Source organism: Mya arenaria, chromosome 7, assembly GCF_026914265.1.
Source record: "Mya arenaria isolate MELC-2E11 chromosome 7, ASM2691426v1".
NCBI classification, from domain to species: Eukaryota; Metazoa; Mollusca; class Bivalvia; order Myida; family Myidae; genus Mya; species Mya arenaria.
The window spans coordinates 52,639,136-52,711,224 of record NC_069128.1 but is presented as its reverse complement, the minus strand read 5'-3'; the positions used below and the strand labels follow the sequence as shown (position 1 = coordinate 52,711,224).

The 72,089-nt window shown below is 35.1% G+C and overlaps 6 protein-coding genes across 15 annotated transcripts in view; 4 read left to right on the top strand and 2 right to left on the bottom strand.

Moving 5' to 3' along the window:
- The window catches only part of LOC128241439 (heat shock 70 kDa protein 12A-like), a 9,221-nt gene extending 430 nt beyond the window's left edge, over positions 1–8,791 (top strand). Inside the window, exons 1-10 of one of the 7 annotated variants that reach the window (XM_052958367.1) lie at positions 52–228; positions 485–582; positions 1,096–1,197; positions 2,034–2,135; positions 2,687–2,905; positions 3,603–3,750; positions 4,696–4,811; positions 6,112–6,556; positions 6,987–7,049; positions 8,052–8,791. In XM_052958367.1, coding sequence (XP_052814327.1) covers positions 493–582; positions 1,096–1,197; positions 2,034–2,135; positions 2,687–2,905; positions 3,603–3,750; positions 4,696–4,811; positions 6,112–6,556; positions 6,987–7,049; positions 8,052–8,476 — 1,710 coding nt within the window. In that variant the 5' untranslated portion in view covers positions 52–228; positions 485–492 and the 3' untranslated portion in view covers positions 8,477–8,791. Of the gene's footprint in view, positions 1–51; positions 229–462; positions 583–1,095; positions 1,198–2,033; positions 2,136–2,686; positions 2,906–3,602; positions 3,751–4,695; positions 4,812–6,111; positions 6,557–6,986; positions 7,050–8,051 lie in introns of those variants that run through there. The other 6 variants (XM_052958361.1, XM_052958365.1, XM_052958364.1 and 3 more) reach the window with 6 other exon arrangements.
- A 1,922-nt stretch (positions 8,792–10,713) lies between these two features.
- On the top strand, positions 10,714–25,896 carry LOC128241596 (heat shock 70 kDa protein 12A-like). Its single transcript, XM_052958604.1, has 8 exons — positions 10,714–10,938; positions 12,253–12,357; positions 12,738–12,827; positions 13,465–13,683; positions 13,807–13,960; positions 14,212–14,802; positions 15,068–15,130; positions 24,390–25,896. The coding sequence occupies exons 1-8, from the start codon at positions 10,834–10,836 to the stop codon at positions 24,803–24,805; spliced, it is 1,743 nt and encodes a 580-aa protein (XP_052814564.1). The 5' UTR covers positions 10,714–10,833; the 3' UTR covers positions 24,806–25,896.
- A 2,033-nt stretch (positions 25,897–27,929) lies between these two features.
- LOC128241240 (S-antigen protein-like) lies at positions 27,930–28,454 on the top strand. Its single transcript, XM_052958187.1, has one exon. The coding sequence runs from the start codon at positions 27,930–27,932 to the stop codon at positions 28,452–28,454; it is 525 nt and encodes a 174-aa protein (XP_052814147.1).
- A 6,812-nt stretch (positions 28,455–35,266) lies between these two features.
- On the bottom strand, positions 35,267–46,632 carry LOC128241701 (uncharacterized). Of its 3 annotated transcripts, none has more exons than XR_008262448.1 (6): positions 42,187–42,219; positions 41,928–41,951; positions 41,690–41,817; positions 39,190–39,386; positions 36,204–36,328; positions 35,267–35,777 (listed from the first exon to the last, which is right to left on the bottom strand). XR_008262448.1 is itself a non-coding variant. In XM_052958740.1 (6 exons), the coding sequence occupies exons 3-6, from the start codon at positions 41,708–41,710 to the stop codon at positions 35,761–35,763; spliced, it is 360 nt and encodes a 119-aa protein (XP_052814700.1). In that variant the 5' UTR covers positions 41,711–41,817; positions 46,406–46,468; positions 46,556–46,632; the 3' UTR covers positions 35,267–35,760. The 3 variants fall into 3 exon arrangements, 2 of the variants coding, with proteins under 2 accessions (XP_052814700.1, XP_052814701.1); XM_052958740.1 differs by lacking the exons at positions 41,928–41,951; positions 42,187–42,219 and adding exons at positions 46,406–46,468; positions 46,556–46,632; XM_052958741.1 differs by lacking the exon at positions 41,928–41,951 and having other exon boundaries at positions 42,187–42,234.
- Positions 46,089–50,996, bottom strand: LOC128241239 (uncharacterized protein PF3D7_1120000-like). The gene is made up of 10 exons (XM_052958186.1): positions 50,329–50,996; positions 49,983–50,045; positions 49,503–49,565; positions 49,346–49,408; positions 48,299–48,361; positions 46,888–46,941; positions 46,712–46,774; positions 46,556–46,618; positions 46,406–46,468; positions 46,089–46,106 (listed from the first exon to the last, which is right to left on the bottom strand). The coding sequence occupies exons 1-10, from the start codon at positions 50,569–50,571 to the stop codon at positions 46,089–46,091; spliced, it is 756 nt and encodes a 251-aa protein (XP_052814146.1). The 5' UTR covers positions 50,572–50,996.
- Positions 50,997–57,707: 6,711 nt separating this feature from the next.
- LOC128240165 (heat shock 70 kDa protein 12B-like) lies at positions 57,708–67,509 on the top strand. Of its 2 annotated transcripts, XM_052956680.1 has the most exons (8): positions 57,708–58,089; positions 60,102–60,206; positions 61,820–61,909; positions 62,459–62,677; positions 63,245–63,398; positions 63,662–64,252; positions 64,566–64,628; positions 65,754–67,509. In XM_052956680.1, the coding sequence occupies exons 1-8, from the start codon at positions 57,985–57,987 to the stop codon at positions 66,167–66,169; spliced, it is 1,743 nt and encodes a 580-aa protein (XP_052812640.1). In that variant the 5' UTR covers positions 57,708–57,984; the 3' UTR covers positions 66,170–67,509. The 2 variants fall into 2 exon arrangements, with proteins under 2 accessions (XP_052812640.1, XP_052812641.1); XM_052956681.1 differs by lacking the exon at positions 62,459–62,677.
- Positions 67,510–72,089: the final 4,580 nt, after the last annotated feature.

Genomic DNA, 72,089 nt, shown 5'->3' with positions numbered 1-72,089 from the left:
TAATGTCAACTGTCTCTATCAGGTACATTTAAAATACACTTCTTCTTTCGTTTTCGTAACAAGTCTTTTTTAACATGTTTATGCGTCTAATTGTATTCTTAAGAAGTTTAAAGTGTACGAGTAAGACATTTAGTTCAGAAAGATGAAACCATATATGGGTTAAGTTGCCTCGCATTTGTGCAAAAGGAGAATATTTTACAAAATAAATCTAGCAATAAAGTGCGTTAGGTAAGTATTTGGGTCGGCCATCTTTCGATCAATATTTATCGTCATCTTATAACATTTTAGTAAATTCAAGGACGAACATTTGTGTTCTTTGCGTATATATTTGTTGGGACTACTGACAGTGTATATTAGCCTTGATTAAGTTATTGATATCATTGAAAAACATTTGTTTACCTATGTAGAATTTGAATACAATATGCGTATGAATAATGTAAGGGCAAACCTTGTTAGGTTTAGTCTGTTTTTGTTCGAGAAGCAGGAAGTGAGATGTCGCGTGATGAACACATGGTTGTTGCAGCCATAGACTTTGGTACAACGTATTCTGGTTACGCTTTTAAATTCCGAGGATCCGACAAGGTAAGTACGCACCGATATAAGATATCAAGTAAAAGTTTATGTAAACGTTTTAAGAGTAAGATGTAAAATTTAATGGAAGCAGAAATGGGATGTACTTTTTTCGTTAATTTTAAGTATCATTTAAAACGTGGTTTTAAACCTTTATTTAGTTAAAACGGAATATTCTTATTGTTATCTTTGAATCAATCAAGGTTTCTATAGGGAAAGCATAGGAGAAACATTAAAGCACATTAAAATATAAATGCAACTTTTCTTCGAATACATTGTTTAAGTATAATTTATGAATTTGAACTACCGATCACTTTTTACGAGCCTTTGGCAAGCTTATTTACGTCAGGCTAGTTGGTTTTGCCCGCGTGTTACATTTCCCCGACAATACCAGACAACGTCCTTGCACAACATTGTGCCCGAGGACGTTACTTAGCATAAGAAAACATAACGTTCTTCACACTATTGGAAAAAATAAAGTTAAAACTTAAGGATTTTTCAACGCCGCATTTATAATGATTTCAGATCTGTTCCCTTTCAACCTTCAGTGGGTCTACGATCACGAACAAAGCTCCGACCGTCATCCTATTTGACAAGGATGAGAATTTCAACTCATTTGGATACCAGGCATTTACAATTTTAATGTTATAACTTAAACCTATCTGCTATGGTTCGTCAACGATTGAGTTCATAGTTATATCTGATAGAAATGCTATTCCCTAATAAGGGATACTTTAAATCATCTTCCTACATTTCTGCCTTTTGTTCCTTAACAGTTTTAAGGATAAAGTTTGAACCCATTATTGAATATCAAACAGTTATTGTCAACACATTACTTTATTGTGTTATACTTTAAATTTTATGATCATTTACAGTTTGAAGGTTTGAATTCAAACCCATTTAGAATCCATGTGGATCAATATCTACTATGTTTATACACTTAAATTTATCAACAATTCAGGTATTGTAATATAAGATAGATTTATTGTTTACTTAAATCATTCTAGGAAGAGCATTTAAAGATAATGCAAAGGAATTTCCACAGTAAAATATTGGGTTTGAAGGACCAAGACAAATTTTCAAATGAAATGTGTTGATATAGGTTCTTTATTTAGTAACCATAAAACACGAGTCTTTTATACATGTACGTAGGCTTTGGGAGTTACGCATGCTTCCGAACGAAATATGTGCAAGATTATCAGCACATAGACAATTGCATCTTGATACACAAGGATAACACGATTATGCTTGGATTTAGGTACCAACACGCTTGTAACTATCCTATTAACAATGTTCTGTTAATTACTAAAGGAGTTACATTTACAATGTTCTGTGTCAAGAGAACCCATACTACAGGAGCTACATTTATTTTGAATTTTACGTGGCCAGGAATAGCGTTCACGCATTAATTACCTGACATTATAAGACGAAACGGAATTCGTTCAAATATATATGCATTACAGGCTGAAAACATGTATGCAAAACTTGCGGAAGAAACCAACCACAAGGGGTGGAGGTATTTCCGTTGGTTTAAAATGGATTTGCAGAGAGGACCAACACAAAAGGTCGGTTGAAGAAACCAGAACTTGTTCATGGGCTTGTTAATGGGCAAGATAAAAACGGTTCTAATGAGGTTGTATTCTTTAACTCAAAAAAGGAAACAAAAACATTTTGGTTTTTCAGATGTTGAGAAAAAGTGTTGAAGGTGTCTAAAATACTTCCCTATCATTTGTAAATATCGTACCAAAACGAACATCTGTTATATGTCCTTTTATTTGTATAATGCTATGCAAATAAGGGAAACGTATAACATTTATAATGGGTAAAATGACTCCATCAAACGAATCTTCACGTTATGTACATACTGTCCTACGTCTTTTTTCAATATGATTGTGATATATTGAAATTTCAAGTTGTGAATGTATGTGTGTGTGTGTGTGTGTGTGTGTGTGTGTGTGTGTGTGTGTGTGTGTGTGCGTGCGTGCGTGTGTGTGTGAGTGCGTGACATATAAATTATGTTAATTACTATGTTATTGGCTTTAATATTCTTTAAACGCTGTACCCACATGGACATTTTGCCTCAATGAATTTTGTAAATAAACTCTTAAACATACAGAAGCTGCGTGTTACTACAACATTAAGGGACGACCAGGGACAGCCAATGAACATAATAGACGTGTTTGGAGGAGCACTCAAATACCTCAAAGACGAGCTGATGGAAACTCTCTTAGCATCTGCCCCACGCACTGAGGAAAAGGACGTCAAATGGACGATTACTGTTCCCGCCATCTGGGATGATGCTGCGAAACAAATAATGGTGCTTGCAGCTGAAAAGGTTAGTGAATACCCACACCGCTGGTAGCCACAAACAAACAATTAATTATGAGACAAGAAATTCATGGTATGAATAATGCAATAAATATTTTTGAAGCTAATGTTTCACAATAACGTAAAACTGTAAGTAACTATGTGTAGTGCGAATTATGACTTTATATGGTTACAGGACAGTCGTTCATCACATTATATAAACTTCACATATTCATAAGCAGCTCAAAGGATTATAAGCAGCTCAAAGGATTTACAGAAGAAAGCCATCGGTTTCTTATTGATTCTCTCAAAATCATAATCAATGTGCATATATCAGATATATTACTTGATTGTTATGTTCCTATATTGTATTTCCTATGAAAATGTTTAATATTTGTGTGTTTTCTTTTGTATTATGTATTTAAATGTTTGCGATCAAAGTAAACCAGACTTTCAGTCAGATAATAATACTTCCTTATTATAGCACCATTGTTTCAGATAATGCGTTCTGTAAACGTGTGAATGTTTTCAATATAAAAACAGTTGTTTTACTGGTTCAAATATGGTTCAAATATGCATGTTTATGCACTTCTACGTTATACTGTGATCATAGGAAGTCCCAAAACATGAAAAACAACTTGTACATATATATAAAGCCTGTTATTATGTCATGCATGATTAATATTATATTCTTACGTTTAAAGATAGTATGTAACACATTGCAGGCTGGGATAGCATTTGAACACCTTCAACTTGTTTACGAACCAGAGGCGGCCGCTATATATTCCATCAATGAGTATTCAACCGCTTATGATCCTCGACAGAGGGACATCTTTAAAACTGACAGCAACTTTATTCTCATAGACCTTGGCGGTACGATATCCTTACAATGTTAAAATACAGTATTTTAGGGTTAATTATATGACATGCTTTATTACAAGTTAAGCAACCATTTGTTACTACATTGCATCTTTTTAATTTGCTACCAAATGAAAATTTGTGTGAAAACCGACCTGTTGTCAAACTCCAGAAAGCGGTTAATTCCCTTTGATGATGAACAAACCCTCGTGGCAGATTCATAAATGCTTTTAAAAGCTTTAAATTTAGCTTAAACCTCGCTATTTTCATACGTGGTTGCAAAGATTTACAGCGTAATATACCAATGATATGTTTTTCTGTTTTATCTGGTAACATGTTTGTTTCATATCTTATACCGCATGTGAACTTAATATTGCGATATAATAGCATAACGCAATATTCGATTGGGAAAGGTCACACATAAGTGAACGAAAGATTCAAAAGTATACGTGTTTTACTTTGTTTTGAAGATATATATCTTTAAATGCGTTCCGTTTAGGTTTAATTAACTACAGCTTTGACTGATCAAGTAATAACAAAAGGACAACTTGCTGCAGAAGGCTTATAGGACGTTTCCTAAGTAATTTACTACCTAATAGCAAAATATGTTTTCAATGATAATTGCTAAGTTATGCTCTTAAGTATATTTATAACATAGTGACACGAAACCAAAACTTTGAAATGTTGCTGTGATCTTGGCATATTTGCTGATACGGCAGTGTACTTATTTGTTCTTACTACGTTACATCTCTCTATAAATATGATAATCCATCTGTGACTCAGAGGTAGTGGGCAATTATAGCGACCGCAAATTAAAAAATTAAGCTCCCTTTAGATAAAAAGTCAATTTTGAAAAGGTCGTATCTAACACGAAGAACAAAAAACGTTCTTTCCTAAATAGAACTCCTTGGTGATTTGACGCGTGCTTTGTCATTTCATTCACCATTTGTGTTGTTTAAGGAGGCACTGTTGACATTACTGCACACAAGGTTAATGTTGATGGCACTTTGGATGCACTTATGCCGCCATCAGGAGGACCCTGGGGAGGATACAACGTGAATAAAAAGTTTTTTCAGGTAGTAGATAACAAATCATTCGGGAGCTCTTTCATAAATAATGGTCGAACCTGTTTTTAGTAACTTATATCAAAGCCGAAAGTTTAAACATATCACCCGTTTAATGACACAGGGTAAACGCCAAAAACATAGAACACAAAAACAAACAATCACATACCAGAAACATGGAACAACAGCACAAAACTTAAATTAACATACTTGACTTGACCATATAGCACATTTAACCAGACTCATAAATGCTAATATTTGAAGTCTTGATGCTTTATTCATTGTAGTCTAGGTTGGTATTTAATTTTGATCTATCTAAGATCTTAGAACGATAAAGGCAGTATGAAAGTAGGTTTTAATTAATGGAGTTATCCAGCCAGCATGGATGTTTCGGCCAGACATCAAATTGATTTTGCCTTAAATATGTACACGATATCGGTCAAAATCGGTTTGGGATCAGTCCGCCTTAATTTTGCATCATAACGCGACTTAAGTGCAGCATCGGTTACCTACATCAACTAGTCATCAAAATAAGTTGAAGCGAAATCTTAGCTTGCATATCTCCGACAACTAATGAATTTCCCTATCAATATACGTCCGACATCGGTTAGCAACTAAAACCCGAAGTTAAAAAATGAAGTTGAAGCGACCCTATTTTTTGTGCCTTTTAACAGGGTATATATATGCTTTGTTACCATGGAGCTTGTATCATTAGTTTCACTGCATTTGATGTTCAACAAACGATATCTGACTAATTCTTAGCCGAATTTAATATTAGTTCGATTAATGGCCCTTTATATGTTAATGTTAAGATCTAGACAGTGTTTTTCACGAACCACTTGCATATTGTTGAGTAGCAGGTGAAATACATTTATGGATTAATAGTAGTTAAAATCGGTCAAGTTTTGCCGATATTCTGATTTTTATCTGACATCAGTCCAATATTGACATTATTGGTGGAATACAGTGATTCAGTAACGTATGACTATAAAATTGACTTAAGTTGCATATCGAATACCGTCATTGATTAAGAAATGTAAATAAACACGCCGACATCTATATTTCATGCAACTTTTGAATTGTTTTAGGCTTTTAGCCTTTGTGTCCATAGAGTATATATCTAAATACTCGCTACTCAATGCCTTTGGAAGTCTTTGTAGTCTCCCATCGACTTATGGTAGCTTTAGGCTAAATTTGGACTTAAACCAAGTCTATTTGTATGTTTTATAGTCAATTACTTGGAGGGTTTATTGAGGTCGAAAGGTATCGATCTTCACGATAATTAAATACTTTGGTTTGCACATTTTTGTAGCTTTTGGAAGACTTATTTGGAGCAAAGGTATTGCAGAAGTTTTCTAGAGAAGAAAAGGACGAACTACTTGAGCTTGAACGAACGTTTGAAGTAAAGAAAAGACAGGATGGTCAGTTCAGTCTCAAACTTCCGGCACGACTCATTGAACTAGCTGGTGTAACACAAGTTCAAGAAAGCCAACAAGCTATGAAAGTCTCATACAGAAGAGATAAACTATTTATCAAGGCTAAAGCAGTGTTAGACATCTTTAAAGAAACAATTGAACATACGATTGTTCAAGTTAGCGAGCTATTGCAAAAAACAGACTTACAGAACGTTTCAACGATTGTATTAGTCGGTGGGTTTGCAGAGTCCAAAATCTTTCAACAGATGGTGAAAAGTCATTTCGATTCAAACAGATATTTGCTAATAATTCCTCAGGCTCCTGAACTTGCTGTTTTGAAAGGTATGAAGATGTTTTTATACATAATAATGTTTCATAATTGTGTCGGTTCAATTTACAAAAATAATATATTATGTTATATGTCTCACATACTTCATGGACATCACCAAAAGTAAACTGTTTCGCAAAATAACAATTATTCATATTTTCTGAATACTATTCATATAAGAATGCTGACAATTCAATTGCTTTCCGGAGACGAAAATAATCACTGAATATTACTTATCATAGTTTGGACTGGTTTTGAATTCATTTAATTTAGCGCATGCGAAAAATTCTCTGACCTAAGGAATTTACTATTGGAGGGAAGAGGTAAACAAAACCTAAGTTAACGCGTTTCTTCTTATTTTATCATGACTGAATTTTGTTATGTTGTAGAGATATGGTAAGGTGTTATAACCGTCGTATACTCTACATTTTAATTTTTAATCAGGTGCAGTTCATTACGGACTAGACGGGTCTTTTATTCGTACACACAGAATGCCGTATACTGTAGGTACGTGACTTATTGTAGTTTTCTGCCAATCACTTGCTCAGAAAAATCCGAAGACTTAATCCTGGAACTCTTTTTGCAAGTCAAATCATTTCTAACATCTGAATTTGTTCTGATAACTTTAAATCTCTCAGGCCTGTCCGAGTCAATACCATGACATTCTCACCCGCAAGCTGGATATATCTCAGTTTCGGGAAAGAGAATGGCCAATATCGGTACCTCCTGCTACTGCTGCTAGCATGTGTTCTACAAACTGAGCCTACCGACCCGGCTTACTCACATACTCTATGGCATGTTCGACTCAGTACCTTAAAACAACATTGCAGTAATGGTAATCAATATCGATAATCTGGCAGGTATGCATAGACTTGTCGGAATTCTGGCAACTTAATAAAACGTGTTGATGTTTGGCTATTATGAACAACCTCATTGATATTCTGTCGTCAATGTGTATATACATATCGATATCCTGGCAAATAAATATAAACTGTAAGTCATTTTGTGAAAAAAATATCGACATATCGATATCCTGAGAGAAACCTAAAGAGTTAGCAATAGTCCGGAGGTTTTAAACATACTTATCGATGTAATGGATATATATTTTATCTGCATTAAATATATATATATATATATATATATATATATATATATATATATATATATATATATATATTAAACAACTGTTAATCTGCATCAGGGAACACATCTTGTAATATTTGGATTACAGCCCAGCGCTTGAAATTCTGTATATTATTGTATTTACTTATTCCTGTAGTTTATTTTGTATTATTCTACTCAGTTTATACGTTGATAATACCATAAATGCCGGCATTATCAAAGACAACAATAATACAATGGAAACTACAGGAACAAACCCATGGTTAAAAATATTTAAACAAACATCCTCGGTCAAGGTCACAATTCTATGGCGCGAATGCCGCTGTCCAGGATACTTTTTCAGAATGCATTGCTTATCAGTTAAACTGTATACTTTATTTTACACAGGGATCGACACATCTGTGGAGTTTGAAGAAGGAAGACACCCTGAAAAACTAAGGGTCTTCCAAAACGGCTCGTTCAAGTGTAGCGGTATATTCAAAGTTTTCATCGAAAGAGGAACACAAATTGAACCCATTATGGAGTCAGCAATGCATGAGTTTCGTACTCCAAGCTCAGAGGAAGCTGTTATAGAACTTTATAAGACAGATAGAGATGCTGTACCCACTTACATAGAAGATTGCAAACGACTCGGCGAAGTTAGGCTTACCTTAATTGCTCCAACGCAGGACGCCGAACTTAAAAAGGATTTAGTTCAACCGCAGAATCCAATTATACAAGTTAAAATGTATTTTGGTGACACGTTGGTCACTGTGAAAGCCATCGAGCGTGGAACGAATAACTCTGTTCTCGCAGATATTGACTTTCTGTGAACAAGTACCTACTAATAAATTGCCATTGACCTTATGTGGGATAGGATGTGAACCTTCCCAGCTTTAAATTAATCGGCTAAATGATATACATATCCACCTTATAAGGTGTATTGTATACACATGTAACAATCATTATTTTGTCTCACTTGTTGTGCTGCAACACATATTGTTTGGATTCCACACTATCAGACATTTGACAGGCTTAGTGAGACTGCCACCTTCGGGAATACTGGATTGTGCATATCACCAGGAATGTTTTGTTTTATCCTGGAAAAATCCAATTTTGTCAATGTTATTAAACTTTCCTAAACCTTGGGCCTGTTTCGTTAAAGGGTCTTAGTCAAAACTTTAATATCCTTAATCTGTATACTAGTTCACGGGTCAAAATGGATTTCCCATCTCCTCAGCTTAGTGTTTATTTCAATACTGGATAAAGTTCAATTCGCATCATAATGTAGCAAATTAAGAATAAGAACATACTCCGAGGTGATTTCAGTGTATGACTTAAATTTATTGTCATTAAAATGGGGCCCATTCGGGGTTCAGAGAACAAACTATTTGATATGTTTTAAACTATAATACTACAAGGTTTTTTTTAAAATGAAAAGGCTGAAATCCGACACTCGGACAAACATTATAGTGAATTAGTAATTGTCCCCTGTAAGTTAACGGGCTTGAATTGATAGGGCCATTCGCCCAAATACCAAGTTTGTTAGTTATGCCCGAATGCGCTTACTATGCACACTAGAATTCAGTATTGTTAAATGTATTATTTATTTATCATTATTTTGTATTATTTCATTTTTTGTTTTTGGGGATGGGGGTGGGGAGGGTAGCTGTATTGCTCTTGGTTATTTTGCAGTCTGAAATGTAGATATTGCATTGCTAGAAGAAAACATATTTCAAGGTTATGAGATATTAAATAGATGTGTTGCAGCAATTACCTAAAGAGAACAAGTGATTGGTTAAAGGTCAATTTAATTTTCGGGATGCATCAACAAATTTCAGTCGTTGATGCAGTATTCTTGTAACGTGACCAAATAACGTTGAAAACTTTATTTGTGGTATACCTATAATAGGACTGACAAACAAACCCTGTAAATATAAATAAGGTTCAGTGAACCTCTTTTGTGCAAACTTGCATTGGTTTGCGTCATATGTCGCTATAAAGATACAGCTCTATCCTTACCCGCAGCATTTCGAACTATACGTCAGTATATTTGATATTAAAAATGGTTTAAACCCGAAGTTAACTCTTATCCCAGTGAACTCGTGTTTCACAAAGCTGCTATCTCATCGTTTATTGAATAAGGGGTTATTGTGGTCTGTGTGTGGTACATTTGTGATTAACTTTCGGTGTCGTTTAGCCCCTAAGCTTGTGTCTATATTTAAAGTGGTGCCTACTGACTTGTAACTACATATTTTATTACATTACATTGTCGTGTTTCACTGACTGTTCGTTCCAAGGTTGTTATGGCCACATTTATTGATAGAGGTATCTGTGGTCTGTTTGTGGTGTTCATGTGTGTATATCGTTCGGTGTCGTTTCACCTCTAGACATTTAAATATTTAAAGTGTTGCCTACTTACTTGTGACTTCATTTTTCATTATATCATATATTGCTTTGCTATTCACTGTAAGTAAAAGTAACATTTTTACTGTTTTGAGGCATATAAGTCGCAGTGTTTAATCGGCCCCAAGAAGTGAAAGACGTACTAGCGATATGCTGGAGATCAATTTATGGTTTTGCGCGAATAAAAAATTGCAAGTGATGATATCGTATTTGTGTTACGATAGAACCAATATTGACCAATAAGATTGCGATGAACACTTTAATAGGACTAGGATAGGATATTGCTGCTCAATATGTTCCATTTGTTCTGATATTGCTATGTTATTTATGTGTATAATACACATATGCTGTATATTACATACATGTCTAATGACTAGGTAATCATTTGCATAAAAAAGAAAATCAATAAAATAATCAATCTTTATTTCGTTTTAATACATTTGATTTGTGGGTCAAACTGCACGTGTATATTGTTTAAAATGTCCCATTATCTGGTTGCACTACCCCTTTGTCTGTGTTTAACTACCACTGAGCAATCTGTTTACCAATATCTATAAACGTTATCGATAGTTCATAAACCGGAACACTGTATTCATTAAATCAACTGCAAGCTTGATAATCATTACTCTATTTTTGGATTTTTTGACAGTCCATAATACGAATGTCAATATTTGACGTGTGTTAGCAAAATGGAATGTGTTTATTATTGATAGTTTATAAGTGGATCAAGACAAGAAGACATTCATTCTGATAAAACAATGCTTTAGACTCTGTATTTTCAATTATGAGTACGAGCGGTAAACTAATTTCGGTTGCTATAGACTTTGGAACGACTTTCTCTGGATACGCTTATTCTACGAAGGGGGATTTTAAACAGGATCCAGCCAAGGTAAAGCTTAAATAAATATTTAGCATTCTTTGAATGTATAACAACATTAAAGGATTTTCCACCGACAATAAACTCATGAACACATGATGGATATGAAACTTTAAACTCAAAATTTCATTTTTATTTTAACCAGGAAGTAAATAAAGGTTACTTGTGTAAACAAAGATCTTATTTGCAAGCTTGTCATTTTTAAGTACAAAGTATTTCGATCAGGTTTAATTTAAACATATTAGAACATATCAGTATAATGCGATGAGCTTAAACAAAATTATCATCAATCCTGTTCACACTGTCATTTAAATGCCTACCCAGTCAAAAGGCTTTATAAGTGTACGTATACACGGCCTATATTTTTTAACGAAATGTATGGCATAGTTTTAACCACTTTTATTGTTGTTTTATGATTCGCCAAAAGAGCGAAAGTTCTATTTCAATACCTGCAAGTAGAGAAACACGTGTAGGGCATGACTAAAATAGGGCTTGACAATTAGGTAAATAACACAGTTTAAAAAGGAATCTTTTTCTTGTATTGATAAAAAAAACTGAGTTATGACATTCATATATATGCCAATATTCGATCTTCATTTTCAAATATTTAATATTTATATACAATTATCATACAGGCACAACTACCAAATATCCATATTGAATTGAAGGCCGAGCTCAGACAAGAAAGACCGATGTATTAATAAAACGTTAAAATATTTCATTGTACTTAAAACGGATATCTATTTACTAAACATAAGATGTTAGTGGGAAAAAATATAGAATAGTTCGTGTTTTGTTCATGAAAATAGGCTGCCGGTTTTATAAAGTAATTACAGAAAAACAGCTCATATCAACGCAGACTTCAAACGCTGAGTAAATATACTAGAAATATTCACACGACCGGCCACACGCTGCGACCATCAGTTGTAAGGGCATGCTGAATTTATTACGGCAATTAGATGATCATCGGAGAGTTCCGATTATGATGGTAGACCGCTCGTGCGAAGGTCGGAAACTAGTCGTCGTATGCATGACGGTTTATTGCGATAAGCAAAAATATTATTTGATGTTTGTATGGTGTCAGGCAAATGAAACTCTTATGGTCAATAGGCGTTTCATTTTAAAGGTGTTAAGGAGTGATCACTCGGAATTGATGGTAAACCACCCGCTTTAAACACACTTTTTTGTCATAATGCATAACGATTTTACGAAACAAAATTGGCGTCTAGAATAGTTTTATAGTTGATAGTAATCGCCTGCTCATGAAGGTGAAATACAACCAGATTAATAGATGTTACGCATGTACTACATTATCTCTATTAAAAGGTTTTTGCTGCTAACTGGAGTGATGGACAGGGTTTGATAACAACAAAGGCACCAACAGCTGTCCTCTTTAGACCAGATGGAAGTCTTTCTAAGTTTGGATATGATGTACGTAAAAAGTGATTATAAATTGTTTTAGCCAAATGGGAACCCTAGTATTATATGTAGTTTTTGGTCCGTTTACACTTTTGAAAAACCACTGAATTATGTATTTTTTTTTCATTAGTTATATATCTTATCTGATAAAATCTCAAAGTGAAAAATGTTTATAAGCTACAATTATAACCAACGCATCATAAAACGTCAGCAAACATCACTGATTTGTCATTTTAATTTTAGAAAAGAATTTAAGGTGGCATATAAGCACGGTTATTACCGAAGAGCTTTTAAACGTCTGTTATAGTTCATGTTCTTCAGTTAAACATAAGGTATTCAATGATAATAAAAGATTCACAATTAAATTTTATATATTCATGGCTTTATTTCAGGCCGAAACAGAGTATGCCTCGCTTGTGGGAGATAATGCACAGGAAGGCTGGTCATATTTTAGACGTTTTAAAATGTTACTGTTCCATAAGGTAATCTTAGACAAAATAAATTTGTTTTCATCACAATAAGGGTCAGTAGGTCAGAATTTGTTTATGGAAGATTGCTTAACCAACACATTCGCTGCTTAACCAGTCGTCATTACATCTGTATCGCTTGACACGTTTCTTGTCGGTATTAGAAACTCGCTAAAGAACATAATAAATGGGGCGCAAAAATGAACGGTTAAAAATGATTAAAAAAAACCTGTTATTTGGGAAATCGTAAACAAACATATTTTGATACGCCTTTCTACTTGGATTTACGCAAAAAGTGATAGTACGATTAGATTATGCACATTTTTAGTTTCATTATTATAACCTTGCCTGTTTGTTTTAAGCAATAAATCCACATATACATTTAATAATAATTGTTGTTTACCGTTACAAATTTTTATTAAAATGGCATAATATACAAGGGTTTAAAGTCTTCACGTTCAAAATTAAGAGCAGGATATATTAACCAAGTATTTAAATTTCCCAGACCAAAAAAAACCTCTTCATTTTTATTTTGCCCTTTGGCTTGAATGAATTTATATATAACTTTATTCAAATGGCATAACAACTCATATATACGCAGGTGTATGCTTGGTTTACCTCAGCTCCTGGTATAAAGTTTCTTTATTTTTAGAAAGTTACGACCACAACAACATTTCGTGACGAAAATGGAAGCTCAATGAATGCGTTAAAAGTCGTTTCGGCCGTCATCAGATATTTTAAGGACAAATTTCTAGATGACATACAAAATAAAATAAAGGCAATAACTTTGGATGACATTAACTGGGTATTGACCGTTCCCGCCATATGGGATGACAACGCCAAGGAATTCATGGCCATGGCTGCAGAAGAGGTATTTTATATCTGAATATCTCCTTAACACATTTCCTACTTAACGCTTGTTTTTAAAGTACCAGTTATTATCAAGATTGTCATGATTTTGAAGCACCCTTGACATGTTTTATTGAAACAAAAGGCAGGTATACCAGAGAATCGTTTGATTCTGGTGTATGAACCAGAGGCGGCAGCTCTGTTTTGCAAGCATACACCTTTCTCCAAAGAAGCGCTGACAGGGAAAGAAGAAAGTATATTCTCCGAAGGATCTAAGTTTATGATCATAGACTTAGGAGGTAAAAGATATGTAAGCTTCATAAAAATTAATAGTTGAATTCGTACATTAACTGCTGTTTTTATTACATACTTAGTAGTTAAATAACAACAGGGGCAAATCATGCAGCCAAATTTCTCTTGATTTGTATGTTTTCTGATATCTTAGATACCATGGACGAGACGCACAGAACGCGCTTACTCAAAGCAAACAGACAGCATATGCATCTAGTTATCGTCATGAATAAATCATAAGTTTGTACTTCAATTTTAGGTGGCACAATAGATATAACTTCACACGAAGTTAACTGCGACGGACGACTAGATGCCTTAGTTGAGCCTTCGGGTGGTCCATGGGGAGGAGTATTAGTAGATGCAAAATGGTATAACTTACTTGAAGAGCTGTTTGGATCTGATGTAGTAAACGAATTTTGTGAAGACTTTACAGACAAACTTGACTTGGATCGTGTTATTGAAGTTAAAAAAAGAGTCATTCGACCATCGGAGACAGAATTCACCAGAGTGAAATTTCCAACACTTTTATTTGAGATTTTCGCTGAGAAGAACGGAAATATGTCTTTTCAGCAGAAACTGAACAACAGTAAATTTGAAAACAAAGTTAAATACAAGAGAGGAAGTTTGGAGATCCTAAACAAATTGCTCCAGGAAACATTTTGTGATTCGGTATCAAATATGACAGCTCATGTTCAAAGGGAACTTTCACGGGAAGAGTTAAAGGATATAAAGACATTGATTCTAGTTGGTGGCTTTTCAGAGTCGGAATTAGTAAGAAATTCAATCAAGGCAAGTTTTCCAGGATACACATTGCTAATGCCCCAAGAGGCATCTGCATCAGTTTTGAAAGGTAAACCGACAACATATAATTTAAGATATAAGATACACTATAATTATACATTCAAAACTACAGCGACAATACATTCATCAAATATGCACGTGAAACCTTATTTAGAAGCATAGGGACAGGACACAGGCCCAAGAGACACTGAACTTGAGCCACAAAACGTATACACATAAAATATCTATATCAATAAAGTTAAATCCGATCTAGAAGAAATTAGGTGAATCTTGTTGTTAATTAGCACTTTTTTACTTTTCTATGTCATTTTCAGGAGCTGTTATATTTGGTCATTGCAAAGACTTCATCAAGTCGCATAAGTTGCCGTATTCTTATGGTAAGCTATCAAATTGATTGTATGTATATTGAAATTTTATTTTCACTTTCATATCTTTTAGGTGGATACTATCTAAATATTTTTGAAATAATGGTAAATATGTGTACATTACCTTTATTAAATTTAAAAGATGCAATTATGATAAGTTTTCCTCAAGTTATCTTTGAGCTAGTTTGCAGATTTTAATGATTTGATTGTCTCATATTATTATGTTGGTAAATCCAATCGATAAACAATTTTGGACAAATTTCAACAAACCAATGAATTAACCAGATTTATACATTGACCTACAAACGTTTTATACAACATAAATATTACGTTACGTTCGGTTTACCTGTAGTGTGTTATCAGTGCTAGCTAGCATGCTATTACGTTCCACTCTGGTGTTTTATCCCTCAGGCTTTTCAATGCTAGCATGGCCTAACGTTGCACTATGTGAGATTTTTATCCTTATCATAGCTAGCATGAAGTCAAATCCAATAATATAGATTTTGTTTTAGCTTCTCATTGTAAGCTACAAGTCATGTCGCAGAATTACGTGTTATTCTTTAACTTTTCATTGGAAGCATGAAGTCACGTCTCATTCTGTGGTATTTGAACTTCTCATTGCTAGCTTAAAGCCATGTTGCACTCTAAGGTGTTGATCACTTCTCATTTCTAGCATGACCGCACGTCACACTCTTGTATTTTATTCGTTAATTTCACTAGCATGCCGTCAGATCTCATTCTGTGGTGTTGACAAATAATCATTGCTAGCATGGAGTCACTTTGCACTCTCTGGTGTTGATAATTCCTGATTCATAGGATGAAGTCACGTTGCACTATCTTATGTTGGTATCTTCTTCCCTTTAGCATGGAGTCGGTTTGCACACTTTGGTGTTGATAATTCCCAATTACTAGAATGGAGTAACTTTGCACTCTCTGGTGGTGATCACTATTATCATTGCTAACATGGAGTCACATTGCAGTCTCTGGTGTTGATCACTATTATCATTGCTAGCATGGAGTCACGTTGCACTCTCTGGTGTTGATCACTTCTCATTGCTAGCATGGAGTCAGGTTGCACTCTCTGATGTTGATCACTTCTCATTACTAACATGGAGTCACGTTGCTCTTTCTGGTGTTGATCACTTCTCATTACTAGCATGCAGTCACGTTGCACTCTCTGGTGTTGATCACTTCTCATCACTAGCATGAATTCACATTGCACTCTTTCGTGTTGATCACCTCTCATTGTTAGCATGGAATCAAGTTGCACTCTCTGGTGTTGATCACTTCTCATTACTAACATGGAGTCACGTTGCGGTCTTTCGTGTTGATCTCGTCACATTGCAAGCATGGAGTCACATTGCAATCTCTAGTTTTTATCACTTCTCATTACTAACATGGAGTCACGTCGCACTCTCTGGTGTTTATCACTTCATATTGCTAGCAGGAAGTCACGTTGCACTATCTGGTGTTTATCACTTCTCATTACGAACATGGAGTCACGTTGCACTCTCTGGTGTCGATCACTTCTCAATGCTAACATGGAGTCACGTTGCCCTCTCTTGTGTTGATCATTTGTCATTGCTAACATGGAGTCAAAGGCAATCTCTGGTGTTGAGCACTTCTCATTCCTAGAATAGAGTCACGTTGCACCCTCTTGTGTTGTCGACTTCTCATTGCTAACATGGAGTCACGTTGCACTCTTTGGTGTTAAGCACTTCTCATTCCTAGAATGGAGTCACGTTGCCCTTTCTTGTGGTGTCCATTTCTCATTGCTAATATGGAGTCACGTTCCACCCTCTGGTGTTGATCATTTGTCATTGCTAACATGGAGTCACGTTGCACTCTTTTGTGTTGATCATTTGTCATTGCTAACATAGAGTCACGTTGCACTCTTTGGTGTTAAGCACTTCTCATTCCTAGAATGGAGTCACGTTGCCCTTTCTTGTGGTGTCCATTTCTCATTGCTAATATGGAGTCACGTTCCACCCTCTGGTGTTGATCATTTGTCATTGCTAACATGGAGTCACGTTGCAATCTCTGGTGTTGATAATTTGACATTGCTAACATGAAGTCACGTTGCACTCTCTTGTGTTGAGCATTTCTCATTACGAACATTGAGACACGTTGCACTCTCTGGTGTTAATCAATATTCTCATTGCTAAGATGGAGTCACGTTGCAATCTCTGGTGTTGTCTACTTCTCATTCCTAAAATGGAGTCACGTAACACTCACTGGTGTTGTCCATTTCTCATTCCTAGAATGGAGTCACGTTGCACTCTCTGGTATTGTCCACTTCTCATTCCCAGAATGGAGTCACGCTGCACTTTCTGGTGTTGTCCACTTCTCATTCCTAGAATGGAGTCACGTTGCAATATCTGGTGTTGTCCACTTCTCATTCATAGCATGGAGTCACGTTGCACTCTCTGGTGTTGGTCCCTTCTCATTCCTAGAATGGAGTCACGTTGCACTATCTGGTGTTGGTCCCTTCTCATTCCTACAATCGAGTGACGTTGCACTCTCTCCTGTTGATCATGTCTCATTGCTAGCGTGGAGTAACGTTGCACTTTCTGGTATTGTCCACTTCTCATTCCTAGCATGGAGTCACGTTGCCCTCTCTGGTGTTGATCACTTCTCATTGCTAGCATGGAGTCACGTTGCACTCTCTTGTGTTGATCTCTTCTCATTGCTAGCGTGGAGTAACGTTGCACTCTCTGGTGTTGATCACTTCTCATTTCTAACATGACGTCAAGTTGCACTCTCTGGTGTTGATCACTTCTCATTCCTAGCATAGAGTCACGTTGCTCTCTCAGGTGTTGATCACTTCTCATTGATAACATGGAGTCCCGATTCACTCTCTGGTGTTGATCACTTCTTATTGCTAGCATGGAGTCACGTTGAACCCTTTGGTGTTGATCACTTCTCATTGCTAGCATGGAGTCACGTAGCAATATTTGGTGTTGAACACTTCTTATCGCTAGCATTGAGTCATGTTGCACTTTCGTGTGTTTAGCACTCCTCATTGTCAGCATGGAGTCACGTTGCACTCTTTTGTGTTGATCACTTACCATTGGTAACATGGAGTCACGTTACACAATCTGGTGTTGATAATTTTTCATTGCTAACATGGAGTCACGTTGCACTCTCTGGTGTTGATCACTTGTCATTGCTAGCATGGAGTCACGTTGCACTCTCTGGTGTTGAGCACTTCTCATTGCTAACATGAAGTCACGTTGCACTCTCTTGTATTGATCATTTGCCATTGCTAACATGGAGCCACGTTGCACTCTTTAGTGTTGATCACCTCTCATTGCTAAGAAGGAGTCACGTTGCACTCTCTGGTGTTGAATATTTTTCATTGGTAATATGGAGTCACGTTGCACTCTATTGTGTTGATTAATTCCCATTGCTGGCATGGAGATCCGTTGCACTCTCTGGTGTTGATTACTTCTCATTGGTAATATGATGTCACGTTGCACTCTGTGGTGTTAAATACTTTTCATTGGTAATATGGAGTCCCGTTGTACACTCTGATGTTGATTACTTCTCAGTGCTGGCATAGAGATCCGTTGCACTCTCTGGTGTTGATTACTTCTCATTGGTAATATGATGTCAAGTTTTACTCTCTGGTGTTGATTACTTCTCATTGCTAAATTAGAGTCAGGTTGCACTCTCTGGTGTTGATAACTAATTATTGCTAGGAGGGAATCATGTTGCACTCTCTGCTGTTGATTACTTTTCATTGCTATCATGAAGTCACGTTGCACTCTCCGGTGTTGATCACTTCACATTATCAGAATGGGGTCACTTTGCACTCTTTGGTGTTGATCACTATTCTCATTGCTATCACGGAGTCACGTTGCAATCTCTGGTGTTGTCCACTTCTCATTCCTAGAATGGAGTCACGTTGCACTCTCTGGTGTTGTCCACTTCTTATTTCTAGAATGGAGTCACGTTCCACTCTCTGGTGTTGATCACTTCACATTCCTAGAATGGAGTCACGTTGCACTCTCTGGTGTTGTCCGCTTCTCATTTCTAGAATGGAGTCACGTTGCACCCTCTGGTGTTGTCCACTTCTCATTTCTAGAATGGAGTCACGTTGCACTCTCTCGTGTTGTCCGCTTCTCATTTCTAGAATGGAGTCACGTTGCACCCTCTGGTGTTGTCCATTTCTCATTCCTAGAATGGAGTCACGTTGCACTCTCTGGTGATGGTCCCTTCTCATTCCTACAATCGAGTGACATTGCACTCTCTAGTGTTGATCATTTCTTATTGCTAGAATGGGGTCACGTTGCACTCTCTGGTGATGGTCCCTTCTCATTCCTACAATCGAGTGACGTTGCACTCTCTAGTGTTGTCCATTTCTCATTCCTAGAATGGGGTCACGTTGCACTCTCTGGTGTTGGTCCCTTCTCATTCCTTGAATGGAGTCACGTTTCACTCTCTTGTGATGGTCCCTTTTTATTCCTACAATCGAGTGACGTTGCACTCTCTAGTGTTGATCATTTCTTATTGCTAGAATGGGGTCACGTTGCACTCTCTGGTGATGGTCCCTTCTTATTCCTACAATCGAGTGACGTTGCACTCTCTTGTGTTGTCCATTTCTCATTCCTAGAATGGGGTCACGTTGCTCTCTCCGGTGTTGGTCCCTTCTCATTCCTAGAATGGAGTCACGTTGCACCCTCTGGTGATGGTCCCTTCTCACTCCTATAATGGAGTGACGTTGCACTCTCTGGTGTTGATCATTTCTTATTGCTAGCATGGAGTCACTTGCACTCTCTGGTGTTGATCACTTCTTATTGCTAGCATGGAGTCACGTTGCTCTCTCAGGTGTTGATCACTTCTCATTGATAACATGGAGTCCCGTTGCACTCTCTGGTGTTGATCACTTCTTATTGCTAACATGGAGTCACGTTGAACTCTCTGGTGTTGAACACTTCACATTGCTAGCATGGTGTCACGTTACACTCTCTGGTGTTCATCACTTCTCATTCCTAGAATGGAGTCACGTTGCACTCTCTGGTGTTGTCCACTTCTCATTCCTAGAAAGGAGTCACGTTGCAATCTCTTGTGTTGTCCACTTCTCATTCCTCGAAAGGAGTCACGTTGCAATCTCTGGTGTTGGTCCCTTCTCATTCCTAGAATGGAGTCACGTTGCAATCTCTGGTGTTGGTCCCTTCTCATTCCTACAATGGAGTGACGTTGCACTCTCTGGTGTTGATCATTTCTCATTGCTAGCGTGGAGTCACGTTGCACTCTCTGGTGTTGATCATTTATCATTGCTAGCATGATTCCCGTTGCACTCTCTGGTGTTGATCACTTCTTATTGCTAGCATGGAGTCATGTTGCTCTCTCTTGTGTTGATCGCTTCTCATTGATGACTTGGAGTCCCGTTGCACTCTCTGGTGTTGATCACTTCTTATTGCTAACATGGAGTCTCGTTGAACTCTCTGGTGTTGATCACGTCTCATTGCTAGCATGAAGTCACGTTGCACTCTTTGGTGTTGATCACTTCTCATTGCTAACATGGAGTCACGTTGCACTATCTGGTGTTGATCACCTCTCAGTGCAAGCATGGAGTCATGTTGAACTCTCTGGTGTTGATCACTTCTCATTGGTAGAAAGGAGTCACGTTGCTCTCTCAGGTGTTGATCACTTCTCACTGATAACATGGAGTCACGTTGCACTTTCTTTTGTTGACCACTCCTCATTGCTAGCATGGAGTCACGTTGCACTCTCTGGTGTTGAGCACTTCTCATTGATAACAGGGAGTCACGTTTCACTTTCTTTTGTTGAGCACTTCTCATTGCTAACATGAAGTCACGTTGCACTCTCTTGTATTGATCATTTGTCATTGCTTACATGGAGTTACGTTGCACTCTCCGGTGTTGATCACTTCTCATTGCTAAGATGGAGTCACGTTGAACTCTCTGGTGTTGAATACTTTTCAATTGTAATATGGAGTCACGTTGCACTCTATGGTGTTGATTACTTCTCATTGCAGGCATTGAGATCTGTTGCAACCTCTGGTGTTGATTACTTTTCATTGGTAATATGATGTCACGTTGCACTCTGTGGTGTTAAATACTTTTCATTGCTAGGATGGAGTCACGTTGCACTCTCTGCTGTTGATTACTTTTCATTGCTATCATGAAGTCACGTTGCTCTCTCTGGTGTTGATCACTTCACATTACCAGAATGGGTTCACTTTGCACTCTCTGGTGTTGATCACTATTGTCATTTCTAACATGGAGTCACGTTGCAATCTCTGGTGTTGTCCACTTCTCATTCCTAGAATAGAGTCACTTTGCACTCTCTGGTGTTGTGAACCTCTCTTTCATAGAATGGAGTCACGTAGCAATCTCTAGTGTTGTCCACTTCTCATTTCTAGAATGGAGTCCCGTTGCACTCTCTGGTGTTGATCACTTCTTATTGTTAACATGGAGTCACGTTGAACTCTCTGGTGTTGATCACTTCACATTTCTAGCATGGTGTGACGTTGCACTATCTGGTGTTGATCACTCCTCATTCCTAGAAAGGAGTCACGTTGCAATCTCTTGTGTTGTCCATTTCTCATTCCTAGAATGGAGTCACGTTGCACTCTCTGGTGTTGGTCCCTTCTCATCCGTAGAATGAAGTCACGTTGCAATCTCTGGTGTTGGTCCCTTCTCATTCCTACAATGGAGTGACGTTGCACTCTCTGGTTTTGATCATTCCTCATTGCTAGCGTGGAATCACTTTGCACACTCTGGTGTTGATAATTGCTCATTGCTAGCATGATTCCCGTTGCACTCTCTGGTGTTGATCACTTTTTATTGCTAGCATGGACTCATGTTGCTCTCTCTGGTGTTGACCGCTTCTCATTGATGACTTGGAGTCCCGTTGCACTCTCTGGAGTTAATCACTTCTTATTGCTAACATGGAGTCACGTTGACCTCTCTGGTGTTGATCACGTCTCATTGCTAGCATGAAGTCACGTTGCACTTTTTGGTGTTGATCACTTCTCATTGCTAAAATGGAGTCACGTTGCACTATCTGGTGTTGATCACTTCTCATTGCTAGCATGGAGTCATGTTGCACTCTCTGGTGTTGATCACCTCTCATTGCTAGCATGGAGTCACGTAGCTCTCTCAGGTGTTGATCACTTCTCATTGATAACATGGAGTCATGTTGCATTTTCTTGTGTTGAGCACTCCTCATTGCTAGCATGGAGTCACGTTGCACTCTTTTGTGTTGATCACTCCTCATTGCTAACATGGAGTCACGCTGCACTCTCTGGTGTTGATCACTTCTCATTGCTAGCATGGAGTCACGTTGCACTCTCTGGTGTTGAGCACTTCTCATTGCTGACATGAAGTTACGTTGCACTCTCTTGTATTGATCATTTGTCATTGCTTACATGGAGTTACGTTGCACTCTCCGGTGTTGATCACTTCTCATTGCTAAGATTGAGTCGCGAGTTGTGAACCTCTCATTCTTAGAATGAAGTCACGTTGCAATCTCTGGTATTGTCCACTTCTCTTTCCTAGAATGTAGTCACGTTGCAATCTCTGGTGTTTTCCACTTCTCATTTCTAGAATGGAGTCACGTTGCACTCTCTGGTGTTGTCCACTTCTCATTCCTAGAATGGAGTCACGTTGCACTCTCTGGTGTTGTCCACTTCTCATTCCTAGAATGGAGTCACTTTGTACTCGCTGGTGTTGATCACTTCTCATTCCTAGAATGGAGTCACGTTGCACTCTCTTGTGTTGTCCACTTCTCATTACTAGAATGGAGTCACGTTGCACTCTCTGGTGTTGCTCACTTCTCATTGCTAGCATGGAGTCACGTTGCACTCTCTGGTGTTGATCACTTCTCATTGGTGGCATGGAGTCACGTTGCGTTCTCTGGTGTTGATCACTTCTGATTGCTAGCATGGAGTCACGTTGCGTTCTCAAGTGTTGATCACTTCTCATTCCTAGAATGGAGTCACATTGCACTCTCTTGTGTTGTCCACTTCTCATTGCTAACATTTAGTCACGTTGCACTCTCTGATGTTGATCACTTCTCATTGCTGGCATGGAGTCAAGTTGTATTCTCTGGTGGTGATCACTTCTCATTACTAACATGGAGTCACGTTGCACTCTCTGGTGTTGATCACTTCTCATTACTAACATGGAGTCACGTTGCACTCTCTGGTGTTGTCCACTTCTCATTACTAACATGGAGTCACGTTGCACTCTATGGTGTTGATCACCTCTCATTGCTAACATGAAGTCACGTTGCACTCTCAGGTGGTGATCACTTCTCATTGCTAACATGAAGTCACGTTGCACTCTCTGGTGTTGATCACTTCTCATTACTAGAATGGAATCACGTTGCAATCTCTGGTGTTGATACCTTCTCATTCTTAGAATGGACTAACGTTGCACTCTCTGGTGTTGGACTCTTCTCATTCCTAGAATGGAGACATGGAGTCACGTTGCACTCTCTGGTGTTGAACACTTCTCATTGCTAACATAAAGTCACGTTGCACTCTCTGCTGTTGATCATTTCTTATTGCTAGCATTGAGTCACGTTGCACTGTATTGTTTTGATCATTTCTCATTTCCTACATGGAGTCACGTTGCACTCTTTGGTGTTGATCACTTCTCATTGCTAAGATGGAGTCACGTTGAACTCTCTGGTATTGAGCACCTCTCATTGCTAACATGGAGTCACGTTGCACACTCTTGTGTTGATAACTTCTCATTGCTAACATTGAGTCACGTTGAACTCTCTGGTATTGAGCACCTCTCATTGCTAACATGGAGTCACGTTGCACACTCTTGTGTTGATAACTTCTCATTGGTAATATGAAGTTACGTTGCACTCTCTTGTGTTGTCCTCTTCTCATTACTAGAATGGAGTCACGTTGCACTCTTTGGTGTTGATCACTTCACATTGCGAACATGGAGTCACGTTGCACTCTCTTGTGTTGACCATTTGTCATTAATAGCATGACGTCACGGTCGCACTCTGAGGCGTTTGATCAATTCTCATTGTTAGCATGAAGTCACTCTCTCACTCTGTGGCGTTTGATCACTTCTTATTACTTGCATGACGACATAACGCCCTCTTTCTAGTGGTGATCACTTCCTATTGCTAGCATGACGTCAGGTGGCAATCTGTGGTTCTTGATCACTTCCAATAGCTAGCTTAAAGTCACGTCTAGGTCATACAACCAAACATATCAACCGATTTATTTATGCAATAAACAAATACAAATATATGTTATTGTCTTTTTCCCTAGGTGTTAGCACCACTGTTCCTTTTGACGTGAATATCCATAAAGAAGTTTTTAAGACTGTAATGAAGAACGGCAGTTTGATGTGTAATGACATATTTCATCCTTTGGTCAGAAAAGGGGAGAAGATTGTTGTGGAAGAAACAACACGCGAGGAGTTATTCCGATCCCCTAAGCCAGGAATGCTTCATGTAGAGGTTGACATATACAAAATTCCACAAGATGTTACACCCGGAAGTGTCCTTTACACAATAGACTGTAAACGAGTATGCACACTTAACCTGGCTGTTGAAAACATACAATGTGATGAGAAAGCAACGGTTATCGTCCAGATGCAGTTTGGTGGTACAAGGATTGAATTTTCTGCAAAAGAATTCGGAACGGACAATTCAGTGAGCTGTAAGCCAAGGTGGTTCCCATAAGAGATTATTTCATGAAGAAAATGTAGCGTTGTGTCTATTGAAAACAGTTTTATGAGCAATATTAAACTATAAAATATCGGAATTAAAGTGCATTGCTGCATGTTTATAGTACAGTCTACCATTGCTCAATAGGCAAATCAAATTTATAACATAACTAACGGCGCAGGAGTGATATAACCCCATGCAATAATTGTCATATATAACTAGTGTAATAACTATGCAAATTAGTTTACCGCATCTCAGAAAAAATATATTTATACGCGCCGTCAAAACATGTAAACAAATATTAAAAACCATGTTTCAAAGAAATCATATCGGTGTCAACAAACTCAGCTCCACGATCAAACGAATGGTGAAAAGGGCTGGGCTTAATCCAAACAAACACCTCCCTTATCACAGTGCCAGAAAATATCTCGTCCTGAAATTGAATGACAACAAGGTTCCTGCGAACCAGATTATTCAAACATCGATACAAAAGAACATTGCTTCTATACACAAATATAGCCACATAAATCCAAATCAACACAAGGTAACTATAGCTACATATATCCAAATCAACACAAGAAAATGTCCAGCATCCTGTTCTCCAGTTAAATTACCCTGTCTACTTCCTTGCAAAATGCTCATTCTATGCAGTTCGCCAGCAATGCTCAAGTTCACAAACAGTCACAGTCACAGATTCCACATCTAATCACACTATACTGGTGGATTATACAACATTTATGGTACTCCAATTCACGGAGGATATGTCCTTGTGTACATCCATCAAAATGTCAAAAATCCATGCGGTAATCGACCAGCTACAAAGCGAATTCGCACTACTGTAATCGACCGTGACGCTGACTTATGTTTTTTTTAAATTGCAACCGCCAAATGACATGAACACACGCGTAATTACTAATGACGTCACGCAGTTATGACATTGCTCTTATTATTGATTTGCTTTATTTAAATATGCCCTTTTTGCTGTTTTTAAGTAAAACGTTTAAAGTCGGTTGTTGATTGAGACATGATTTATGATTTTTATTGTTGATTAAATGTAAATATGTAAGCCAAAAACTGTCCCCATCCAATACACCAAATCAAATTGAAAACAAAGGATATTTAAAGGATATGAAATAGGTATTAATTTTGTATCGAATTTAAGAAACGAGTACATTTTAAAATTAAATTTAAAACGATAAAAACGAGGCTATGCAAGGAAATGAGAGGAGATCAACATCAAAGAGTACAACGTGACTCCATGTTAGTAATGAGAAGTAATCAACACCAGGGAGTGCAACGTGACTCCATATTAGTAATGAGAAGTGATCAACAAAAGAGAGTGCAACGTGACTCTATATAAGTAATGAGAAGTAATCAACACCAGAGAGTGCACCGTGACTCCATGTTACCAATGAGAAGAGATCAACACAAGAGAGTACAACGTGACTCCATGCTAGCAATGTGAAGAGATCAACATCAGAGGGGGCAACGTGACTCCATGCTAGCAACGAGAAGAGATCAACACCAGATAATGCAACGTGACTCTATGCTAGCAATGAGAAGTGATCAACACCAGATAATGCAACGTGACTCAATGCTAGCAATGAGAAGAGATCAACACCAGAGAGTACAACGTGACTCCATGCTAGCAATGTGAAGAGATTAACACCATATAGTACAACGTGACTCCATGCTAGCAATGAGAAGAGATCAACACCAGAGAGTGTAACGTGACTCCATGCTAGCAATGTGAAGAGATCAACACCAGAGAGTGCAACGTGACTCCATGCTAGCAATGAGAAGAAATCAACACCAGAGAGTGCAACGTGACTCCATGCTAGCAATGAGAAGAGATCAACACTAGAGAGTGCAACGTGACTCCATGCTAGCAATGAGAAGTGATCAACACCAGAGAGTACAACTTGACTCCATGATAGCAATGTGAAGAGATCAACACCAGAGAGTACAACGTGATTCCATGCTAGCAATGTGAAGAGATCAACACCAGAGAGTACAACGTGACTCCATGCTAGCAATGTGAAGAGATCAACACCAGAGAGTGCAACGTGAATCCATGCTAGCAATGTGAAGAAATCAACACCAGAGAGTACAACGTGACTCCATGATAGCAATGTGAAGAGATCAACACCAGAGAGTACAACGTGATTCCATGCTAGCAATGTGAAGAGATCAACACCAGAGAGTACAACGTGAATCCATGCTAGCAATGTGAAGAAATCAACACCAGAGAGTACAATGTGACTCCATGCTAGCAATGTGAAGAGATCAACACCAGAGAGTGCAACGTGAATCCATGCTAGCAATGTGAAGAAATCAACACCAGAGAGTACAACGTGACTCCATGCTAGCAATGAGAAGTGATCAATACCAGAGAGTACAACGTGACTCCATGCTAGCAATGTGAAGAGATCAACACCAGAGAGTGCAACGTGACTCCATGCTAGCAATGAGAAGTGATCAACACCAGAGAGTACAACGTGACTCCATGCTAGCAATGTGAAGAGATCAACACCAGAGAGTACAACGTGACTCCATGCCAGCAATGAGAAGAGATCAACACCATAGAGTACAACGTGACTCCATGCTAGCAATATGAAGAGATCAACACCAGAGAATACAACGTGACTCCATGCTTGCAATCTGAAGAGATCAACACCAGAGGGTGCAACGTGACTCCATGCTAGCAATGTGAAGAGATCAACACCAGAGAGTGCTACGTGTCTTCATGCCAGCAATGTGAAGAGATCAACACCAGAGAGTGCAACGTGACTCCATGCTAGCAATGTGAAGAGATCAACACAAGAGAGTGTAACGTGACTCCATGCTAGCAATGTGAAGAGATCAACACCAGAGGGTGCAACGTGACTCCATGCTAGCAATGAGATGTGATCAACACCAGAGGGTGCAACGTGACTCCATGCTAGCAATGAGAAGAGATCAACACCAGAGGGTGCAACGTGACTCCATACTAACAATGAGAAGAGATCAACACCAGAGAGTGCAACGTGACTCCATGCTAGCAATGAGAAGATATCAACACCAGAGAGTGCAACGTGACTCCATGCTAGCAATGAGAAGAGATCAACACCAGAGAGTGTAACTTGACTCCATGCTACCAATGAGAGGAGATCAACACCAGAGAGTGCAACGTGACTCCATGCTAGCAATGAGAAGAGATCAACACCAGAGAGTGCAACGTGTCTCCATGCTAGCAATGAGAAGAGATCAACACCAGAGGGTGCAACGTGACTCCATGCTAGCAACGAGAAGAGATCAACACCAGATAATGCAACGTGACTCCATGCTAGCAATGAGAAGAGATCAACACCAGAGAGTGCAACGTGTCTCCATGCTAGCAATGAGAAGAGATCAACACCAGAGAGGGCAACGTGACTCCATGCTAGCAACGAGAAGAGATCAACACCAGATAATGCAACGTGACTCCATGCTAGCAATGAGAAGTGATCAACACCAGAGAGGGCAACGTGACTCCATGCTAGCAATGAGAAGAGATCAACACCAGAGAGTGCAACGTGACTCCATGCTAGCAATGAGAAGAGATCAACAGCAGAGAGTGCAACGTGACTCCATGCTAGCAATGAGAAGAGATCAACACCAGATAATGCAACGTGACTCCATGTAAGTTGAGGTGTAAATATATGCAGTTAATATGTTAGATACCTAGAACTCATCTGCAAGATAACCTCAACCGATCCAACATAATTTAGCTTTATTCGAACGAATTCAGTAATCATTCTCCACCCAGAACCAGCATCATTCATTTCAAGCCGAACGATATGTTTTTCTTAATGTTAACGCAGGTACTTTATCTATTGTGCAGATCGAGTGGTATAGGTATATACTTCATCGAAACGAAGTATGTAAATTAGTTTACTTAACTGTACTCATTACAATTCAAATATCTGGCATCTTTGTTCTAAATCTATGACATGGCACAGCCATTTTGTTTCAAATCGTTTTAATTCGTCACTAAATGATGTCAAATTTTTATACAGACATGTGTTAAACTCTACAAACAATTGTAATGCCGCAAGTGCACTACTGCTGGTTATATCAACACGTTTTTCCGACAGTCCTTTTTAACGGTGATTGCAGATTAGCGTACTGAATTTATAACGCATGTAAACAAGTCATAGCTATGAGGTTCGATACTTTGATCAGTTGTACGTGCTCAATGCATTTTACCTTTTAGCACCAAATGTAATATTCGGCATTTCGTTTTTGGTTTAAGACGTACTTCAATAGCTTGGGCCTAAGTTATGTAAAAACGCGTCATGCGTGAGCACATATAAAACTTACCTCCAGAAAAAACCCTATATCTTTTCATAAAAAATCAACGTTATCATTTCAGCTACTTTACATATTATTACAGTAAGATAAGGTACGCATAATATTTCAAGTTTCAGTTAAAATAAATGTACTATTTGTTAGACGATACATTTTACATCTATTATTCAAATATTTGTTGCATAAATGTTTTTGTCCTTAATCGATTTTTATGAAACAGTCAAATGCATAGCTAATCGTATACCGATGTTAATATGTTTAAGCAGACACTCAATGACTGGATAACAACGCAACACTGATAACACGTACATTGGCGCTTAATCTTAAGGAATAAGTGAAGATGCTATCACCTTGGAACACTTAACGAAGCAGTAATCGACTAAGGAGGGATTGGGGTTAAGTTGTCCCTCCTTGGCGTTCTCAACCTCCAACTGTTTTAAAGCGTAAATCTTACTTTATCTTTAAATTTTGGTTAAGTTAAAGATAAGTAATAAAGAAAAGCTTCAACTTTGACGCAAATATAAGATGTTAAATATGTAGCTGTGATCACCTTATATGGTTTAACCCCGTTGTAGATATCATTTTCACTTATTGCCATTTACAGACGCGTTTTGATGAAGCGGTATTGCAAACATTAATTTAATATAATAATGTCATATTATTATTTTTTCGGTTAATGTTTTTTTTTTGTGTTTAGATCCAAGGGCTTAGTTCAGTATTGTCAAAATTTCGTTAATGCGTATTGTCACACTAATTGTATTATGTCATGGTTCATAGTATAATTCTACACTTGTTTCATCAAAATGACGCTAAATATAGAAGAAATTCGGTATGGCCTAATAAGGATACATATATTTATTTATCATTGTATCAATTGTAGTAATTATAATACCTATTCCAATCCAGCTTTCTTCTGAAACGTTGAATTCAATTAGGCACTTTAATGTGGAATATAAACGGACTCGGGAATTTGCTTTGTTGAAAACAATAACTTGTCATGATGCTAGCCGAAAGTAAGATTGATACATAACTACAGATTCTTAGATACATGTCATTTTGTAATATATTGTAAGGATTCCAATAAACCGTTTCGTCGACAGCTGTGTCGTTGTCATTAGAATTGTTTACTTAAAGCTTGAAGGCTAACCACGGCGATCAAACTCGATCAACCTTCGATGTCCTAATTGGAGACCTTTTAACCAATCTATCAAGCCAATATCAAAGAACAATAACAACATTAAAATGATTGATACATTTGAACACCAAGAAAAAGGTTTGTTTTGTCTTGAAAGCCTAAGTAAGATCCTAGTATTTACCCTATATCACAAAATGTGTGTTGGTAATATTGGTACAAAAGACATACTGGTTATTAAATTAACGAAACAAGTATACAAGGTGTGACACCAATTATCATTTAAAAGATGTATTGATGCGCAATGGAAGTATTCCGAAATATCGTAATAATTTATAGAATATAACTAATGTTGGGGGGCAAAGCGGATGCAGAAATACTTTTTTTAAGTACATCAAATATAAGCGACATCATATATTGAGACTAAAAATGTCATAACGAGTGACGTCACGAATCAGTCGTGATGGCAAATTAAAGGAATACAGTGCATGAATTATTTGTTATCTAAAGCGAAGGACAATGATGAACACTCGAAAGCGAAAACAGTTTATGTATTAAGTATCAAGATGTTTCTTTAATTCTGTTATAAATCGATCAGCAGGGAATCAATAATACAAATATATCTCTGTAAGGAAAACATTGTTTTATCTAATTCAAATAAATGATAAAAGTCTTATATTTTTTCAATTAGTGATGAGCTTTGCATTTATTCCTTTAGAAAGGTTTCTATTACAACATTAATCGGCGTTACAGCATTTCCATTACAGTTATGAAGCACGTAGTTTCGCCTTAACATATACCAAAATATATTACTAAGCTCCTTTAAGGAACCGACTCCTAAACTAACCAAACCTGGTGCGTATTCAATACCGGTTTTAATTGTATCTCAGAAGGATGTAACTAATTGGATTACTCGATATATATAAGGGAATTTAAGGTGAATGGAGTAATTGATGATAACCATACAAGACTCAAGTTGCATAGTTGAGTATTACACCAATATAGCACTCCAAGGTAAAGATGTATAGTGAAACATATGTATATCGGGGGTGTTTGATTATGTAACGCTTAACGGCTACGTACAATGATTAATTAAGGAATGAATTGCGGGAGTTATGTCATTATTGGGGTATGAACGCAGTTGGGCGGGTTAAAGAGTATTGAGTCCGAAGGACCCCATGCGTACTTTGACCAGCCAAACTTTGACACAAATCCCGCCATTCCTTACTTGCATTTATACCAATAGTTCATCATTTTATTCAAGTATTGTAAAAAAAATATTATTTATTTCATTTCAGCAAACCGTACAATAATCATTTCTCACCCATTCTGTAAATAGAACGACCCGACTGTTACCGATAATATTTTATCAAATGACGTCACAATAACGCGGGAAAATATTAACCGCAAACACTTTTAAACGTAAAATTGAAACACTTATGTAAACAATACATTTTAACATGTCATAAATTAACACTTTTTAAAATGTTGACTTATTTTTACGGGACCTGCTGACACAATACAATCAATAACAAGATAAACAATTTCCATGTTTATTGTTATTCGCTGATTCGCGGTCCGAACATATCCAAATATGTTGTGTTCATCGGATGATAACCGCAATTGCCGAAAGGCAGCTCATTTTAGGAATCGAAGTTGAGGTGTAAATATTATTTATTAAACTCGTTAATGCTAAAGGCTTCAAAATACCAGTAATCTTTGAAATTACAAGTACAACTACATACACACATAGGCTAGAACTGGTGTAAACTGGTATAAACTTTACTACGTGCGTAGAACATATATGTTAGTTAAAACCTATTTAAAAGGAAGTTTGAGTGCTTTATTAGCTAAACAAAGAAAAATAAGCTTTCATTTTTTGTCTCAACATTTAGAAGATTATGAAAACACCTCATGGTTTTGAAAAATCGGCAATTTGATTGTACATACTCTTGCAAAAAAAAGTTGAAATTAAAATAGCAATTAGATGAAATCATAAAGCCGTTTAGCGTCATATTTCACACAAATAAAAAAGGTCGTGTTTTGAGTAGGGTCGTCCTGTTCTTCCTCATATTTTTAACATTTTTAATACCATTGATACATTTAACATTTCCTGTGTACCTGCAATATTCTAAAGATTTATGTGATAAGAATAAATACAATTATACTTATTTTAAGGTGTAAGCTCCATTTCCTGGGTACAATTTGGTATAATAGTCGTTTTGAAAGCGGAGGAAAATACTTTGCGCGAGAAGCTGTCAAGTTTATCAGCAAACCACTCGTACGACATCACAAGACACTCAAGCATCAATCCAGATAACTTGCATGTATATGTATCAAACAATTACAAACACACATTATTTGTGAAGAAACATTTCAAATAGCGTGTAATTATAGCGTTCGTGTTCAAGTTATTAGAATTTAGCCTTCTTTCACGTATGTCCAATGCTCAAGCACCGTATGGAGCTGTTCTGATATAGTTCTGATAAAGCCGGTTATTGTTCCGGCTATTGATTAATAATCTGAGTTATGTAACCTAGCTATTGTTCATACTTCACATTCCTATAATAATGCACCGAAAAAGCGATGAACGTTGTTCTAGTTCTTACCAGTACCGAATTCGCCCAGTTTTAGAATGTTGCCTTGACATCCAATTTGATATTGTAGTTGATACGACCTGTTTTATTGGGAATTAATACCTATACCTTTGATATTAAAGGTCTTATAACGGAGGTACACGGGCGATTGCATGTACATGTGTATACTGGAAACAGGCGGGGGACATGCCAAGCCGTTCAGATACAGATCTACCAAGTAAGACATTGGTCACATATCTTAAAAACAAGTAGGTGTTATCAAAGATCAAGGTAAGGTTGAAATTATATGTTTATTTCAACAGCTATGATATTGAGTAATACAAAGCATTTCATAAGTCCAATCAATTCTTAGCAAACGTATGGCAATGATAACATTACAAAGGATTATATTACGAACAAGCTACACACATTGAAAACCATATTATGATAATATAAGACAAAAATGGATACTTGAAAGGCCTCCAAAACAAAATTGTACAATTTAAGATAGGATAAAACAACATAAGATTGAGCCTCAGTACAATTGATTTATATCGTATTAAACTGTATGGCAGTACGTTTCATTTACATTTACCTCGTAATCATTTACTAGTACATGTACTACTTTCTAATTTAAAGTGACACTCTTATTCAAAATCAATACATACACATGTATTACGAACATACATTTTGAATGGTTAACCTTTAGCTACTTCAACTACTTTAACTACTTACAAATAAAATACATTAATGGAAAATATTTATCACTGATAACAAGATAGCTAAAAACGCAAGCATATTAAATTATTGGTGATTGCTAAAGTATTTACTGTGATCTACTATCGTATCATAAGGTAAAAACAGTGTGTTATTTGCACCTTTCTTTCAAATTTAACTCGGTCTTCTTCATACGGACCATTGTTTTCGACAATTACTCATCTTTTCAAGTACACTCAAACGGTTGTTTTAATTGTGGTAAATCTTCTTTGGGAGTAAGAGTGCATATTACACTGTTTATTACAGTACAATGATTGGACGTAGAAAGTAATGATATAGTCAAGCTAAATTTAAACAATGTATGTTTGCACATGTTAAAAATATTTGTTTCTAGAGAATTGACGCATGCAATCACACTTAAAAGCGATATACACGATAATACATGAATTGCATTAAGTGTTAAAGATACTTTTTATACATAAACACATATTGTTTACCAATAATCTCTGAAATTATACAAACTAAATTGCTCTAAGCTCTTTTGTAATGTAACACATCTACAACTCATTACTGCAGGTTGCTCTTAACACGAAATGCCTTTTCATCAAATTGTACTTATACAATTGAAAGTACAGGCTGAGGCCTTTTAATCAAACAAATGAGCGAAAACGAAATGGCAAACAAACGGCTAGGGCCAAAAACACACAAAACGAGGTACACAAATCGTACGAACATCACAGTTTGACCAATTATGCACTTGAACACATTATTGATACATGTTCGAATTACAGCCCTGGAACTGTCAGTAAAAGGCAAGTTGACTGGGGATTTAAGATTTTTCATGCGCACAACCTCAAATTTGCAATAACATCAATCATAATATAATCATATAAATTCCAAGCGCCATGCAAGGGGGGTTATAGTTCCAAACACGTTCAAAAAGTTTGTATGACTCGGTTACATAACCTGGAATTTCCGCACCCGAATACGTCCGGTAATAAATTATTCATACTGACACTGTACGTTATGGATCGTTCTGGTCAAGCATTCAAAATTTGGCCTGAGCTCAAAGGTAAACTCGTTTTTACTGACATTTTAAACAGATGTGAACCCATCTTGTATGGATATAAAAATATTTTTGTAAACAAATCTAAGTGCTGTTATGTAGTTCTATGTTTAATTATATTCTATCTTCGAACAAGGTCATAGTGGAGGTATTGTTTGTTTCTCACGTGACTGTAGATTCCATTGTATCCCTGTCACGGGCGAAGATAAAATGCCCGTATGGAACTCCTTTTTTAATGGTCACAACATTGTAATTACCTCCCTTGTTGAAGACTGTCGTCAGTAGCATCAAGGAAATCTTGTCTTATGGTAATATTTAGAACGCTAATTAATTATTTTTCGCTTCAAATGTCACCATAAAACAGTTTTCAAGCACCATTCAAGAAATAATGCTTCATTCTCCTTAGAACTATTTAAAAAGACCGATTTGACTATTAACATTAACTGGATCATTGCGCGCATATCCATGACAACCACGTGCTATCGCATATCCATACGCAATAATTTAAATAAGCACAAAAGAGTTCCAGCAAAAAATACATTTTTACTTAATTTTGTTTAACTGAGGTGGGAGAAAAAGCATCTACCATAGCCGCTCGTGTAAGATAGGTTCATCCCGACCCTCGCGCAGGAACCTCGTTTCCGCAAAACACCCTACGCTCGGGTCGGAATGAACCTATCGTACACTCTCGGCCATGGAAGATACTTATAATTTATTTCACAATGTTAACAACTGTGTCTGTATAATTCAATATACTTTTCTAAGTACATCCGCTTTGAAATTTTTGTCTGTTTTATAACTATTGTAGGTATTACTTCCGCTTGTAAATACATATTCAATTAAGAGCAAATGGCCCATGATCGAAATTAAGAAAATGAAATCAATTTAAGTATTAAACAAACGGACAAATCATAAGACAATAACTGTATCTTAATTCAGTATACCAATATGATAATAATATATTGTGTATACAACCCACAAATTTCATTTTCATCGCGAGTTCTTTGGAAGATATAATATCCACAACAGTTGACCTTGGACAGTATACGGACAATCGACCGAGAACGACTGGTTTCAAGATTCCGTCAGGTTTCACATGCGCCTCTGTTTTCCCTTGTCTGTCAACTTCGCCATCATATCATTACAGAACTCAGCGTGACATCGGACCTGAAGTAATTAACCATTATAAATGAACTGCAATCATAAAAATGAAAAACATGAACATGGGCAATATTAAAACAAAGGTACTTCATCAGCTTCGTTATTAACACGTTGTGGACGATATATAGCCATACACTATATATATATTTCACGATGTTGAAATTATCCCATTTTATCTATAAAAAACAAATACTGGTTTATATTGAAACAAAGTCATGCCGTTATGTGAAGTTCAAGGAACTATTTCTACTCCATGGTAGACAAGCATTTCAAAACTAAACTCGATAATGACACAATGGCGAAGTAGATGGTAGAGAGGAAGAGTTCAGACTGGCAAACCATGATATATATTACACAAAAATACAAATGAAAAAGGACGTTATCATTCGGAGGAAGACCATCGGTATCATAAGACTGATAAAAGGTACCGACCATCGACAGCGAAAGTCTCTTCCAGCTTTTCCATCAGATCTATGTCTGCCCTTGTGATGCCTTTGGCTGCCAATTCCGCTTGCAATGTCCGTACGTAGTCATAGTAATCCGGACTTAAACTATAGCTAAAAATAGAAATTCCCTAAACTGTACATGTATTTAACGTAAGGCGAACGTGATCCGCATATAATATACACTATAACTATATAGACACGGTTGATTCTTCTGACTTCTGAAGTCATCTCATCGAGTCTGCCTTATTTAGAAAGGACTCGCTGGCCATATTTGTTGGATAGATTCATTAATAATATATAACTTCATATTGCTCATACTCACGTGAGAACAAAAACTTTGTTTCAAATGCAATGTTTAAATAAAAACAAAAGCAAACTGATTCTTATTGAAGTAAAGTTGTTTTCTTACCCTTTATATGCGTATACATTATATGCAGTATACAAATCATATATAGTGTAATTATTTTTTAATCAAAATGTTTAACTACGTTAAAAGCTATTACAATACAAATAAATGCTAAACTATTGAACCAATTCAAGTACAGAGAAACATTATTCTAAGACCAACTGGATTTTTTTTTAGACGACTTAACGCTTCATTTAATGAGATCTACGTTGCGGTTTATTTAATTAGGAAAGTTGTTTAATTGGATGCTGCAGTGCTCAACAATTTTAACTGTCCCAGCAATTGCGAAAGGGAAATTTGTTTATCCACACTAACATTAACTAAGATTCACACATATGGGAAAAGTTCTATGATACTATTTTCACTGTATAAATATCTTGAAGACAAATCCATAATTCAAATGTTATTTGTGTTTATAGATGCAATTGCCCAATTTTAGAATTTTCCAAAACATGTGTTTTTATTCAGCACACATCATTTAATACCAAAATATACGGACGGTATACAAGCAACATAATTATTTTACAGGAGTACTGTAATCGGACGCTCAACGCTCGTACGTTTGTGATCATTGTAGCAGAGGCCATAACCTAAACACTATGTAGTGATGGGACATCTTACACAAGTTCATAATGTTTATGTCAGTTTGTGTAGAGTATTCGTGCTCATTCTGAGGTTTTGACGAACATAAAAAGTGCCTGTCTAATAGTTATAAATGAATTATGATACAGGTATAAGGACATTTAGTAAAAACATTTATTAAGAAAGAAATAGTGTGAACGCTGCATTGCACTCAATATTAATATTTAGCATACACTCACTCACATGTTTTATGTTTCACATATGACTATATAATTAAACCAACAGGATAGAACAAGTGATATTGTTTTTGTTTTGTTTGTCAACAGTTTTTCTTTCTTAAAAAAGTTTTTTCAATATTTTCACATATCTTGTATAATTAGATCGTGCACCTGATCCTGATCCTAGAATCAATGGTGTCAAATGTACGGCGACATTACTGCCGTGCTTAACGTGCGCCTTTGTATAATATATGATGAAAATGTGAGTTCATTGACTGAAACAATACATAAAAAACAAACTAAAGTCATTTGATGAAATGGGTATGCTTTTCTCACTGATTAGTATCTCGTTAATACTTTGAAACGGGAAGAAACTCGCCAAGATTGGTAGTGCAGGAAAATCAGTAAATGATTCGACTGACGTTACACTGGATAGTACGTTTCGAATATGGATATCATTTTAAACGAACCCATCGACGGCGAGGTGGTTGTTAATATACTTTAATTCTATTATAAACAAAACATATTGATGATACATTGCATTCATGTACTAGATTATTTGCGTTTTGTTTTAGGGTAATAAGAGATATATTATATAAGTAATTATAAGTCTAATCATTACGTTTGTGTGTTATCATCCGCATAACTATCGTTATAAAAGTTTTATGTTTAATACATACTATTGCAGGAGTATCTTTCAGTCCGACATTTTTAGAGCCGTAGCTAGTATAATTTAGTATAAACCAAATCGTAAGATTTCCTGTAGTGAACAATATGATATCAAGAGTTCTGAATGCTGTATTCTTCCGAAGAACTTCCGAAGAACTATATTGTGTATTTCAGAAATTCTTATTTTACCTTTTTCACCACGCTCCGTCAGTGAGATGACGATTGACGTTGACTTGAGTATTTTAATTTATCAGTTAATTGTTTTGTGCATTTCCCGGGACGTTCGTATTACAAAGTCAGACAAGGATAAAAAAAGAAAATATATTGAATATACACATTAACATTGAATTAATTTTCGTCTAATGTATTGAACAGAAGCAATTTTGAAGTAAAAGTTTATCAGTTAATTGTTTTGTGCATTTCCCCGGACTTTCGTATTACAATGTAGGGCAAATATAAAAAAGGCATTGCATACATGCTATTACATTGACGCAATGTTCTAACAATTGTTTCCGTCTAATGTAATGTACGGAATGAAACGTTTTTAAGCAAAAACGTTCGAAAATTCGGATTCTCATTTCTCTATTGAGCGATAAGTTGTGTTTGTTTCTAAAAACTTCTTATTGATCAAATATACGATCAAATAATATTAGTATTCATTCGGATAAGAGGCAAGTTAATACAATAACACCTTAAAAGTAGTTTTTTTTCTGAAACTGATATTTTCAATCTTTAGTTTGAAGTTAAATATAAAATGTATAATTTTTGTAATGCTGTTCTTTCACTGATAAAACTCTTTGTTTGACCGAAAAAAATAAAGAATGTTCATATGCTTTGAAAGAAACATTCATACACCGCTGAAGTTAAACGTCATGTAAACCTACTTAATTTTACCTATATTGAACTTCATCACTGACCATAAAAAACGTTATATGTTATCAAAAATGGCTTACCCTGACTGCCACTACCCTAAACGTTCATACATGGCCCCTCGAACGGCATTCAGAACATATTTCCCCTATTTCACAACAGTTAACACTTATCCCAACCTGAACACCCTTAGCTGACTCCTATTATACCTATAAGAATATTCTAACCGGCAATTATTCACTGAACCATTATACAATGAGACGCCATCCAGGTCAACTTCTCCTCTCTTCCCCAAGATAAACATCAGCCCTCTTCTGAACGCCGCCTTTAACATTCTACATAGCAGCTGGCCCTCATGGTCGCTACCCAAGCGTCCTCTGAACCTGTCCCCTTTAAACGGTTTTCGCGAGGCCGCATAGTGCGTCTGCAAGTAGGGAAGACAAACGTTGTATTAGACCATACAATTTATTGAACATGAAAACTAACTTGACAGGATAATTGATTGCCAGACATAATCGAACCATTTTCATTTTAATTTAACCATCCATGATATTTCTGTTCTCAAAGTATGTTTTCGGCCTATTAGTATCCCTATACTGTACAATTAAGACAGGAGGATTAAAGGTAGAGTATGACTGATTTAATAAATGACATTAAAAGCAAAAGTACGGGCATTGTAATAGGTTTCGCGTATATGGAATAAATAGCGATATCTACAAGTTTAAGTATTTTAAGAAAACGATCAGGCAAAAATAATAATATTACGTTATAGCATATAGGTTATATTGGTTAAATTCGATTACCAAAAACAAAGCAAAGTATGCAGGTGTGAATAAGTATATTTTCTTCTAGAAATTGGTAATGCTTTGAATAAGTAATCCATTTCCCATATAAAACGTGATATTTCCTCTTAATTTTGTAAAACAAACTTTTTAAATGACGTCCCGTTAAGGAATAAATTGCGGGGTTGATGTCATTATCGGGGTATGAACGCAATTGGGTTGGTCAATGTGTGTGGAGTCCGAAGGACTCCACGCGTACTTTAACCAACCCAATTGCGTTCATATCCCCGATAATGACATAAACCCCGCAATTCATTCCTTATATTTACACCAATAGTTCATTATTTCACTCAAGAATTGTTAAAAAAATACTTCATTTCATTTAAGAAAACCTTTCAGTAACCCGTTCTTACCCATTCGGTAAATAGAACGACCCGACTATAACCGGAAACATTTTTTCAAATGACGTCACAATAACGCGGGAAAAGATCAACTACTTGAAATCACTTTAAAACGTAAAATTGAAACACTTCTTGTACCAATATATTTAAAATATAATAAACTAACACTTTTAATAATGTTGATCTATATTTTACGGGACTGCAGACACAATACAACCAATAACAAGATCAATAGCTTTCATGTATACTGTTATGCAATGAATTACGATCCGAACATATCCGAAGATGTTGTGTTCATCGATTGATGAACGCAATTGCCTAAAGGCAGTTCATTTAAGGAATGGAAGTTGAGGTGTAAATATTACTATATATATATTGCAACAAAAAATAACGTCATGATCATTAAACAAATTATGACGTCATATTATCTTATGTTACGTCACAATTTAAAATAAAGACGTAAACCATTAAACGTATTTTGTTTCAATTGAGATTTGAGATTTTTATGCGTGCTAGCTATTAAGCTAAGATATTTGCGTTGCATTGCAATTCAGTAGGAAAGTTCTACTATTTCTTACCGGACACATATATGATAAAAATAATCAGACACTCACCATCTTTTAGCATTACATTGTATTCAAATTGTCAAGGAAATATGTACACTACATCAAAAAACGATAGTTTACTAACATAAACGTGTATAAAATATGATTTCTCGTGACATATCGTGTGTCCAAAATAAATTATTGCGTTCAAGAGGATCCTTTTTCAAGGCATTAAATGTTTTGAAAAAAAAAATATACTGAAGAAAAAAACACACACTCCGCAATCCGTTATATGCATTGATGTCTTGCTTTTACGCATTGAAGTCCCAAAACGTAACATATCAAAGGGCCACTTGTGTGATAAAACTTTGCATCAACATTTTGATATTTAAAATTCCTAAATGGACATTGCGATTGTGTTTAATAAGGACTGCACCGTCCCACGTTTTAGTAGGTAATTGCCTTTTACTAAAACTAAGATATAAACCGCCCAACTTTAGTAAATTTAATACACAAACATATCGGATAAAATGCTATGTTTTTCACAGAAGAAATATACGAGGTATTACAAGTTATATACTAAATTTATTTATAACAACATTGTAACTATGTCTTGCCTAAAAAAGCTTACGCTTTGCCGCTTACGATTTGCCGCCATGCATATTCTCTGATCGGGTCAAACTGCCTGAATTTTCGAATGCGTTGGAGTTTGGTGAAGCATCTCGATTAGTTACATTGCTTTAGAACTAGTCTTTTGCAGATTTTCTTTTTATAAAATAAATATCTTTTATTTTTATTAGGAAAGGTATCTAAAAAAGCACAGCATGGCACGTTCTATGAGACGCGAATCAGTCTGAGAAGTGCAGTATTGCCGAACAATGCACAAAACATAGCTTAACATGCACACTTATATGATAATATATTGTACGAATGTCAATCTGGTTTTTTACAAGTATTTGTTAACTTGAAACAAAGAAACAGATAAAATATAGAAATTACCAAAAAAATAATGATTTCCATCTGAATGCCATCCGGGAAGGTGAAAACCAACAAGTTTATAGATGATTCGCCATAATCCGATGTTTCTCTGCTGGCATTGACCCTAACTGTTCAAGTGGGTTGAGTCCCTTAAAAACAAAATTGCATAAATAACTTTACGCTCAGTAACAGATTAAAACACGCATTGTGATTTCGAAAATGTTCTGATAATAGCAACACAATCCTATCAACAACATACCTGATTGACCAGAAGGCAAATCATCTGTAATTGAATTAAACAATGTTATCAATATTCAATTAAAGAACTACACGTACCAGCTTACATTTCCCTAATTTAGAGAATTAGAGAAAACATTTAAAACCACTTCAAGCATAATAAAGCAATGTATTAAAATTCAATTTACAATAATAAAGATTGAAATGTTACAATTCCTTCCTTGTTAATTACTGATATTAAAGTATCTGTATAGTACCGTAGTCATTTAAGGGTAACTTACAGTACAAGTGTTCTTTAATTTGTGGAATCGTCGGCAGGATTATTGCTCTTTCCTTAAAATATATAACTAATCAATGTCTTTTTTTCTTATGGTTGGTTTATCAACGCATTTCGAGTAACATATATACAACGTAACAGACAGACTTTATATTTTACCAATTGACGCTAAAGCCATCGCAATTTCGTATATTATTACATTAATCAATCGTCAACAAACACTGTTCTTTTTCGTCCTTACGTTGGGACAGCATTTTTTTATAATGTGGTTTACGGGAGCGGCGACCCTATTTTTTGCCAAAACCAAATAAAAATAAAAGTTCTATCGTTATCTTTTATTTTTATTATTGCCGCCGACTGTCATTTTAACGTGTGTTCCAAACAACGACTGATGACGATTCGGAGACAATTTGTCAAATTTTATACTATTCCGCGTCTATAAAGGCTATTTTTATTTGATGTACACTACAATTGAATATGATGTAAGCCAATCAGAAATATTGTAATTACGACGTCCTAGGCCTTCCAAACAAGATGTCGGCATTTTATGTTAGCGACAATACATGTGATATTAAATATTTCAAATTGATTCTAATTGACGAAAACACTTCAATATCATTGATACGCATAGAAACATTATCAGTTAATTAAGTTGTGGAAGAATTTAATGCTCAGCTACAAAAGACGTTTATATATTTAAAGTCCTTACCGAGAAGCTGACACTAGTGATAGTTGGTGAATGGAGTTTTCAAAGATGTTTCTCATCTGACAGGGACGAGACGTTCGAACACATCATTGTTGCGGGTACGTCCCTTATTAAGTCAAGCTTGAGGCATACTTATGTTTCAATAGGTCATAAGATGGTTTTTTATGCATGTATAGTTATAGAGTTCAACTGAAACAACAACAACAAATCAGCATTTTGCAGAAACTTTATTCTTGGTCCTTATCAAACATATATATTTAATTAGGTACTCATTGCCAGAATAATTTTTTTAAACATGTCCAAATACGGTACTGATTTGCGCTGATTATCTGTTTAAGGTATTCTACGGAAACTTTTTATGAAACTATCTATAAAGGACGATAACGATTCCAGTTTATTTTTCATATATATTTTATGTTCATCTTTAAATGATGTTTCAGTCTAGGTCAGGGCGTTCATTATACGCCGGGATTGTGGTAAATATAGGATTGTGTAAGGCCCAACAAAATTGACATCATCTTAGGCTCAGTCGGTCACCAGTGTTGAGGAAGGGCTTCTTTATATATGCTGGGATCCGCTCTTCCACACACGGATTTACAGGTACCAAATCATTGTCAAGGAAGGCTTGTCATGCAGTACTTTAATAGAGGCATCTTATTATGCAGGTTGGATATTCAACTTATCTAGCCTGAAATTCATTTATTTGAATACAAGACTTATCAGTGCTCAGTTTATTCTCATGAATTATAAGGAATGATTGTTGGCAGAGCATCTTTTAAGTTGCAGCCTGGTTATTCAATGTGACTGACTTAATTTACTCCATAATGCTTTGTTCGAGCCTGTATAACGAACCCAGTTAATAAAGGTTACAAATGAAAATATTTGCTTTTTCAGGTCAAACAATGAGTTTTGACGATATCTGCTTCTATTGTGGGGACAGTGGTGTTCTTGACACTGATGAAGTGCGAGATTTAAAAGAACACTTAGGCATGGTTTGTCTGATATGTGCAACATGCAGGGAAACAAAACCTATCAAGACGAGAGGTGCTAAGAAAACAATAAAAGAGTGCAAAGAAAGACAGTTCATATCACCACAAAGAGGTGTTTTGGAGTCTTAATAGAGACATAAAAAACTGATGTGTAAATAGGTGTTACAATAAAATTTGGTCATAGCAGGACATTGTTAAGATTATTGTATATAATGTTTTTTGTTGTTGTTTTTTTATTTCTGATCGTGACATTTTTTTAATGTTTTTTTTGTTCTTGTAAAGACATTATCTAGTCATGTGTTGAATGCCTTAATGTGTTACAGTTTATTATACAATTATTAAGTCCTGGTTCAAATGCCTTACTGTGTTCTAGTTTTAATGTCATGTTAAGAAAGCTATCATATTTTCTAGTTCTAATAGAGACATTATATACTTGTGTATGGAAAGCTGTAATATGATGATCATCTATATGTAATAAAATTTGATTGGTTCTTGTAGTAGTATATTTGCATGAAACTCTGTATTTTAATATGTGACACAAGCACAAGCACTTGTAAAGAAATACAGTAATCATTTTTGTGTGGTGAGTTTGAACTAGAATGTTATAGTTGGAAATAACAGAAATATTAGATAAACATTTAAAACATATATCGTTCACGCGCAAACTGTGACAATCATTACCGCTATAGTGTATAACAAAGAGACATGTTAAACAGAACACATGGTAAGAATCAAACATACTTATCCAACAAATATTTTTCACTACTGAACTAGATTAAATTGTAGAAACATTGTTTTTTACATATTTAAGTATTAAAATGAGCATAAAATAACTTATAATCACCTTATTTCCAGTCCAGAATAGTGTCATTTCAGTTCAAAAGTACTATCAAGGTGAAAAAAGACAATATACAACATTTGTAAAAATAAAGAAAAATGTTCAATCCTAACTTTTATTTTTATTTATTTGGTCGACTGGGAAAATATTTGACTTTTTTATTTTTGTTCCCCCTCCCGACTCCAGTTTTTGAAATTTTTCCCGTAAAACAAATAATAAAAAAATGCTGGCCTAGTATTAAGATATCACTGCTTACCCTTTCAACTCGACTCAAGGCTTCTTTCGTTCCATTGAACTCCGCTTCGATATTCATTCGTGCCTACGCAAAACAAAAAAACAAAAACGTCAGCCATGTCAAAGAGGCATCTAGCAAAGAGCTTTGATATTATACCAATTGTTCTTCAAAGAGATAGAAACACATTGCAATGATATAAAGAAACTTATAAAAATTATGTTTGATTAAGACTTGTGTTTTTCTTTTAAACCATGTATTGTTTTGATTGGGCAACAGCGGACAATATTAACGTATACTTTAAAGTGTTCTTTCTGTGAATATTAACTAAGAGTGGGTTATTTTGTAAATGTTCATTTCTTGCTGTTCAAAGGATTAGAACATGGCATTTACAATAAATCATTTCAAATGAGGTAGAGAAGTAACTGGCTAGGAGTCTGACTTCAAATAAGATAAATCGGACATTAAATCTACATATATTTTTCAGTTATATACACTTTTTGCAATTCTTGTTTGGCAAGTATAAATATATAAAAAAACATATTAAATTATAGAAATAATTATCTTGCCATAACTCTTTTTCTTATTGCCATCAGTTATGTGTTGTTTTACGTATTTTTTGATAAACATTATTCTTTTTGTTTTGGTCGAAAATATCTTTCTCTGCCGTTTTGTAAACGGACATTAGGCGTTTGTTTACGGGAGTGTCTTTTCCAAGTTCAACAGTAACAATGATTCATTTAACTACTTTTATCAAAGTTTTTTTACAGTAAGGGTCATTCTGAATCCAAACATACATAGTTCATATACAGACCAGATAAATGATGTATATGCACTTAGTGCACGATGTCTTATCGTACTAGGTTGGAGTAAACGTCATGTCAACAACAACTTTTCGATAATAACTATCATGTCATATTAGTAAATAAACATTATTATTTGGAAGATATGTGTTTGGGTACTGAAAATTTAAATGTCAAATCTCGAGCAGAATAATAACTGAGTGTTTTTGCAATTACTAAAAGAAGTGATGTATCAACATGTATGTAAGAAATCGTGTTTTCGGTATTCATGTCTACCCAAGGAGAAGCGAAACTAACAATATTCGTTTACCTTGCCAAAATATCCATTATGCTGGGTATCATGTCGATCCGTCAAACTGATAACAATTAGTATGATTATAGCCCAAATGCAAAATATCAGAATAATTATGTTGGAGTAGAGGACACCTCTAGTAAAGGGAATATATCCAATTTTAAGGTACAGTCTCGACTCTGTGACTTAAAAGTATTCATATGTTTTAGTTTACTTTGCAGAGTCTTTCATTTTTCAATAAACTCAAATATTTGGGATGTTCTGTATGGATCATCGTATTATTCCTATGTCCCTGTCAAAATGTAAGCGTTAGAAAGTGCGATTTATTATGTTTGAACGCATCCTTTTTGTGCAACATCTCACCTTTTCTGATTTAGCCAGGTAGCACTGTACTTGTTTCAGCTCATCACGCCATGACTGTCTTGTCTGTATATGGAATTTGTTACATTAGTAATCAATATGAATAAAAATAAAATATATTTTATATAATATTCTTTTCGTGCATCTTCTTACCTTTTCTGATATATACAGGTCTTCTTTCACTTGCTTCAGCTCATCACACAGTGACTTCCTCAGCTGTAAACATATATGGAATTTGTTACATTAGTAATCAATATGAATACAAATAAAATATATTTTATATAATATTCTTTTCGTGCATCTTCTTACCTTTTCTGATATATACAGGTCTTCTTTCACTTGCTTCAGCTCACCACACAGTGACTTTCTCAGCTGTAAACATGTATGGATTTTGTAACATTTGTTATCAGTTTGAATTAGTAGTTCGATATCACATACTGTATTACAGTACTATATGAAAACATCATTTTCGTGCATCATCTTACCTTTTTTCGGTTTTGTTTCACTTGATTCAGGTCATCACACATTGATTTATTTGTCTGTAAACATGAATGAAATTTGTAACATCAGTAATCAGTATTAATTACGATTATACATAGTATATACAAATAAAGCTAATCACTTACGAATAATACGATAAGCTGTTTTCCCTCTTGAAATCATCTTATCAGATGAACGGTGACACTAGCGTTCCAAAACGTCTTTGCTTGGATTTAAATTGTTTGAATTTGAGGAAGCAGGCCCATAAAAACGTAGATGTTTTCTTATTTAAAACGGTCTACTCTGGTTCTACTTAAGTTTTAAGTTTGTGTACATAACAAAATATCAACTTCACTCTGCACAATGTAGATACTATATATAACGATTAAATACCACACATTTTGCATACATTTATTTACTAGAAAGTCAATGCTAACGTTTAAGTGTTCACTTAACTACAAATGCGGCTCATGCCAAACTTAATTGATTATTACTTGCTTTTACAGTTTGCTTTTAATAAGCAATTCATTATTTCCGCTAAATTATGCCAAATACTTAATTATATATAGCACATTTTGGATCAAAATTATGTCTAGTGAAATGAGAAATTATGAATACCTTTAACAAGGAAAACAATCAGCTTTTATTTTCATACAATTGCCATTAAGCTTTGCTGAAACTGTTTCGGATTCTTCAAAACTCTGTTTCTACTCTTTTTTGAATACCTTTCGTGTCTGAGACACAAGAGGCGAAACTTGTAGCGTATCTCAATGGTGCTGTTTAGCATAAAGTAATACTATTGATATTCATGCAACATAATCATAAATTTATCAAAGAAATATGCAAAGAAAATACTGACATAAATAACAAACTCTTATCAAAAACAACATGTTAAAATATCAGCCTAATTGAAATATAAACAGTGTACATATGCACAAGTATGCCACCAGCCTTGTATACACACAGTATTCTAAATATATGATTGCAATGATGACAAAGGATCTAAACATTATCATTAAAAAATTACCTGTTTGGTTAACCAGATTGTATGATTACGACCAAATTAATACAATACAATTCCTATGCCCTGACGATTGCGCTCTTCGACCACAGTTAATAACTGATCCCTCTGTTTATCAGAAGGAACAAAACGTTAGATTTCCCGAAAAGTGTTTGATTTATTTTTATAACAGGTTTTCATGTTTCAAGGCAAGGGAAAACTGTGTTATATGTTTATGTTTTATATTACAACATATTCGCACGAATACCCTGCATAAAGATACAGGGCTAATATGAAACAGACATTTAACTAGAGAAAACCACCGTACCAAACAACACAGACAGACAAAAACTGTTAAGATTACTTCCCGGAGGGTTCATATTTACATTTAATCGAAAGTCCAACATTATACAAACCTTTTCTGATTCGTCTAATTCATTTCTTGCCTTTATCAACAATGCAGTGAACTCTCGCCGTGTCTAAAATATGCAAACATAGAACATAACATGATACGTGTTTTTTAAAATGAATATAGCATCGGTCAGATGTGGTCAAATTTGATATTCTTATATTAAATAAGTGGTGGTTTCACCATAAGTTTGACCTACAGAACTAGAACAGTGTTTTGGGGCAAACACGACGGACAATATTTGTTCGTTAACGGGAGCCAAATTCAAAACTGAAAATAAATCCTTTAACTTCTTTCATCAACATTTTTACCGGATGGGACATTTTAAAAAGGGTTACCATTCATCCAGTCGATTTTCGTAAATTTGGATACCGGGTAAATGATGTATAAATATTTAAATTATTATTGTACTAGCCTAAGTTTGGATTACATGTCAACACACTATATTTTTACAAAAAATATCATTGCAAATTAGTACATTAATAACATACGTTGGATGTATATCAGTATGTATTTTGATTACCGATAAGTATCGAGCAAAACGATAAACGAGATTTTTCTTCATTATTGGAAGAAGTAATGTATCAATTAGTTTGTAAGAAAACTTGTTTTCGCTAATCATGTTTCTCCTCGGAAAATCGAACAAACAACATTCGTTTACCTTACCCAAATATCCATTAAGCTTGGTTTCACGCCCATTTGTCAAAGTAATAATAATAAGTATTCGTTATTAATCTTAATACAAATGATCGGATTAAGTATGTTGGAGTAGAGGAAAGTTTTCATACCCTAAAACAAGGAATATATCAAGTGTTAAGGTACAGTCACGGCTCTGTGAACTATAAATGTGCGTCTGTTTAAGCGTATTGTGCAAAACCTTTCATTTATTGATCAACTTAAATATGGGGGTGTAATCATTTAAGACTCAGCAAAATGTTTGAAAAACAAACAAACGTACAACTATTTTTAGATGAAACATGACCAATTGTGGTCGTTATTATAGTATGTGCAATTTTCCTTCGTATGAAAACATCCTTTTTGTGTAATAACTTACCTTTTCTGAATTATCCAGGTCGTGATTCTTTTGTTGTACCTCATCACGCAGTGACTGTCTTGTCTGTAAACATATATGGAGTTTGTTACAATAGTAACCAGTATAAATTACGATAATACATATTATATGTTAAAATCCTTTTTGTACAATATCTCACCTTTTCTGAATAATCCAGGTATTGTTGTACTTGTTTCAGCTCATCACGCAGTGACTGTCTAGTCTGTAAACATATATGGAGTTTGTTACATCAGTAATCAGTATAAATTAAGAAAATGCATAATATATGTTAAAATCCTTTTTGTACAATATCTCACCTTTTCTGAATTATCCAGGTCTTTTTGTACTTGTTTTAGCTCATCACGCAGTGCCTGTCTTGTCTGTAAACATATATGGAGTTTGTTACATCAGTAATCAGTATAAATTAAGAAAATGCATAATATATGTTAAAATCCTTTTTGTACAATATCTCACCTTTTCTGAATTATCCAGGTCTTTTTGTACTTGTTTCAGCTCATCACGCAGTGCCTGTCTTGTCTGTAAACATATATGGAGTTTGTTACATAAGTGATTAGTATGAATTAAGATAATGCATATTATTCATATTATCATTAAATCGAAAGTTCCAACGTGTACAAACCTTATCTGATTCGTCTAATTCATTTCTTGCCTTTTGTAACAATGCACTGAATTCTCGCCGTGTCTAAAATATGCAAACATAGAACATAATATGATACACGTTTTTAAAAATAATTATAGCATCGGTCAGATGTGGTCAAATTTAATATTCTTATTAATAAAAACAATGCAATCTGATATACATCGACAAAACATATCCTTATTTAAATTTCATGTACGAATTAGTAAAACATAAAGTGCAGAGTAACGCATTGATTGAACAGTCGACAATGTTGTTGATGGTGAACTCGTAATTGAGTTGAAATTATGCTATCGAGCGTCCAAGCAACAAACACAGAAAGCGATACCTTGTTTAATCCTGTGAGTAATGCGACAACGTCGTTGGCCTGTGCATCGTCGCTTCCAGTAACTTCTTCTTGTTGTTCACAAACTTCCTCCAAGTCCTGAAACACACATTTTAGAATTACTTTGTTTTCTTTAAAGTCAATTCCTTTAAACGTGTGTTTGTGTATGATTTCTTTGAGGTGGGATCTAGCGTCCGAAACCTCTCTCTGATAATGGGTACTCACGAGGTACAAGCGCCCAGCCATTTTATTGTCAACAAAATCATCAATTTTACTTTCTTCATTGTCACACCACTTGGTTTTCTCATCACACGTCTTAGTTATATGCGATTAGGTGCTCACATTTCTTCATATTTCTCTCTTATTCCGTCTTTAATGTTTCTTGTCAATTCATCTACCCTTTGTTTTATTTTATTTCCTAATTCCATACACTCGTCCACACATTTATCAGCATTATTCTTGATGCTTTCCCTACTGTGTTCTGCCTCGTCTTTCAAAGACAGAATTTCAGCTTTCAACTCAGTGAACAGTGACTTCATTGAGTTGATTGTATTGCAGTCAATGTTTATATCTCCATGCAACAAGTCAACAACGTCTTCAACGCAAGAAGGATGTTCCGAATGAAAGCATCTACCACAAATCAAAGAATCATGAATTTCGCATAGAAATATCGTTCTCTCTGTCGGATGCTGCTTACATATATCTTCGGTGATGTCACGCTGAGTGACCGTTGGGTTATCAATTTTTTCCTCATTCAAACTGACATTGTGAGTTTGAGACCTTTTCTGTCTTGTGAAAACCTATACAAGTTTTTCCATCGTTACCACAGGTTTTGCAATATCCAACTGCATTTTCGTTATAGCACATTTCACACCGAATCTGATTTAATGCCATGGTACTTGGTTATGCAGTTTAAGATAAAATAATTGAAGTCAAAACGTTTTTTTCTGCGCAAGTTTGATTTGAGGGATAAAGTGACGATTATTTGTCAATTATTATATCACTTTCATCACTATATCTTCATACGAGTGCATGTATCACTGAAATTATAGATACATTTATGATAATCAAGATCACGAAAACATCATCATAATAACGAGTGTGTTATAAAGCTAAGGGCAAGTGACACTGGCAAAAGAATCACGTTTAAAGAGGTTGTTAACCACTTGACTCAGTATCAATCAATTTTAAAATCGCGAGCCACTTAGGCCTAATGTCATTCCTGTTCCTAAACAAGATAATAGCGAGTATTTTGTAAAGGACATATAAAGAAAAAATTAAAGAAAAATTTATATTTCAGACTGAGAAGTTCAGAAAAACAACAGTAAACATACATCGTTATTAACATCAGCAAGCTTTAGCCAACGCCATTATATCTCATTAGAGACAGAAAATCTATAGCATGATACTAACCACATTAACTTAACAGGAACAGTAATCATAATTATACTTCTATATTTTAGCTTTCCCAGATTTACGCCAATATGAATTCGTTCATTTCCTCCGCAGAAGCCAGTTACATGTATTTATGAGGTCCATAGAGAACGTACCGCTACTGAGGCTTGAACCAACGATTTATGTAGTGAAACTCGCACATATTCTACGATATATTAATCTCTTTCGTTGGCACGATGTTACGCGATAGTTGTTTTGTTTCATGTTGAAATCCGGAGTACCAGAAGAAAACCCAATTGTTAGGATTGGTGGCAACAAACAAGACTCACATAAGCTCCGGCCAGAAAACGCAATCGGGTCGTCCAGATGAGAAGCATACACGCTTACCGTTCAACTTAGTTTGTGATTTAAATCATTGCGCGTATGTATTGGAATATGTATTGCATGTTTTATTAAGTAAATGCTTTTAAAAGTAATATTTGCTTCACCTACTACACGATTATTTAAATCATAAATTATTTCAAATTTTTAAAAGCGCTTACGGGGCAATCATAAAGCAACTTTTGGGCGTTAAGTGCAATAACCTAGTTATGTCCCAGTTCGATTAGAAATGATATGAATCTAGCAGCGAACAGAAACGTCTAAATTCAATCTCATTCATACATTCCATATACGGCGGAGAACACAAAATATTGCACTAAAATTATTTAAGTCCTAAAGTAACGCGTCGTAAGTTCTCAGCAGTGTAAAACAGTATTACAATATATGAATTAAGTGTGTGTATATGTGCTGTTGATTAAGGCTATTTCGAGGTTCTTTCCGAGTCAAAGTAAATATTTACTATCCAATCAATGTTAAGGATATCTTACCACAATAGTAAATATAGAAAAAAATCAATTTAAATAAGAAAACAAAGATGCATTTTGACTAGAATAATAAACGAATTGCAATAATTTAAGAAAGATCTTACAAAAAAGTACTGTAAAAACACGAGCAACTCGATGTACTATACAAACAGGAATCTGCACCGCACAACTTACTTCAGTCGTTACAAATAAGTGAAATATATACCTGCATTCGGGAAGGTTCAGAAGTACAGTATTTGCCTCCCGACAAAGAGGTCCCGGGTCCGATCCCTGGTTGTGGAAGGTTCTTAATTTTAATTTGTGGCAATAGTAACACTCAGTACTAGTGAATTTGACTCAGGTCGCGGATACGAGATTGTTTAAAATAAAATATTATATTTCTACACAACCGAGCTTAAAATGATATAAACTAACCAACCTGTATTATATTCAGAATCAAATAACTTCCCTGTTTAAGAACAATCTACTGTCTGTTTTTGAGGCTTTAAACACTTAATATATTTCATCCTTTAAACACATTTATCTAAATATTGAACACATCCATTTAAAGTCTCCTTTTTTAAAATGTCGGCAATAATAATTACGGTTAAAACAAAAACAACAACATCAATTTAAAAATACTTTAATGAAACCAATACTTCTGCATCGATCTTAGTAAATATATAAATACTATCACTAAAATCCCAACGTTAGCACAAGTCACTTTATTCGTCACAGCTTAGTAATATTTAAGTTAAAAACTAAAATGTTAAAAAATATACATTATCAAATGAATGGAGTGGATTTTAAAATTATCATCATACTTTAATCTCCGGGGAAAACCGGGTGAAACCAACGTGCACTATACATGTATTTAGAAGTAAATTACTTCCTTGATTAAGGCAGATCTTTTTTTTATGAATTATTCACGAATTTGTTACCGGTATGTCGAAAGACTAACTTTCATTTAGGGCAAAAATTCAAGTATGTTAACCGAAAGTAGACGTATTTTCTGAAAGTCGACAATATACATTTTAGCCTAATACATTGGCTCATGGATGTAGTTTATTGAGCTTCCTTTAATAATAGTACAATGAAAACTGCAGGAATAATTGTTACTTCTTTTTACTTCTTAAATAATATATTCCCTCAATTTGGGCTCTTCATTTTTCTGTAGAACGCTAAACAGAAACATTATTCTGTACATAGAAGATCTTGAATAAATCATATCACGCGCTTAATCTGTAGATACTGGCGTCTACAGCGAAGCACACACCATCACGTGTCGGCTTCAAACCAATGCACTTTAAAAAGATATACTAGTTTCTTGTATTTAATCATTTTACAGCCCCCACTGTCTTATATGAGTGTAACACTTTACAAAAATATGCAATGGTCATCATACATCAATATGGCTTTATTCTGCATTACAGAAATGAGGTGTCATAATGTAAAGTAGGAAGTAAGTTAGGGATAAAAACACATAGAACTGAGAGTTTGTAAAATTTCTTCAACCCCTTACTAAGCCTAGAACGTGTCACCAAGAATTTATGTTTCACTCCTAAAAATGATCGTTTCTCAAAACTAAATAAACATGAAGTTTTTAAATTGTTTAGTTTTTTACCTTCCCCACCCACTTTTGCATTGTGGCCGGCCCTTAATTTATCATTATTTGTATTGTCAAAGAAGAATTTAATACTTGACGATTTCCTGACGGCCGTGTCATGAGTCGTTCGGTGTGAAACGATGAATCAATATCGACCACTATTTGACGAGTTAAATGACGTGAAACAACGTCCTGTCATTATTCTAGTTCAAGTTCTAGTCGGTCATTGAGGACTTTATATGAGATCGATGTATATTTTAATACACAGGAGTCGACACTTTTGTTGAGTTCGAAGAAGGACGACACCCTAAAAAACTTAAAAACGGCTCGTTTAAGTGCAACGGTATATTCACTGAAAAAAGAAGACAAATTCAACTGAATATAAAGTCTGCAGCGCACGAGTTTTTGTGCTCAAATTCAGAGAAAGCTGTTACAGAACTTTATAAGACAGATAGGCATGAACTATCCAGTTACATAGAAGATTGAAGACGGTTTAGCGAATTATGGATTACCTTAATTGCTCAAACACAGCCCCCTTAACCACTGAATCCAATTATTCAAGTAAAAATGTTCTTTGTTGGCACATTGGTACTGTGGAAGCTATTTAACGAGGGCTTGATTTGTATACCCATTCACCCTTAAATGTGCATGTATTGGTTGTTATGTCAACGCTTTAAGTGAGTATATAATGCAGACTGGAAAATTAAAATGCCACTAACTCAGTAATCTCAAACTCATACAGCTTTAAGTCAGAAAGCTTAGTCTCAAAGCTCCAGCTTAGAAAGCTCAAACTTAGACAACTCTAGCTCAGAAAGCTCTACCTCTTTTGCCCTAAGATACTTAAAGTGACCCTCTTATTCAAAATCACTGCATACACATGTATAACAAACATCAATTTTAAATGATAAACCTTTAACAATTTACTAAATAATGCATTTATAGAAAATATTACTTACAGATAACAAGATTGTAACCGTGTATATACTAGCAGAAAGCGTAAAAAATACAAAATTATTGGTGATTGCTAAACGATTTACGGTGGTCTACTATAGTCTCATAAGGTAGAAATACAGTGTTTTATGTTCATTTCTTTCAAATTTAACTCGGTTTTCTTCATAAACATATCTGTTTTCGATATTTATTCATCCTTTTTGGAATATTTAAACAATATTATCAATTGTGATAAATCGTATTTGGGAGTAAGAGTGTATCTTTAACATGCTAACACAAGTTTGAAACTTAATATCACATTGCTCCGGTGTACATGAAGATTTCAAATATCGAAGTTTTGAGACATTAAACAGATTAATGGCAGTGTTTAAAGGTGAATGCGATACAAGCGATCGGCTGACTATCAATGTTGACTCGAAACAATAGATTGCAAATAATTAGGAAGTATTCGTGTAGAGTGACACAACTACAATTGAACCTCGCTATGTCGACATCGGATAAGACGACTTTTCGGTTATGTCGACTTTTTTCTGGTCCCGAATTTATTCCTTCTTATTCTATATAAAATAAATATGTTTGTATCGATTTTTATCACGATTTTTTCGCTATGTCGACCTCGTTTTTCAGTCCCAGTTGTCGAATTTCACACGTTTCCTATGTTGTTTATGTCCAACTGTAGATCGAGACGTAGGTGTTAAAATATTCATGACGGTTTGCGGCATGTCTCAAAATACCTTGCGTGTCAATATAACAAACCGTCATAATTAGGGGATACAAAAATGTAATTGGTAAGTGAGAGTAATTAAAGTTGTTTGTTTGTGTAATTAATTAAGGGGACATTTATTGCTCAAGTTGTTTTTGGCATTGTATAAATCATGAACATTTTATTGATTAGATATCAATCCCAAATGGGAACAGAAAGAATAACTTCAAAATGTCAAATGTTAGTTCCACTGCTCTGGTCGACCAATTCAGAGAAAGACCCGGTATACAATCCGGGGGGATATCTGGATCGGCCATAGGGACAAAGGGTTCTAAAAGAAAATTGTCATCGAAATCTTTCACTGAGAAGTACCAAGCCATCATCGAAGTCGAGAAGGGTATCAAGACAAAGAATGTGTTTTGAGTGATCCATAAACGTAAAGGAAATAAATTTGACACAAATAATTCTTCTTTTGTTTCACTTTAATTTTCAGTAATAATTTTGCTGTTTTCACGACGAAAATATGTAACAAGACCGATCAATTGTTGATGTAAACATCGGACAATCCAACTCAAACGTGTTGGGATTGATGATATTTTTTTGTAATTCGGATGAGTCGACTTTTAGGCTCAACAAACAGCGGCTTTGGTGCACTGCCTTGTGTCATAATTATCTGGGTTGATACAGGGGCGTACCAGGAGTATTTTCAAATGTAAACCCATATACTTGGGTTAACTGTCAGCATATGCAACTCTTTCATACATACATAATGTTATATGGGAAAATAGCGGGTGTTTGACAAGCTTAAACAGTACAATATTATATACAAGGTTTATTGAACGCCAAAGTTCAGTTACATTACAACAGTATGTTAATTGTATAACCCCGTAAGCCTTCGATTATTCTTGATTTCGAGATTTAAGCACTTTTCATTTTGTTGGTAACAACATGTATTTGTACGCCCATGCGTACGGAAGTACGTCTAGTTACATATCGCGTTCCAAATCCATATTGTTCCACAAACATTTCAACATTTTTTCTATTGTTTTGTTTTCATATTGCGATATAATAATCATATATTTCATTTGAATTGTACACAAAAGTATAATAGTGCAGGAAATGCCTCGTGATTTCCGCTTATAATGCAAATAAATTGTATTATCATTGTATTACAACAAAATCAGCCTATTTTCGAATACTCATTTTGGATTTATTGGCTAACTGGAACTGTTTTTTATAAGTCACAATGTACGTTGAAGTCTCCATTAAAAAAACATCTACTTTAAGTTGAGTTATACTTTAAAATTTAAAAGCTTGTATAACGATATTTAGTCTGTAAGCCGGTGGTCAAGTCAAAACAATCAATGCGTCGATGGCAATGTTGATGTGAACCTAAATGAACTCCTTAGAATCCTTGATTGATCTTGGAGAGGACCCGAAGTAAATATATAGTTACAGATAATTACGCAGAAAATGAAAACGTGCTCACTAAAAGACCCTGCCTTACATAACCTAGTCAAACAGTCAAAACGTCCTCAACCAATATCGGGTTTCATTTTATTAACATTACTCTAGCAATAAACATGCGAGATTAAAGCAATCTTCATATATTCTACTACATAAAGGTTTATCAGATACTGTTATGAAATTATCTGATTTTATTGAAAGTTCATCAATTAGTATAACCTATTCTTGGCTAATGACGGGCACTTATCGGCTACTATGAGAGTCGTTCAAAATATTCTTTTGGATTCGAATTTTATTACCTGTGACCAGAAATGTTAAAAGAGTTAGATCAAGCTTGTCGCGCAAACAGCCTTTCAACGCTTTCAGTACTTTGATTTTATAACGATATCGATTGACCATGGATCTTTATGTTTACTCATCATCTTCTCGATCGCAGGCGAGCTCGAAGGAAGTTTAAAATGTTATATATGGATTTTGGCAATATTCCGCAATAGAAATGCCATTATTACAAGCTTAGTGAATACTTGTCTTTGTGTTATATTATATATATGTGTGTGTGTCATACATGCTGTTTAAGGTAAAATAACTGCAAAATGGAGGATCTCATACCATTTCATACTTTCAATAACTAAACAGTGTTTGAGACTGCTGTTTATTTTACGAAAAGGGAAATTGAGACCACCGTGTCCGTTATGAGTTCGAAAGGTAAACTGATTTCAGTTGCTATAGACTTTGGAACTACTTTTTCTGGCTTCGCTTATTCTACGTTGGATGATTTTAAACAGAATCCGGCAAAGGTAACACTTACATCAGTATTTTTCCTCGTCGAATACATCATTTGTTATAACGAATTTTCACTCACATAAAAACCAATATTTATATAAAAAAACTATAATTGAAATATATCCAAGATGGATAAGAAATCGCTCAATGTTATTGATTTAAAACAAGATTTATTATTTGTATTCGTCAAGTTCATTCTAACCAGGAAGTAATAGAAGGGACTTGTTTAAATACATGTATCAAACATGAAGGACACACTATATTCCTGTCAGGGTAGGTTGAAGTATTATGGTACATATCAATAAATTACATATTGGCTTCATCACAAATAAAATGAACCCTTCATTCGAAATATCTAAAGGCCTACCACAAGAATTAGATTATCTTACCCTTTGACAAGAGTGGTGAAATATAGCTTTTGGTGCTCTCTCGGTTAAATCTGTTGAGGATTTACACTGGGACAAACAATTATCCTCTATGTGTCTAATGGAATGTAAAAAACATCACCTACTCAACCACTTCTATTTGTTTTGTTCTAAAATCACTGTATAAGCGATAATTTTCTGTTGCCGTGACAACGAGTAGAGACATACAAGTACAACACAATGACTATATGAACTATAAAAATGTATATGTCGGGCTTGATGCTTTCTCCGACACTCAGATAAGGCCCCCGTAATCTTTCTCCGACACTCAGATAAGGCCCCCATAATCGTTCATAAATGTTGGGACAAGAGTGAGGCTAAGCGGAAAGTGGTTTTAATTATTCTTGTTTTTAGTGAACTCGTTTTTCGCTGACCGTTCAAAGGCGGTTAACCAATTATTTTATTTTTTTTTATTTAAGTTTTTTTATGCGTGTGCGGACTGTGTGTGGTATTTGGATGTTTGTGTCTCTCCTTCAATGTCCTTCAATGTTTATTGGGTCCTCTTAATATAATTTATATTCGATTTTATGACTTATGCGATTGTCCCTGAAACTTTTATTGCAGTCTTGACTTTTAAAAATTTAAAGGAACATCGTTCACCAATCGTTTAGATTTAAAAATCTGAATAGACATTTGTCTAATATGAAATATACATGTTGCAATATTAAATTTGTCCACTGCATTATAATCATTTATCATGAATATACAATGCTAGAAACAAATCAACTTTACTTAAGTTTTATAGGGTACATCATTTACTATATTTCCGATTGCGAAAATGCCACCGACTTATGCAATAATCACTGTAGATGTTGATAAAACGTTAAAAGTATGCGTTATAATTATCACGTCTTCTCAATTCCATTAGATTTTGAGACGATTAATTGTTGAATAGATCCCATTCATGTGTTAAAAGATTCTACTTGAATTCGAACGGTATTTAAAAAACACAACTGATTTATTAAGTAACCAAATATGTTAGTGTAGCAAATTATGTCTAGTTGCATCATGCTCAGTCAAGGTAGAAATACGACCGACAGCCAACGGTTCAGCAAAAACCTGCAAAGATGCATCCAATGTCTACAATAGCTGGTCAAACATTATCATTTGACCTAGAACAGATCGGTTGTACAACCAGACTGGAAAATACGACCAGAAATAAGAGACCATTGTCTGACGGAAGTATGCCCTTACGAAGTATGAATTTGTGAGTTCCCTACCTAATGCAATACAAAACGCGTTCCGACTATTTGGCGTTCAAGATTTTGCTATTAAAAAATATTACCCAAACGCTTGCATCAGTCTGATAATCTGTTGAGATTTTAGTTATGATTGGTTTGCAAAAACAACACAAAGATAGTTCTTACGGTCTGCTGTTTTCATTGGCTTTAGAAAGATAATTTGCATTAAATGGACTTTATATTGGTTCATCACAAGCATTTTCTTTCCTGTCTCATGGTTAGCCTCAATATTTTTTTCAGTTATTTTTACGTTAAATATTAGCTCAAAATCTTATACGCGATATACGACATATACGACATAATCATGGTACTTATTTAGTAGTTCTGATTTTTGGGTATGTTCGTTATCTCTATTTCTAGGTATTTACAACTACCTGGAATGATGGACAGGGAATGATAACAACAAAGGCATCAACAGCTGTCCTCTTTAAACCTGATGGTACACTGTTTGAGTGCGGATACGATGTATGTACAAATTGAGTATTAAGTTAATAAACTTTCGTAAATTGAGAAACTGTATTGGGCATATCCTGCATAAGAACTGTTAGAAAATGGTCAAATACAGAAAAATAAGCCAATACGGTAAACTGAACCCGTTCTAGAAGTTAGAACCTTGATTCCTTCGAAACAAATGCTATTTCCAAAACAAAGTATTTGCAACGGCTTAAAACCAGTGCCAAAACTAGATGAATAATTTCAATTGTACATGTGTATATAAAATTAGTATTATTGCATTTAATACAAAACCATAGGTCAAATTTCAAAGACAATACGAAAATACCGTTTATATTATATTACACGATATAATACTTATATTCGATATCAGTTATTTACCTAATATCAACAACAACAACAAAACAACAAATAATATCCTTATTGCACTCAAGTTATACATACATTACAACATGAGGACAAATTAGATTAGTCACCTGTGCCAATAAGGGCTTAATAATACTAATACGAAGAAGGTTGACTTTGTATCGAGTGGCGGAAATTGTGGTGTATATTTTATGGTCGTACATGTATGAAAAATGTCTCATATCATGGGGAAGACATTTATTTTAAATATCTATACAAAATAAGAGAGATAAAAGGAATATACAATCTAGTGCCAGATTTCAAAGGATGTGCCTCGTATAAGCATATCGTATAAATAAGCTACAAACGAAATTAGGAAACTCAATATAATATCTTTAATTTAACAAAAAACGGGAGAAAGTACCCTGGTTGACATACGTTGCGTATTAAATGTGTTACAAATAAAACTACTCTTGTCAATAATTTAACATTTGTGCAAGTAAACAGTTCGTTGTATATAATTGTATTTGGCCCTATTGATTGGTTTATATATTCTTTTGACATTTGAAAAGAATGGGCAAACTAGTAAGTAGTGGTATTCATCACAAGAGTCTGACATACAAATAAAACAGTATATTTTTTATTATACCTTCCTAATTCCATCGGGAATTTGTTGTTTAATATACGGAGTTTACTCATAAAAAAGTTTCAACTAAGGCGAAAGGTTTAAACAGTATATTTTTTATTCGGGAGTTTCCTTGAACGATGAGTAATGTTTGCCGTAGAAGAGTTATTTATAACAGAATGCCAATCTTGTAGGAACTGGTCGATTGGGACTTGTTTTACACATTTGTGTAAACTAGGATTTATATTTGTAGATTGTTCTAACCATATATTAGAATAAACCGTATTATCTTTATTCGACGTATATGATCTGTCCATTTAAAAGATCTGGAATTGTCATATTGCATGTACTTATAGGAAAAAAGTGATAATTTAGTTTGTTTACCTCGAAGAATGAAATCCAAAATTTTAGTTTTTGTTATTTTTCTGAGAAGACTAAGATTAATTTATTCAATATGTTTTAGGTTTTCATAGCCCCATACTTCAGCAGATTATACTAGTATTGGCAATATTGTATGGTTAAATAATTGTGATTGTAAGTCTGTCGGTATTTTCATCAATACCTTAAAAACCATACTGTCTTCACAATTTGTGTTTTTCGCGATTGAACTGTATTTAAACATTAAAAATTCTGTATATCTATGCCTTTATTTTAGGCCCAAATAGAGTATGCTGCGCTTGTTGAGAGAAAAGCTCAAGCAGACTGGTTGTATTTCAGTCGTTTCAAAATGTTGCTGTTTCACCAGGTAATCTACATGTGGACCGCGACATGCAGCAAAACGTCTTCTATTTAATTTCATGTTATCGGGAATCGTAACGTTATAGTTCCAGTTCAAAAATGAATTGCGATGCGTATGCTATGACGTAGTTTTAAGGCTTAATATTTATTTTAAGTCACGAATGACATTTTGAAGTGATGAAAAAACATAAAAACAAATAAGACCCCCTTTCTCTTTTTTATAGCTCATGTTTTTCTGCACGATATTAAACGTATTATAGAACTCTTAGTTTGCCTGTAGCTCTCAAATGTGCGCGTTTTCTCTTAGGCTGCCCGCTAAATTTAATTTTAGATCAAAATGATATGGTATAATGACACTCATAATAATTCTCGGAATAAGAAAAAAACCTTACACAGTATTAAAGTTACCAAGGCTGAAACGTTCTTATTCGTATTCTTTCTCTTTTTTCCCAAAATTGTTTTTAATATTTTTATATTGCGTTGAGGCATAAAGTTTTACTTTCAGTTGGCATTTTATAGTTCTGGTTATAAACCATTCACTCTATTTTAAATATAGAATGTTACTACTAGAACACGATTACGTGCCGAAAATGGAAGCTCTATGAAAGCGTTGGACATCTTTTCAGCTGTTATCAGATATTTTAAAGACAAATTTCTGAACGAAATGAGAGATAAAGTAACAAATTTATCGTTGGAACGCATTATATGGGTTTTGACCGTTCCCGCCATTTGGGATGACAACGCCAAGGAATTCATGGCCATGGCTGCAGAACAGGTTTTACAAAAATCATCATCTCATAATTTTACGAAACAGTTTTGTAGAACTGTTTAACGTTTAAACTTTAATGATAATGAAGATTAGAGTAACTGCAAAAGTTATAATGGTTTGTTCTAGTACGTAGGCTACCCGTGCATTGTAAGTTGCAGTATGACTCCTAAGAATGATTTCCTGGTTCTATAGTTTTATTTGTTTTACTACTGGGCTTGACCCTGAAGTTTTGATAGTATTATGAAAATTCGTTTTGAATCTCTTCATGTATGTGAATTTTCCCACTTTGCTAACTCTGCAAAGCGATTTCCTAATCATTTTTATACATTTTATAACCGTTGTTACAATGAGTAAATACGATCATTTTATTTGTAAATACGGTATTTTAAATAAAACATCTTTATTTCGTTATAGACCGTGTGCCCTTATTATTGGTCTAACGCTTTAAACTTGCCAATTCAACTTGTATGTACCTAGATCAAGTAATGCTATATGAGTTTATGTCTGGCTGTCAATTGCCAGTTTATATATGCAACAATATTCTTGTATATTTGTTGTTTTATGCAAACATAGGCGGGTATACCAGAGAAGAGTTTGCGATTGGTGTATGAACCGGAGGCGGCAGCTCTGTTTTGCAAGCACACAAGTTTCTCATCAGAAGCGTTGTCAGGGAAAAAAGGAAGTATTTTCACCAGAGGATCAAAGTTTATGATTATTGACTTAGGAGGTAATAATCAGGTTAACCTTAGAAACAATTAAGAATAGAATTTGACGTTTTTCATTTATTTCTTACTATAAATAGCATCACAATGAAATGACAATGGTAAACCCAGTTGCCAAAACGTCAAGGAATACACTCGTTAAAGGCACAAGGTTTAGGTCTAAAGAACATTTAACGAAAACAACACAACATACATAACAACCCAGACATATAGCTCATGAATCAATTCATCGCCATGAACAAACCATAAACTCATTTTTAATTTTTAGGTGGAACAGTAGATATAACATCGCATGAAGTTAACAGCGACAGAAGACTAGATGCCTTAGCTGAGCCTTCAGGTGGTCCATGGGGAGGAGTGTTAGTTGACGCAAGGTGGCAGAACCTGTTGGAAGAGCTTTTTGGAGCTGATGTAGTAAACGAATTGTGTAACGACTTTACAGACAAACTAGACTTGGATCGCGATATTGAAGTTAAGAAAAGAGCAATCAAACTTTCTGAGTTAGAAATCGCCAGACTGAAATTACCGCCCTGTGTAATGTCTATTTTTACTGAGAAGAACGAGAATGTGCCTTTTATGGAGAGACTGAAAGGAAGTAAGTTTGAAGTCAAAGTTGAATACAGGAGAGGAATCTTGGAAATACTGAACAAATTCCTCCTGGAAACATATATTGATCCAGTATCCAATGTCACGGCTCATTTACAAAGGGAACTGTCACGGCGAGAATTGAAGGATGTAAAGACCTTGATCTTAGTTGGTGGCCTTTCAGATTCCAAAATCATAAGAGCTGAGCTACAGGCTAGATTCCCAGGATACACCCTACTTATGCCCGAAGAGGCAGCTGTATCCGTTTTGAAAGGTAAACCGATACCATAGGTATACGATCAGATACATTATGATATTACAATGAAAACAACATCCTGACGCATTATAGTCACATATAAAGGCAAAACTAGTATTTAAAAACACACGACAAGGACACAATATACATGCTTTACCAATAAATGTTTGTTAATTGTCATTTAAATCCATTTTTTATGCGCTGTGTTCAACCATATGATATTTAGCCCACTGTATTTATATACATTTGTATATCAACAACACCGACTGAAAAAAGTTAGATAAATCTTGCTGTTGTATACATCATTTTGGCTGTTTGGTGTCCATTTCAGGAGCTGTCATATTTGGCCACTCCAAAGCTTTTATCAAGTCCCATAAATTGCCGTATTCGTATGGTAGGTAAACACATTATTTTTTATAGTTTTAGCGTACTCAAAACAGGTAGTAGTAGTTGTATTATCGACCTACTTATAGTGAATGGTTCAACCAAATGGAGCCGATGTGACCCAAAATATCGGGCATTATTTTTTTCGTAGAAGTAGTAAGAGAAGTACAAATAGTAGTAGTAGTAGTAGTAGTAGTAGTAGTAGTGGTAGTGGTAGTGGTAGTGGTAGTGGTAGTAGTAGTAGTAGTAGTAGTAGTAGTAGTAGTAGTAGTAGTAGTAGTAGTAGTAGTAGTAGTAGTAGTAGTAGTAGTAGTAGTAGTAGTAGTAGTTGTGGTAGTAGTAGTAGTAGTAGTAGTAGTAGTAGTAGTAGTAGTAGTAGAAGTAGTAGTAGTAGTAGTAGTAGTAGTAGTAGTAGTAGTAGTGGTAGCGGTAGCGGTAGCGGTAGCGGTAGTGGTGGTGGTGGTGGTGGTGGTGGTGGTGGTGGTGGTGGTAGTGGTAGTGGTGGTGGTAGTAGTAGTAGTATTATTATTATTAGTAGTAGTAGTAGTAGTAGTAGTAGTAGTAGTAGTAGTAGTAGTAGTAGTAGTAGTAGTAGTAGTAGTAGTAGTAGTAGTAGTAGTAGAAGTAGTAGTAGTAGTAGTAGTAGTAGTAGCGGTAGCGGTAGCGGTAGCGGTAGCGGTAGCGGTAGCGGTGGCGGTGGTGGTGGTGGTGGTGGTGGTGGTAGTGGTAGTGGTGGTGGTAGTAGTAGTAGTATTATTAGTAGTAGTAGTAGTAGTAGTAGTAGTAGTAGTAGTAGTAGTAGTAGTAGTAGTAGTAGTAGTAGTAGTAGTAGTAGTAGTAGTAGTAGTAAAGGCGTGTAATGAAATAAATGCATCGCTCAAAACACACATAAATTCATTACGCAAAAGAATCGGGCCAGATATTGACCATTGTTACCTTGAGGACTACAATTCATATACGTATTGCACTGGTAAAGAAACACTATCTTAAGTTCGGTTAAACTGTGGTGTTTTATTTCTCTCATAGCTAGCATAAAGTCACACCGCACGCAATCTTCGTTTTCATTGTGATACAGAAGCTTGAGGTCACACATCTCTAATAAAGTCATACAATATTTTGTTTTTCTTTTGTTCAGGTGTCTGTACCAATGTTCCTTTTGACGTGAATATCCATAGGAAATTTTTGAAGATTCAACAGAGTGACGGGAGAATTATGTGCTCCGACGTCATTCATCCCTTGGTCAGAAAAGGCGAAACGATAGTTGTGGAAGAAACAACACGCAAGAAATTATTCCACTCCCCTAGGCCAGGAATGCGTCATATAGAGGTTGAAATATACAAAATTCCACAAGATATTGAACCTGGAAGTGTGCTTTACACAATAGATTGTAAACGAGTATGCACACTTAACCTTGATGTTCAAAACGTACAAAATGATGAGAAAGCTACGGTTAGCGTCCAGATGCATTTTGGTGGTACGAGGATTGAATTTACTGCAAACGAATTCGGAACAGAGAATTCAGTGAGCTGTAAGCCGAGGTGGTTCCCTTGAGCGATTTTATCATAAATACAATGTATCGTTATTGCTGTCGAAAACTGTTTGCTGTGCAATTTTAAAAACTATAAGTGTCAGATTTAATGTGCATTGCTGTCACTTTTTTACCACAGTCTACAATTAGCAAATAGGCATATTAAATCAGATTTATCAAAATAAATCAATTTGAGTTTGCGTATTAAAGTTGCACTCTCACATATTGACCTTTTAACAACTTTTCTTTTGTCTTGGAAGGAGCAAATATTTGGGTAAATATCTGCAAACCAATGATATAAGATTGCTGAAAAAAATCAGATCGTAGATTTTCATATTTCCGTTCGTAAATTAATGTCTTATGGATTAAACCGTTACTAACGGTTAAGAAATATTGCATACAACATCAATTTCTGCACGTAAATATAAAAATCTGCGATCTGATCTTTTGTCAGCTGTCTTATGTTACTGGTTTTCATGGGTTTTCGCAAAATTGGCTCGTTCCAAGACAAAAAAGCTGTTAAAACGTTCAATCTGTGAGAGTGCAGCTTTAAATAAGGAAAGTATTGATAAATGTCAGATTTAGGGGATTTATCCCTGATAAATATAGTATTGTAGGTAAATACGAACTTCCATCATACTAAACAGAATTTCCTTATTCTTAACTTAACTTTTCCAAAATAATTCGCTTGGATTTTTTTGCATAACAGCCATTGATGAAAATGTGACAAAATCGTGGACAATTACAGTACACGATGACGAAAACCTCAGACCCTTTTCCATTTTTCACTCCAGTTACGAATTCTGTCTTATATGGCAATTTCTGAAAAGCTTCTCAGTTTATAAAAAAACAATGTTTAAATTATTTGAAAGGAAATACAACATTGCATGTTATTACTGTAACGCAGTAACAAAAAAATTGGTCTGCATAAGGTGTTCTTGTGTCCATATTTTGTAAATGAACGATGCCGGCTACGGTCCCAACTTTTAAACCTCTTAGGTAAAGAAAAATTTAGACACTTTATTTTATTAAATCTGAACCATGAACTTGTTGAACTTCGGTCGAATCCAGTGCTTTAGTGTTGTGTCGAATTTTGCAAGAAATACGAATTGACAATGTATGGCATTGTTACCACAAAACAATTGTAAACAGACTTACATTTAAACAGATGATAAGTATCAATTCCTGTCAAATGCCAGAGCCAACGTATTGTTTGTGTATATTGTAAATCACAGTTTGCTATATGTGTGTCCATAACAAATGTTTTTGTTGTTATTTTTATATTTATGTCTATTTTTTGTATTGTATATATTTGTATATGTGTAAAAGCTATATTTCTCTTCACACGTGCACGATAAACAGAATAAACTTAACTTTTTTGTTTTGCTTTTGACAGGCACAGTTCGTATTATAAATCAGGATTTGAGAAAATGCAATAGTGGAACCCGGTTATTATAATGGTTTTCGCCGTTGTTAGGGCGGGCCACCGGAAGGGCGGCGTCAAACTTACCAATGGTATTAAATAAGATTTTACCTGACACAGATGTTTTTATGGCAAAGTATTATGTCTGTAACACTGCCGCGACCAGCTTTCGTCTGCAATCGGACACGTTACATACTAACCGAAATACTAAAACAAGAATGTATTCCTACCTCCAAGAAGTCCGCTAAGAATATTTCAAAACAAAAACATTGTATATGTCAACACCAAACAAAAACAGAATACATTCCAACGCACTGCTAAATTTATTTCCGATAACTAAGCTTATAGTCGATTATATCGCTGCAATCTACAGATGCAAGCCCTGTAGCTGAGTAATCATTAACCAGGACGATGTATTGAACGAATCACTCCAGCCAATTCAGATTTATGAATTGTAAGCATTCCGGTCATTGCAAGACACCGATACACATAAAAGCTAACAAGTTAAGGAACATATTCATTTAACGTGGCACATGTAACATTTAAAATCTAGATGCTACCGCAGACACAATCGCTAGCTCAATCTTAAAATCAGCCCCTGAGAGTATTCCAAATAAAAACGTAACTATTCGTCCAGGCGACGTCCCTTGGATAAACAAAGAGGTAAAATAACGAATCAGAAAACGTAACAAATTACATCGAAAAGCTAAACTTTCAAATAATGCACTGGCTAGGGAATAATTCAGAAACTATCGCAACTAAACAAAAAATATCAATCGAAAAATTAAAAAGGAATACGAATATACATTAATAAACAAAATTAACTCTGATAACATGACAACTTAAGTATGATTCAAACTAGCTTAACAACTAACTAAAAACAAACATCTTCACCCATTCCAACTCTTATTGATGGAACAATTAAGGCAGAGTCCGATGAAGAAAAGGCAGACCTTCTAAACACATACCTCTAGCAAACAATCAGCCATAGAAACTCAGCAACATCTCCTTTTTACAGTTGAGAACGTTCCATCCACTTTCTTCTCAGAAATATTATTGACAAGCCAGGACGTAAGAGATGCAATTTCCTGTATTGATCCTAGTAAAGTCAGTGGTCCTGACTCGATTAGTCCTAAACTTATTAAAGAGGGCAAAGACAAACTTGCTGTACCTCTCTCGAAATATTTTAACAGATTGTTGGCAAACTCTACCTTCCCTTCTCCATGGAAGTTGGCGAACGTCTGCCAAAAAGTCTGATCCATCTAGTCCCTGCAATTATAGACCAATATCACTTCTAAGTTGTATTGGCAAACTCATGGAGCGCTGTATCCACAAATACCTCTACAACTACGTCATCTCGAATAAAATACTTACATCCTTCCAATCTGGTTTCATCAAAGGCGATTTTAGCGTCAACCAGTTAGCTTTCTTTTACAACGACGTCAGCAAAGCCTTAGATGAAGGGAAAGAAGTAAGGGCTGTCTTTTGTGACGTTTTAAAAGCGTTCGACCGAGTTTGGCATCATGGCCTTATTCATAAGCTGTCATCCATCGGTATAAGTGGTTCACTTCTTCATTGGTGTCTTTCTTGTTTAAATTCATCTGCTGTGCTGATTCCTTTGTGTAAAAACATTAAAAATATATAGATTGATGACAAACTAGTACTTAACTTACACAAGCAGTTCCTAACAAAACAGTTTTAAACCGTGTTGGAAATGAATATTGCTTTAATATGTTGTATTGAGATGAACTTTTATTTATTAATCAAATCTGGCTGTTTGTGACAAAAATCATACTAGTAGATAAAGCCCTAGTTTTTTGCCTCTAAAAGGGGGTCTTACTTAATGTCCTGACTACTTGGCATGTCCTTGTGCTACTGAGTATGATACTACAATGAATACTACTATGACAAATCCATACAATAGGACAAATATTAAAAAACAAGGCGGGTGATTTTTAATACTTACCTGAAAAATTACAGAAACACGCTCAATAGCAAAACGTTTAAACATAGAACAGAACAGAACAGAATTTATTACACGTAAACTATACAGTTTTTTGTGTTTCATATACATAATAAATATATTACAATTACAATTATACAGTGTAGTGTGAAATATTAAATAGATATTATAAACAAATTTTTTGAAGGATGAACTGAAATTGTAAATTTCAAATCTACCAAACTAAAAAGTATACAGAACAAAACATATTCTATAGCACGTAAATTTAACAGAATGTGTGTTATGGTTACATATAAACATATCAGCATTACAACTAAACTAAGCTGATAGCGACTGGTATTATTGACATACAAAGGATGAACTGAAAAAAGTATTATTGCAATCATCAAAGTTAGTACAAGATTTTTATTTGACATTTGTATATGAATACATGTTGGAACAATCATTTTCAATATATAATTGAATACAGACGACAATAGAATTAAATATCATAACTTAAAGGTAAAACGTGATTTAAATATTCTAAATGATAATGTAAAAAATAAAAAAAGCTGCTTATTACGATGAACAATTAATGATATGGTTTATATATTCATTAATAATGTATTACGAATCTTAAATGCTTCCGATATATATTTACCTAACATAAATGCTTCAGATTTATTTTGTGTATTTAACAGCTGAACAAGTTTAAACATACTAGGTCTAACTTTGTAATAACGTTTAATATAATTTTGTCTTAACATAACATATAATGAACACTTAAACATAAAGTGATACTCATCTTCTAATTCATTAGAATCACATAATTGACAATGATGCAAGTTTCTTTCCAGTCTATCATATCTACCAGTATGTATTCTTAAATTATGGGAACAGATACGTAATTTTGTAATAGCAATTCTCAGGCTTCTTGACGCGATATTTTCTGAATAATATTCAAATTCAAATGAGGTTTTTAGTTCTCTATACAAAGTTAAAATACCATTTTCGTTGACATTTCGTTGCCATTTCTGTAAATATTCGTCAATGACCGATTGAATAACTATATTATCGCTTTTCTTAAGTTTAAACCAGTATTTTAAAATCCGTATATATCTATTAATATGTAACGGGTATCTACCCAATTCACCATATATAGCAGCGTTGGATGTTGTTTGTCTAACCCTAAGTATAGTTTTGCAAAACTTCAAATGTATCCTCTCCAACTGTGCAGATTTTGTAAATCCCCATATTTCACAACCATATGTAATAATAGATGAAACGAAGGCATCAAATAACTGTAGTGCTAGCCTTGGTTTACATTCATACCTTTTTAAATTAGACAACAACGTGTTCATTGCTTTTAAACCTTTACCGTACAGGGTTTGGGTATTAAGATTAAAATTACCAGTATAATTCAACGTAACGCCTAAATAGTTAAAATCGTTAACAATCTCCACGTTTTCATTTCCATATATCCAAGTCTCATTTCGTTTTGTACCACCCCTTTTGCGAAATACCACAATTTTTGTCTTAGCAATGTTTACCTCTAAACCCCAAGTAGTACAGTAATTATGTAATCTATCTAGTGACATTTGTAAATCTTCTGGAGTTTCACCAAGTACGACCATATTATCGGCAAATAGTAATAAAATTAAACATATATCCTGCAAAGCTAACCCACAATCATTTCTATTTTGTAAATATAATTCCAAGTCTTCAACGAACAGAGAAAACATTATTGGGGACATTATCTCCTCTTGCCTTAAGCCTACTGCGATATCAAAGTAATCTGAATAACTATTACAGTGTTTTACACAGGACTTAACTGACTGGTACATACTGCGTATAATACGTAACATTTTACCATCTAAATTGGATTTATACAACTTCAACCATAACGGATTCAAATATATGGAATCAAAACAACCTTTCATATCAATAGAACAGCAATATAATCGTTTGTTCAAGTTTACATATTTTTGAACAATTGAGTGAAGAATAAAAACTGCATCAACTGTAGACCGACCTCTTCTTAAACCAAACTGGGCGTCAGAAGTAACATTATTTTCGTCACACCATTTTGATATTCGCTGGTTAAGTACACATGTAAACAGTTTCGAAATATTGCTTAACAGAGTTATTCCTCTATAATTTTTAACGTCAGTCTTATCGCCTTTTTTTGTGTAATGGTATGATAATTCCCTTAGTCCAAGCTATCGGAAAATTTCCGCAGTTTAAAATGCTATTGAAAATCTCTGTAATATATCCACCTAAGATATCACATGCTTCAATAAAATACTCATATAGCAATTTATCTTCACCCGGAGATTATTCTTCTTAAGCAAGGCAACAGCTTTACGAACTTCATAGTATGTTATCGGGTTATCTAGGTCTCCCAAAATAATATCAAGTTCATTAAAATCATAGTTCCTGTTAAAGTTTTCAGCTTCCTCATTATTATCATGATTAATATCAGCGAACATTTGCTCGAAATGATTTTTAAAATCCTCCAGAGGTACATTAACACTTTTTTTTGCGATCTGTGAACGAAAATATCTCCAGAATTCTTTAG

Bases quoted from the DNA above. Each gene is read 5' to 3' on its own strand.
- LOC128241596 (XM_052958604.1), top strand. From the start codon at position 10,834: ATGAGTACGAGCGGTAAACTAATTTCGGTTGCTATAGACTTTGGAACG. The intron at 12,358-12,737 runs GTACGTAAAAAG...GCTTTATTTCAG, and splicing joins TTTCTAAGTTTGGATATGAT to GCCGAAACAGAGTATGCCTC. The intron at 15,131-24,389 runs GTAAGCTATCAA...CTTTTTCCCTAG, and splicing joins TAAGTTGCCGTATTCTTATG to GTGTTAGCACCACTGTTCCT.
- LOC128241240 (XM_052958187.1), top strand. From the start codon at position 27,930: ATGAGAGGAGATCAACACCAGAGAGTGCAACGTGACTCCATGCTAGCA.
- LOC128241701 (XM_052958740.1), bottom strand. From the start codon at position 41,710: ATGGAAATCATTATTTTTTTG. The intron at 39,387-41,689 runs GTAATTTCTATA...CCCTACTTGCAG, and splicing joins TGGAAATCATTATTTTTTTG to ACGCACTATGCGGCCTCGCG. The intron at 36,329-39,189 runs GTTAGAATATTC...TTCTATTTTTAG, and splicing joins GGTTCAGTGAATAATTGCCG to CTATAGTTTAAGTCCGGATT.
- LOC128241239 (XM_052958186.1), bottom strand. From the start codon at position 50,571: ATGGCTGGGCGCTTGTACCTCGTGAGTACCCATTATCAGAGAGAGGTT. The intron at 49,409-49,502 runs GTGAGATATTGT...ATATGTTTACAG, and splicing joins ACCTGGATTATTCAGAAAAG to ACAAGACAGTCACTGCGTGA. The intron at 46,469-46,555 runs GTAAGAAGATGC...TTCCATATACAG, and splicing joins ACCTGTATATATCAGAAAAG to ACAAGACAGTCATGGCGTGA.
- LOC128240165 (XM_052956680.1), top strand. From the start codon at position 57,985: ATGAGTTCGAAAGGTAAACTGATTTCAGTTGCTATAGACTTTGGAACT. The intron at 61,910-62,458 runs GTAATCTACATG...TTTTAAATATAG, and splicing joins AAATGTTGCTGTTTCACCAG to AATGTTACTACTAGAACACG. The intron at 62,678-63,244 runs GTTTTACAAAAA...ATGCAAACATAG, and splicing joins TGGCCATGGCTGCAGAACAG to GCGGGTATACCAGAGAAGAG.